General features: G+C 41.9%; 3 protein-coding genes across 3 annotated transcripts; 2 read left to right on the top strand and 1 right to left on the bottom strand.

The window, feature by feature from the left end:
• Positions 1 to 11,304: 11,304 nt before the first annotated feature.
• Positions 11,305 to 19,749, bottom strand: LOC123994806 (eukaryotic translation initiation factor 2A-like). The gene is made up of 14 exons (XM_046297807.1): positions 19,659 to 19,749; positions 19,197 to 19,266; positions 19,015 to 19,086; positions 18,667 to 18,785; positions 18,134 to 18,233; positions 15,347 to 15,429; positions 15,031 to 15,104; positions 14,758 to 14,902; positions 14,511 to 14,627; positions 12,939 to 13,513; positions 12,389 to 12,502; positions 12,091 to 12,207; positions 11,710 to 11,775; positions 11,305 to 11,579 (listed from the first exon to the last, which is right to left on the bottom strand). The coding sequence occupies exons 1-14, from the start codon at positions 19,684 to 19,686 to the stop codon at positions 11,514 to 11,516; spliced, it is 1,746 nt and encodes a 581-aa protein (XP_046153763.1). The 5' UTR covers positions 19,687 to 19,749; the 3' UTR covers positions 11,305 to 11,513.
• Positions 19,750 to 20,018: 269 nt separating this feature from the next.
• LOC123994808 (stress-associated endoplasmic reticulum protein 1-like) lies at positions 20,019 to 24,651 on the top strand. Its single transcript, XM_046297809.1, has 3 exons — positions 20,019 to 20,299; positions 20,464 to 20,539; positions 24,040 to 24,651. Exons 1-3 carry the CDS (start codon positions 20,216 to 20,218, stop codon positions 24,078 to 24,080), a joined length of 201 nt encoding a protein of 66 aa, XP_046153765.1. The 5' UTR covers positions 20,019 to 20,215; the 3' UTR covers positions 24,081 to 24,651.
• Positions 24,652 to 24,804: 153 nt separating this feature from the next.
• On the top strand, positions 24,805 to 47,062 carry LOC123994807 (choline-phosphate cytidylyltransferase A-like). Its single transcript, XM_046297808.1, has 9 exons — positions 24,805 to 25,127; positions 25,745 to 25,874; positions 28,872 to 28,968; positions 33,390 to 33,506; positions 37,954 to 38,105; positions 39,487 to 39,565; positions 39,876 to 40,018; positions 42,632 to 42,820; positions 44,868 to 47,062. Exons 2-9 carry the CDS (start codon positions 25,752 to 25,754, stop codon positions 45,063 to 45,065), a joined length of 1,098 nt encoding a protein of 365 aa, XP_046153764.1. The 5' UTR covers positions 24,805 to 25,127; positions 25,745 to 25,751; the 3' UTR covers positions 45,066 to 47,062.
• The last annotated feature ends 3,658 nt before the right edge of the window (positions 47,063 to 50,720 follow it).

Here is a 50,720-nt window from a genome sequence, read left to right as displayed (position 1 = left end):
CTTTAACTCTACATCTTTTTGAAGGGAGCATGACTATCCACAATTTTATTAAAGGCATCTACAAAAAGGCTGAAGGCTACACCAGGTTCAAGGATAGCTGAAATACAATTAAGGTCACTAAAATAAAGGTCACGCCTGTTCACTGAAGTATTTAAAAGTTCCTCTTCGTGATGACATGAAGCTTAGATTTTTGTATTCTCACATCTCTTACTCAAACAACTGGACAATGGTCACTAATGTGTTGGGCGACTACACCTGTAGAAACATATATATCTGGTGTATTTGTATAAATAAGATCAGAGTACTTTGAATGATCTTTTGGGTTGGGCCGTGTAGGTTTAGGTTTACACGTCTTTTAGATTGTCTGAAGCCTGCATTTCCTAATCAATCACAATGTACAGTTGAAGTCGGAAGTTCACATACACTTAGGTTGTAGTCATTAAATCTCGTTTTTCAAGCACTCCACAAATGTCTTGTTAACAAACTAGTTTTGGCAAGTCGGTTAGGACATCTACTTTTTCCAACAATTGTTTACAGACAGATTATTTCACTTATAACTCACTGTATCACAATTCCAGTGGGTCAGAAGTTTACATACACTAAATTGACTGTGCCTTTAAACAGCTTGGAAAATTCCAGACAATGATGTCATGGCTTTAGAAGCTTCTGTTAGGCTAATTGACATCATTTGAGGCAATTGGAGGTGTACCTGTGGATGTATTTCAAGGCCTACCTTCAAACTCAGTGTCTCTTTGCTTGACATCATGGGAAAATCAAAAGAAATCAGCCAAGACCTCCGTGGCAAAAAATTGTAGAACTCCACAAGTCTGGTTCATCCTTGGGAGTAAATTCCAAACGCCTGAAGGTACCACGTTCATCTATTCAAACAATCGTACGCAAGCATAAACACCATGGGACCACGCAGCCGTCATACCGCTCAGGAAGGAGACACGTTCTGTCTCCTAGAGATGAACATACTTTGGTGCAAAAAGTGCAAATCAATCCCAGAACAACAGCAAAGGACCTTGTGAAGATACTGGAGGAAACCGGTACAAAAGTATCTATATCCACAGTAAAACTGTGTCCTATATCGACAACCTGAAAAGCCGCTCAGCAAGGAAGAAGAAACATCTCAAGATATCAGTCAGGAAGTTAAACCTTGGTCAAAAAATGGGTCTTCCAAATGGACAATGACCCCAAGCATACTTCCAAAGTTGTGGCAAACTGGCTTAAGGACAACAAACTCAAGATATTGGAGTGGCCCTCACACAGCCCTGACCTCCAATACTATGGAAAATTTGTAGGCAGAACTGAAAAAAGCACGAGCGAGCAAGGAGGCCTACAAACCTGACTCAGTTACACCAGCTCTGTCAGGAGGAATGGGTCAAAATTCACCCAACTTATTGTGGGAAGCTTGTGAAAGGCTACCCATAATGTTTGTTAAACAATTTAAAGGCAATGCTACCAAATACTAATTGAGTGTATGTAAACTTCTGACCCACTGGGAATCTGATGAAAGAAATAAAAGCTGAAATAAATCCTTCTCTCTACTATTATTCTGACATTTTCACATTCTTAAAATGAAGTGGTGATCCTAACTGACCTAAGATAGGGAATGTTTACTAGGATTAAATGTCAGGAATTGTGAAAAACTGAGTTTTTAAATGTATTTGGCTAAGGCAGGGGTGTCAAACTAATTTCGCATCGTGGGCCACATACGGCCTAGGGAGATGTCAAGTGGGCCGGACCATTAAAATTATACCATACTCTGCTATAAATAACCAAAATATCATGTCTTTCCTTTGTTTTGGTGTAAAGAAGCACAAGAACATTAGTTCATTAAATTTCAATATTTTCCTATCCTTTTACAAAACATTTCATGAAACACCTCATATTTCCTTAGACAAATGTGCAATTTACTTTTATCATTCACAAATATGCATTGCAACTGATCCCACTGATTGTACAAAGGCACAAAACTTTAGTATATAGTATTCCTCGTCAGGCTAATATTGGCAAAAGCTTGTCGCTTCTCGGGACATACAAGTTCAGCCGCCTTCATCATGCATCGTTTAACAAAGTCACCGTCGGAATACGGCTTCGATGCTAATGCTATTTCGCTAGCAATTAGGTAGCTGGCTTTTACCGCTGCTTCACTGACTTCTCGGCTCTGGATGAAAGTTGACTGCTGTTTCCTCAGACCCGCCAGCAATTCGTTAATCTTATCTCTTCTCAGTTGTCCTTGCAAGCCGTCATATTTTTCGCTGTGATGAGTCTCGTAGTGGCGTCGAATATTATATTCCTTCAATACCGAAACTTGTTGCAAACACACCAAGCACAAAGGTTTTCCGTGCATCTCTGTAAATAAATAGGACGTGGTCCATTTTTCTTTGAAAATTCTACACTCCTTATCTACTTTTCTCCGTTTGGATAACGACATTTTGGCTAATGAGGGTGTAGCGGAGAGGTAGAGACCAGGGTATTAACAACGTCGTAACAAGCAGCAGATGGCGCATTGATACCGTCTGCTGTTTTCAGTCTGTCTCAGTGATGCGGCTTGTCTTCTACTCTGATGGAAAGAGTCTCCTAGCGGATAATCCATGAATCCATGAATCCATGAATTGCAGCGGATTAAAAATATTAATTCCATGTCTTTTATGCATTTTTTCCACTTTCAAATTATCCTGCGGGCCTGATCGAACCTCCTTGGGGGCCGGTTCCGGCCCGCGGGCCGTATGTTTGACACCACTGGGCTAAGGTGTATGTAAACTTACTTAAACTGTAGATCACCCAGGATAATAACTTCTGATTTAATAAAAGAACACAAACTAGTTAACTCCTCGAGTGCACAAAGGTTAGACGAGGGAGGACGGTTGACCCCTAAAACAGTTATAGATACATTTTCCCCCAGACAAAGGCTTAAAGATAGTAGGAAAAAGTTAAATGGATTTCAGTAGAGACAGAGAAATTATTTTTTATATGAATGGCCACTCTACCACTACTACCTCGTCTGTCAGTGCTAAACACATTATAACCCTCTTAATATCAGAGCTCAAAATGTCCCCAAAGATCCAAGTTTCAGTCAATACCAGAATGTCCGGATTCGTCTGCATAGCCCAGAAGATTACAACTGACAACACTCCTGGCAGTGTAGACAACAGTATGACAATAGCGCTTAGGTAATACCTCCCGTCCTTTCTTGGTCTCTCTCTGAATCATTATTTTGACCCGGCCTTGAAATGTAAAGGCTCCTATATGGTTTTGGATGGAGTACATCATCTCTATATAGCATATTTTGTTTCCAAAATTGTCAATGAAAGTTATGCCATCAGTAGTCTTTAAGCCAGATATGAAGAGCATGCTGAACCTTTCAGGGGTGGTGATCAGCTCAATAATATAATATTCATTAGCTCTGATTTACCCTTTTTGACGACAGGCCTTTTCTGAGCCTCCTTGAGAACCGGCGGGAGATGGGGGGGGCGGAGGACCCACGTCATCAATAGAAGCCCTCTGAGCGGGGAGAGGACCTTGAGCCTCAGACACCCTCGAGGCCTGATGTGAGAGGGAGCCAGAGGGTATGGGCCAGTGGTATGGGCCTGAGCTGGACCCTCAGGAGACAGGGTAGTGCAGGAATCTCTGGAAGCAGGATGGGATTCCCCAAAGCCATTTCAGCCCCATTCACCGAAGGCCGCTACCTTGCGTTTGTTTACGGTGTGTGATGTGCCTCCACTGGGATGCAGAATCAGTAACGGCAGCATCCGCCAGCTCCTCATTAAATGTCCTTGATCTTTTATTCTCCAAGGGGGGGGGTAGGATGGGAAGGGCGGGCGGGTGAGATGGGATGGGAGCGGTGACTTCATTTGGGAGGGGTCTCTGTTGGGCAGCCTGGGCCAGGACTTGAAAAGGAAAGGCTTGTTTTTGAAAAAAAAATTGGTGCATTAAAATAACATCAAATTGATCAGAAATACGGTGTAGACATTGTTAATGTTGTAAATGACTATTGTAGCTGGAAACTGATTTTTAATGGAATATCTACATAGGCATAGGCCCATTATCAGCAACCTTCACTCCTGTGTTCCAATTTGCACGTTGTTAGCTCATCCAAGTTTATAATTTTGAAAGGCTAATTGGTCATTAGAAAACCCTTTTGCAATTATGTTAGGACAGCTGAAAACTGTTGTCCTGATTTAAAGAAGTAATAAAACTGGCCTTTATGTAACCGCGAGTACCTGCATTGTGCTCTGGTAAGGTATAGATGGAAGAGAATGCTCTGGACACAATTTTGCAGGTTGTCTCTATTTTATTGACTGCATGGAATGGGTACAAATATAAGGTTAATGCTGCCGTCTGGACTCCCATGCAAGTATATTTGCCTGATAAAAGACTGCTGAATGCCCGTAAGAAAATCATCTGAAAACTCATGCTGTCTGTAGTCTAAAAAAGTAGTCTGATGTCAAGATGAATCCACATCCCTCAAAATTGGTTGCGTTGATCCAGTTATTGTAAACTCAGCAAAAAAATAAACGTTCTCTCATAACTGCGTTTATTTTCAGCAAACTTAACATATTTGTATGCAAACTTAAATATTTGTATGAACACAAGATTCAACAACCGATACATAAACTGAACAAGTTCCACAGACATGTGACTAACAGGAATGGAATAATGTGTCCCTGAACAAATGGGGGGTCAAAATCAAAAGTAACCGTCTGTATCTGGTGTGGGCACCAGCTCCATTAAGTACTGCAGTGCATCTCCTCCTCATGGACTACACCAGATTTGCCAGTTCTTGCTCTGAGATGTTACCCCACTCTTCCACCAAGGCACCTGCAAGTTCCCAGAGATTTCTGGGGGGAATGGCCCTAGCCCTCACCCTCTGATCCAACAGGTCTCAGATGTGCTCAATGGGATTGAGATTCGTGCTCTTCGCTGGCCATGGCAGAACACTGACATTCCTGTTTTGCAGGAAATCACGCACAGAACGAACAGTATGGCTGGTGGCATTGTCATGCTGGAGGGTCATGTCAGGATGTGCCTGCCAGAAGGGTACCACATGAGGAGGATTGGTTCCCTGTCACGCACAGCATTGAGATTGCCTGCAATGACAACAAGCTCAGTCTGATGATGCAGTGACACACCACCCCAGTCCATGACGGACCCTCCACCTCCAAATCGATCCCGCTCCAAAGTACAGGCCTCGGTGTTAGGCTTAGTCCTTCGACAATAAATGCGAATCTGACCAAAACCCCTGGTGAGACAAAACCGAGACAAAAGAGCACTTTTTGCCAGTCCTGTCTGGTCCCGCAACGGTGGGTTTGTGCCCATAGGTGACATTGTTGCCGGTGATGTCTGGTGAGGACCTGCCTTACAACAGGCCTACAAGCCCTCAGTCCACCCTCTCTCAGCCTATTGCGGACCGTCTGAGCACTGATGGAGGGATTGTGCGTTCCTGGTGTAACTCGGGCAGTTGTTGCCATCCTGTACCTGTCCCGCAGGTGTGATGTTCGAATGTACCGATCCTGTGCAGGTGTTGTTATGGGTGGTCTGCCACTGCGAGGAAGATCAGCTGTCCGTCCTGTCTCCCTGTAGCGCTGTCTTAGACGTCTCACAGTTCGGACATTGCAATATATTGCCCTGGCCACATCTGCAGTCCTCATGCCTCCTTGCAGCATGCCTAAGGCACGTTCACGCAGATGAGATGATACCCTGGACATCTTTATTTTGGTGTTTTTCAGAGTCAGTAGAAAGGCCTCTTTAGTGTCCTAAGTTTTCATAACTGTGACCTTAATTGCCTACCGCCTGTAAACTGTTAGTGTCTTCACTAATTCATTTATTCCTTATGGTTCATTGAACAAGCATGGGAACAGTGTTTAAACCCTTTACAATGAAGATCTGTGAGGTTATTTGGATTTTTACGAATGATCTTTGAAAGACTGAAAAAGTGATATTTCTTTTTTTGCTGAGTTTATATGCCCCTCAAACGTGTGTAGATCTACAGTGCATTCAGAAAGTATTAAGACCCCTTGACTCTATCCACATGTTATTACATTACAGCCTTATTCTAAAATGGATTAAATTAAAACATAATAATAATAATACCTTAATTACATGTATTCAGACCCTTTGCTATGAGACTTGAAATTGAGCTCAGGTGCATCCTATTTCCATTAATCATCCTTAAGATGTTTCTGGAACTTGATTGGAGTCCACCTGTGGTAAATGAAATTGATTGGACATGATTTGAAAAGGCACACTGTCTATATAAGGTCCCACAGTTGACAGCGCATGTCAGAGCAAAAACCGAGCTCGGAGACCGGATTGTGTCAAGGCACAGATCTGGGGAATTGCACCAAAACATTTTTGCAGCATTGAATGTCCCCAAGAACACAGTGGCCTCTATCATTCTTAAATGGAAAACGTTTGGAACCACCAAGACTCTTCCTAGAGCTGGCCGCCCGGCCAAACTGAGCAATCGGGGAGAAGGGCCTTGGTCAGGAAGGTGACCAAGAACCCGATGGTCACTGTGATAGAGCTGCAGAGTTCCTCTGTGGAGATGGGATAACCTTCCAGAAGGACAACAATCTCTGCAGCACTCCACCAATCAGGCCTTTTTTGTAGATTGGCCAGACGGAACCACTCCTCAGTAAAAGGCACATGACAGCCCGCTTGGAGTTTGCCAAAGTCTGATGTCTCAAGTCTGATGAAACCAATATCAGACTCTTTAGCCTGAATGGGAATTCCTACGGTGAAGCATGGTGGTGGTAGCATCATGTTGTGGAGATGTTTTTCAGCGGCAGGGACTGGGAAACAGGATTGAGGGAAAGATGAACGGAGCAAAGTACAGAGAGATGCTTGATGAAAACCTGATCAGGACCTCAAACATGGGGCGAAAGATCACAGGACAACAAACCTAAGCACACAGCCAAGACAACGCAGGAGTGGCTTTGGAACAAGCCTCAATGTCCTTGAGTGGCCCAGCCAGAGCCCAGACTTGAACCCGATCACACATCTCTGGAGAGTCAATAGCTGTGCAGCGATGCTCCCCATCCAACCTGTCAGAGCTTGAGAGGATCTGCAGAGAAGAATGGGAGAAACTCTCCAAATACAGGTCTCGTAATCTTCTAGTATCATACTCAAGAAGACTCGGCTGTAATTTCTGCCAAAGGTGCTTCAACAAAGTACTGAAAAAAACTGTTTTTACTTTGTCATTATGAGGTATTGTGTGTAGATTCGTGACGAGAAAATACAATTTAATCATTTTAGAATAAGGCTATATCATAACAAAATGTGGAAAAAGTCAAGGGGTCTGAACACTTTCTGAATGCATTGTAGCTATATGCCCATTGCCGCTCAACCCCAAATGAATTAAAATATAAGCATAAAAAAGAATGTGGTGCTATTCTAATCCATTAATTTTGGATTGTGGGACATGGCTGCAGCTACAATACAGATGGCCTCTGACGTGGACTTATCTCAACAGAAGAACACTTGAGCTCTGAAAACAGACAAACTTAGATTTTGGAGTATAACCTAATGTCCTTTTAATCATGGTAATTCAGCTAGGTATGACTAATAAAACTGATTACATGTTACATCTCAAGAAAATTGTTTAACTACACTGTACAAAAAATATAAACGCAACATGTAGAGTGTTGGCCCCATGTTTCATGATCTGAAATAAAAGATCCATACACAAAAAGATCCATACACAAAAAGATCCATACACAAAAAAGCTTTTCTCTCAAATTTTGTGCACACATTTGTTTACATTCCTGTTAGTAAGCATTTCTCTTTAAACAGCATGATCATTACACAGGTGCACCTTGTGCTGGGGACAATCAAAGGCCACTCAAAAATGTGCAGCTTTGTCACACAACACAATGCCACAGATTTCTCAAGTTTTGAGGGAGCGTGCAATTGACATGCTGACTGGTGGTGGACGGGTTTTGTTTTGGGCAGGCATAAGCTATGGACAACGATGGCAATTTGAATGCACAGAAGTACTGTGAGATCCTGAGATCCATTTTCTTCAAGGTTCCTGTGACCAACAGATGCATATCTGTATTCCCAGTCATGTTTAGTCCATAGATTAGGGCCTAATGATTTTATTTCAATTGACTGATATCCTCATATGAACTGTAACTCAGTAAAATCGTAGAAATTGTTGCATGGTGCGTTTATATTTTTGTTCAGTATAAAACAAACCACTTCAATGTTTCGTGACAATATAACACTGTACAGGTCCTGGTCAGCTTTCAAAGATGTCACACTGACTGTTTTCAAAACATCTGTTTAATTGTATAATTTAGCACAATTGTTTTATTGGGTTACAAAATGATCCATGTGCTGTAAGGGATGAGGCAAATATTTTCCTTGTTGCAGTCACAAGTGCTTTGATAACAATGACTCATCATACAGGGGTATTCCTATAGATCATTTTTAACAATAATATTTCATTATGTTGTGCAGCTGCAGAAGTCCAGTGACTGGTTAGTTCATTCACTTAGAGGGGGGGTAGTGACAGAGAAGTCTAACATTTCCTTTTATACCCTTGGCAATCCTGTTTTTTCTGAATGAATTTGAAAGATATAAGCATTATTATAACTTCTGGCTCAGTGAAAGATATCACCATATATAGTGTCCTACTGTGGTGCTGCCTACACCATTCCACTCCACTGTAGTGACATGTAGCCTCTGGCTAAACGAGATGTTGCTATATTGCTTCCAGCTATAGTCTAGTCACTGTGGTGCTACACCATTCCACTCCACTGTAGTGACGTGTACACCCCCTCCTCTCTGTCATTGTCCTGGCTTTCCCCTGATGAACACATCAGGACTATCTCTTCACGTTGGACCCTAGACAGGCAATGGTCAGAACGTCGAGTCGTCCATGGAGACGCATGCGGCCATGAAATGGTTGTGGAAATGGAGGGGGTCACCTGAGAGAAAGGGGATAGAGAAGAGATTCATAGAAAGACTGACACGTGACCATAGGTTCTGTTTTGTAGAGAATGATGGGCTGCCCAAGTTGGCAAGATCGGACAAAAAAAGCCACTGGCAAACTACTAGAATCATGCACTGAGCTGAGCTCAATCAAATTTGATCAATTAATCATAAATCAATGTGATTTAAGTATGGAGCTCACCTGGGTACACCAGGTATTCTCCCTCAAACTTCCCAGCTGAGGTGAGGTAGAAGCCTTGGCGAACTCCAGTACCCTCTAAGAGACAATATAGTGCCGTCAGTGCCAGGCCACTTGATTAAGTCATGTGAATGGCCATGTCCCGTACAAATGCCTGTATTCGGCCTACTACTAGTCATCTGATGTGAGTAATGGACCCCCACACCATTGTTTCTCAGTCATAACTCTGTGGTCTTCCTGTCCTCCAAGGCACTCTGTTCCTTAAAGCTATTCTCCAGTCCCGCGTGGTACTGCCACATTGCTCTGGATTCACCTCGGGATTCTGTAAGGATCAATTAAACCAAACTGAGCGTGTAGGGCTTGAGGGGGAAGAAACTGGGTATTCTGCCTAGGTTGTCGGGCCAGAGACCCCCGCCAGGGTCCCTATGATGCCCAGTTCACTGGCTGCATTCAAGTCGTCCACGCCCACAGAAGTTTATTCCGATGACCTGGCGGCTGTTCGCCATGCTTTCTCAACTCGTCTTTGGACAGTTTTCCTTGTCTTTGGCGAATCCATCGGACTGTGACATACCCGACCATGGGTTTTTGAATTAAATGTTCATGCACTGAACTGTCGCACACACTGGGTGGTGTCTACATGAGTTCTGATCTGGATGCGTATTGGCACATGCTAAAAAGCATAATAATCGAATGATTCCTTGGGTTGAAGCAGCTATTTGGAACAGTAGAATCAAGAGAAATGACAACAGTCAAACACACAAACATCCCTAAAATATTGAGCATGCGTGATGTGCAGTGTAAGTGTGGGAGAGCTCTGGCATTTCCTTGTGGGTGGGAACAATATCACCGGTGTGTCGTGTGGTAGCCAATGGTAACGAAGAACCGTGATTGAATTTGGTCAAGAGCAAAATAAGTGATACACAAACTATTCTCCAATTTTTTGGGTGAAGATTAATGAAAATAGCAACCGTTTATTGGAACCATGAAGAAGAATAACTGTTTTGGCGGAATACATTTAACAAAATGTTCTTATTACATCTCAATGAACTGAAACAAATTCATTCAACTTAAAGTAAAAACCAACTATTTCTAGCTGTTGACACCTTTAAGTGTTTATTAGGTATCATCAATGGATTTAATAACCTGTACATACAGTGCATTCGGAAAGTACTCAGACCCCTTCAGTTTACACATTGTTACGTTACAGCCTTATTCTAAAATTCCCCCCTCAATCTACATACAATACCCCATAATGACAAAGAGAAAACAGATTTTTTTTTAAATTTGAGCAAATTTATCAAAATAAAACAAATATTTTATTTGCATAAGTATTCAGACCCTTTGCTATGACTCGATTTTGAGCTCAGGTGCATCCTGTTTCCATTGATCATCCTTGATGTTTCTAGAACTTGATTGAAGTTCACCTGTGGTAAAGTCGATTGGACATGATTTGGAAAGGCACACACCTGTCTATATAAAGGTCACACAGTTGACAGTGCATATTAGAGCAAAAACCAAGCCATGAGGTCGAAGGAATTGTCTGTAGAGCTTCGAGACAGGATTGTGTCAAGGCACAGATCTGGGGAAGTGTACCAAAAAATGTCTGCAGCATTGAATGTCTCCAAGAACACAGTCCCCTCCATCATTCTTAAATGGAAGAAGTTTGGAACCCCCAAGACTCTTCCTAGAGCTGGCCGTCCGGCCAAACTGAGCAAAGCCAAAAGGCACCTAAAGGACTCTCAGACCATGAGAAACTAGATTCTCTGGTCTGATGAAACCAAGACTCTTTGTCACATCTGGAGGAAACCAGGCACTGCTCATCACCTGGCCAATACCATCCCTACGGTGAAGGATGGTGGCAGCATCATGCTGTGGGGATGTTTTTCAGCGTCAGGGACTGGGAGATTAGTCAGGATCGAGGGAAAGATGAACTGAGCAAAGAGATCCCTGATGAAAACCTACTCCAGAGCGCTCAGGACATCAGACTGGGGGCGAAGGTTCACCTTCAACAGGACAACAACCCTAAGCAAGACAATGCAGGAGTTGAGTGGCCCAGCCAGAGCCCAGACTTAAACCCAATCGAACATCACTGGAGAGACCTGAAATTGCTAAAATACAGGTGTGCCAAGCTTGTAGCATCATACCCAAGAAGACTCAAGGCTGTAGTCGCTGCCAAAAGTGCTTCAACAAAGAACTGAGTAAAGGGTCTGAATACTTATGTAAATGTGTGTTTAAAAAAAAAATACATTTACAAAAATGTCAAACCGGTTGTGTGTAGATTGAGGGGGTGTCCATTATACATAGCTTTGGGTGTGCTCTTGATCATATGGCAAGGATGTTGTGTTTTCATGAACAAATTAAATATTTTATTTTATACTACTAGTTGAAGATCCTCAAGCTCTTTCATGAGTTGAGCCTCCTTTTCCATCTTTTCAAGCTGAGAAACGACAAGGGAAAAAAATAAAACACATGTTAGCACCAATTCTCTATTTTCAAGTAGAATATACAAATGTGTAAACTGGATCTTTATTGAATGTGTGTGTGACAGTAGTTTGTCAGAACAATACCTGGTTCTTTTGAATGGGTTTCCCAGTTGCTTGCAGCGCTTTCAGCTCATCTATAGCTTTCAGTTTCTAGGAGTTAGTTTGAAATTAACAGAATTAACGTACAGCTAAGCCATTCTCAACACCAAGGGCAACACTTGACGTGGAACTTACTCAAGACTAATTTGTCGACAGTATGCTTGTGATAAATCCTTTTCATAGCAGTGAAAATTAAAAGGTCAATTACATTATGAAGTAAAACCTGCTACCCCAAAGACGTAAATTGAATCTGTAAAAATACTGTAAGGTAAATTTGGACGAAACACAAACAGCTTACTACAGGTACTTCAGCCACCAACTGATACAGTTACTACTGACTATTAAACAGTGACCATATTTTTTCACCTTCTTTACGTTCTTGATCTTCTTGTCAGTCTCTGGGTCTCCACAGGAGAGTTCAGTCTGAGCACTGCTGGCTGGAGAGGGATCTGACTGGGGCTCAAGGGCATCTGGGTTTATCTCCTACACAAGCAGAAAACACAACTTGTTGAACCCTAGAAGACTTTAAAACATCACAAAAATCACGCACAACTTGATCGCTTACCTAACCACCTCCCACTCCTGATATCTTAGACAAGAGCAATTCTCCACTTCAGTCATACATTCCAGCACATTAGGAGAAGATTATGCAAAGTATCTGTACCTGTTTGGCTGCTTTCTTTGCCTCTCGTTTTTTCTGGTTCTTCAGAGCAGTCTTGGACAGCTGCTTGTCCCCGGTGGCGCCAGGCCTCATGTTCTGTGGAGGCTCCTCTTCATGCTGACAGAGAAAAGAGTGGATATTTACAGACCTTTTTCATCACTATTAGGTCTTCCTCTTCAGGGGTGGATTTAATACAATGCAACTTTATTTGGCCCTTTAAAAGGATAGTTCACCCAAATTCTATATTGGTTTGCTTACTCTGTAAGCAGTCTATGGATAAGGTAAGTCAGCAATCCATGCTTTGGTTCGCCTGCTAACTTTTCAGCATTTACAGCACAAAACCAATGCTTGGTATCACTAATATTAGCATTTTACGTCCAAATCCTCCCAAAGTGTCTAAAATCGATTGTGGACTTCAAAAAAGTCACTTAAAACCTGGACATGAAAAATGCTAATTGGAATTTGATGAACTTTCCCTTTAAATGCTCATTTTTTGTTTTATAACTGAATGCCTACTGAAGAAAAACCTGACCCCTGGCCCTCCTCTACTTACTAGTTTAGAGCTGGCTGTGACCGGTTTATTCCGTAGGGCAGGTGGGCGGTAGGCCTGAGCTGGCTTGGACTCTGTGCTGCCCAGCTCGCTGGGTGCTGCCTGGTACTTCACCGGCCTCTCAGGGAACATCCCGTCTGGGAAGGGCTGCCACACAGTCTCCCAGAGCTCTGTGCCCGTCGGTGTGTCCTGCTTGTACAGAACCGTGCCAGTGTAGTGCCAGATCTTGTAGCCGTTGCTGACACGCAGCCGGGGGGCGCAGGTCGACGTGACGACGTGTTCACCGTCTGGGCACCAGGCGAAGTGGGTGGAGTCCGGCGCCTGGGGCTTGGACACCTGCTTCCACTTCTTGACATCCCACACCTCCATCTGGCCCCGTAGGTTCCCGAAGCCGGCCAAGACCAGGATGTGGCCCTGGGGGCTGTAGTAGACGGCATTGCGGGGGCCCGTGCCGAAGTCAAAGACAGGGTCGCACTTGAGGTTGTAGACAGTAGCCTTGGCGGGCATGAAGCCATAGACCACGCAGAACTCTGTGGAGCTTGGGCTCCATGCCACATCGTAGATGGGCCCGTTCTTCTCTGTTCACAACACAGATAGATACCATATGTTTACGAATCACAGAGCATCAGCTAAATTCATTTAAAATTATTCCTGGGTGTAAGCAGCGAGGCTCCGGGAGAGGCTCGAGCTGCTCAGTGTACAATTGCGCTCTGGTTCAATTTTTTTAAGATTGACGAGCTTCTCATGCCCGAGAACACTTGATAAATGCGGCATGCGCACACGCCGGCAAAAAAGGTACACGTCCAGTGTAACAGGCTGACTACACCGCTCGCGTTGCACAATACATTTAGGAATCTGTATTGTTAAATTATGGCACCCACCCTACTTGTGCATAACAATGAGCATCTGCATTGTCAAGGGCTAAAATAGAAGTCAGTTCTATTTGTGACGCAAATCACTCTGCAAGTCCTGCCTCTCCCATCTCCTCATTGGTTTATAGAAGCAGATAACCAATGAGGAGATGGCATGTGGGTGACAAAGACGAGCGAGGTCAGTGGCGGTAATGCACCTAATTTATGAAAGTTGCCAATCGCAATATAAAGTCAAGAGAAGAAAAGGCCTGGGAGGAGGAGTGATGACTAGAAATGAGTCGGTTGACTGTTTTGTGTGGATTCATTGGCAGAGTAGAGGACCTTGTTATTTTACCTGAAATGCACAACTCAACGTTTATATCCCAGGACAAATTAGCTAGCAACAGCAAGCTAGCTAAATAGGACAAATTAGCTAGCAAGTGCAAGTTAGCTATCTAAATTGCCATAAATGTTTCATGCTTTTCGACCTGCCCCCAAATTAATGTAATTGGTTCAGAGTTTGTTTTGATATTTTAACCTGCATGTCGTGATCGCGTTTGGTGTAAGGGGACAAAATACATTTATGCAAGATGGCGCACGCTGGTTTTGGTTCCGTGTTACAGATAAAAACATACCGAATGACCATCGCACCAGTGCTGCACCAGCACCAGTACAAATAAGTAAAGTGGAGTAAAAACACACTATATGAAAATTATGCACTCACGTAGCTGCACCGCAGAAGTCTCCCCATTGGTGGCCAAGTAGTGTAAAGTCTGTTCTCCGTAGTATGAGGCCCCTGTTTTATCCACCTCTATACTGGCCTGCACCAGAACCGCAGTGGCTGATTGAGAAAAAAGAAAAAAAGCCGTCATGGCATTAATCTTCTACAACAACAAACTTTTAGTATAACGCAAACGACACATTCTCCATAACATTTACTTAACAGAATTCTGTTATAAATGTTGACCAACCTTTTTTGTTCCACAGCATGGTCACCCTGTCAGCCTTAAAGAAACTCTTGTTGGCCAGAGCACAGGTCGGGCCACCAAAGTTGGGGTACTGGTATAGCCGGACAAACGAGGGGGCACCTTTGCTCCCAGGGACATAAACAGCCACCTTCAGCAGAAACACAGTGGCAAATGTCAATACCCTCTTCTACAGTCAGGTAACCAAACAGATATATGAATTGTTAAGTTTATCGGCAGGAAACAGTAAATAACAATAACAATAAAACAGAGGTATACCTTACTAGGCTGACTTCCTGGGGACAGCACAAACTCGGACACCTTCTGCAAGTGAAGCTTATTGGCAATGGTGCCTGGAAAAAGAGACAATTAACTAATACAAATAGTGTTACTTTTATAATAGAATGTGCATAAGCGCTACCTAGTGCTCTCAATAAATGCTTGGTTCTGTGTGTCACATCAGTATGGAGCTGCCATCATGGCTAGTTATCCATTGTTAAGGAGATCTCTTGACCTAAATGGGAATTCCTGGTTGAATAAACTTTCAATAAATAAAATATATGTAGACAAGAACGGGGACGATAAAGATACTTACTAAAATCGTTGTTCTCAAAAAAATGAAGTTCATTGTTAACACTCCTGACCGCAATCTTCTCGTCATCTGACCAGCTTGGACACCTATACACAAAAACAATCTGTTCAGAAAATAAAGGTCATGATGCAAACATATAACTAAAATCATCATTTTCAGTTTCTATTCAAAGCAGTGAGGGGTGATAATGATAAAGTGGTGGCAGACATTATCTAGCCTTCTCTGTGTAACAGAGAATCACACTCACATGATTGGTAACCATCATTACGACCAGGAATACGACTTTCCCGAAGCAGATCCTTTGTTCGGACCTCCACCCTGGACATGGGATCTTATCCCAGAGGTCGACCCAAAACAAAGCGGTCGCCGCAGGAGAGGCAGATGGAGCGACCTACTGGTCAGACTAGGAAGGCGAGCACACCTTCCACTGCTTCCGAGCATATTACTCGCCAATGTCCAATCTCTAGATAACAAGGTGGATGAAATTAGGGCACGAGTTGCCTTCCAGAGAGACATCAGAGATTGTAACATTCTCTGTTTCATGGAAACCTGGCTCATTCGGCATATGTTGTCAGTCGGTACAGCCACCCGGTTTCTTCACGCATCGCGCCGACAAACAAACATCTCTCTGGTAAGAAGAAGGGGCGGGGGTGTATGCCTTATGATTAATGACTCATGGTATAATCATAACAACATACAGGAACTCAAGTCATTTTGTTCACCTGACCTATAAATCAAAATCCCGACCGCATTATCTACCAAGAGAATTCTCTTCGATTATAGTCACATATCACATATCCCCCCCCAAGCAGATACCTCGACGGCCCTGAAAGGACTTCACTGGACTATGTAAACTGGAAACCATAGATCCTGAGGTTGCATTTATTGTAGCTGGGGATTTTAACAAAGCTAATCTGAGAACAAGGCTTTCTAAATTCTGTCAGCATATGGAATGTGCGACACGAGTTGGTAACATTCTGGATCATTGCTACTCTAACTTCCACGATGCATACAAAGCCCTTCCCCGGCCCTCCCTTCGGCAAACCAAACAATGACTCCATTTTGTTGCTCCCAACCTATAGACAGAAAATAAAACAGGAAATGCCCGGGCTCAGGCCTATCCAACGCTGATCTGACCAATCGGATTCCCCACTTTAAGATTGCTTCGATCACGAGGACTGGGATGTGTTCCGGTTTAGCCTCAGACAACACATTGCTGATAAACTCGCTCATCGCGTCAGATAGCGAGTTTATTAGCAAGTGCATTGGTGACTTTGTACCCACTGTGACTATTGAAACCATCCCTAACCAGAAACCGTGGATTGATGCCAGTATTCGCGCAGAACTGAAAGCGCGAACCACAGCTTTTAATAATGGCAAGGCGACTGGAAACATGACCGAATACAAACAGTGTAGCTATTCCCTCTGCAAGGCAATCAAGCAAGCGAAGCGTCAGTATAGAGACAAAGTAGTCGCAATTCAACAGCTCAAACACGAGACGTATGTGGCAGGGTCTACAGTACAGTCAATCACGAATTACAAAAAGAAAACCAGCCCCGTTGCGGACATCGAAGTCTTGCTCCCAGACAAATTAAACAACTTCTTTGCTCGCTTTGAGGACAATACAGTGCCACTGACACGGCCTGCTACCAAAGCCTTGTGGGCTCTCCTTCACCGTGGCCAAAGTGAGTGAAACATTTAAACGCGTTAACCCTCGCAAGGCTGCCAGCCCAGACGGCATCCCTAGCCGCATCCTCAAAGCTTGCGCAGACCAGCTGGCTGGTGTGTTTACGGACATATTCAATCAATCCTTATCCCAGTCTGCTGTCCCCACATTCAAGAGGGCCACCATTGTTCCTGTTCCCAAGAAAGCTAAGGTAACTGAACTAAATGACTATCGCCCCGTAGCACTCACGTCTGTCATCATGAAGTGCTTAGTCAAGGATCATATCACCTCCACACTACCTGATACCCTAGACCCTCTCCAATTTGTTTACTGCCCCAATAGGTCCACAGACGATGCAATCGCAATCACACTGCCCAGTCCCATCTGGACAAGCGGAATACCTACGTAAGAATGCTGTTTATTGACTACACCTCAACATTTAACACCATAGTACCCTCCAAACTTGTCATTAAGCTCAAAGCCCTGGGTCTCGACCCCATCCTGTACAATTGGGTCCTGGACTGTGACGGGCCGCCCACAGGTGGTGACGGTATGAAACAACATCTCCACCCCGTTGATCCTCAACACTGGGGCCCCACAAGCGTGAGTCCTCAGCCCTCTCCTGTACTCCCTGTTCACCCATGACTGCGTGGCCATGCACAGTTCCAACTCAATTATAATGTTTGCAGACGACACTACAGTGGTAGGCTTGATTACCAACAACGATGAGACGGCCTACAGGGAGGAGGTTAGGGCCCTCGGACAGTAGTGGAGAAGGTGGAAAGTTTTAAGTTTCTCAGCGTGCACATCATGGACCAGCTGAAATGGTCCAGCCACACAGACAGCATGGTGAAGAAGGCGCAACAGCGCAGAGTCAGGACATCCGTTTGAATGTCCCATCTGAAAGATGGCACCTTACGCAGGGAAATGTCCCCTTCACTGTCCCGGGACATTGGAATCTCCTTCGACCAGAGTGCCCCCTACTGGACCACTTCCAGCAGCATCTGATTTCCCATCCAGGGACCGAACAGGACCAACCCAAGCAGGGTGTTATGCTGCTGGCTAATCCTCTGTATTTCCTCAGATGGACAAACACACAGTAATAGACAATGGTGCAAACTCACCATCCTTGTACCTTCTTATGGTAGAGAGCCTTGAGGCAGGTCCCAGTTTGTAAATCCCACAGCTGCAAGTTCGCATCTCCCTGTGGGTTTTCTTGTGTCTCTAACAAGAGAAAGGAAAAATACCATTACATTACCTATTGTAAAGATGAGTGCTAGTGCAGCACAACCACAAACCATACATTGAAATGGACGACATTTAAATTATATCTAGTTCAAAACATAATACATTTAGACTCCCAAATTGTGTGCCTGCTTAAGGATTCTACAGACTACGCAAACAGTGACATAAGGGCTGTCAAAAAAATTCAACTGGACAAAAATTTATTGAAACTAAAGTACATAGAACTACTGTATGTAGAAAGTGATGCACCGTCGCTCCATTTGCGTAGTGTGTAGAGCCCTTTAGTCATTAATAGATTCCATAAAAAGGCTAAGGAGCACAATTTCAAGAGTCAGTGCTTTCCATTTTCATAATCTAATCAAACCTCGTGTTAGAATTTGTATTGCATTTCAATGTAGTTATGTAAACTTACTGCTATACACCTGCCATGTAGCCAGTACAGTGTTCAGCGGAGAGAACGCCAACATTGCAGTCTTTGGAAGATCAAATGACCTGACTTGTGAGCCATCTGCAACCTTCACAACAGTGACCCTGACAAACAAAACATGGGCATGACAACTACTGTGATCGGAAGTCTCAACGCATGCAAAATATTTCAATGCCTGAAGAAGTAGCCTACATGACGAATGTCACTACAGCATGCAGGGGTTTTATACTACTTTTGCATACTGATACATAGGGCTCGGGGCAAAAGTGGTGTACTATATAATCGTATGCCATTTGGGATGCAGATTTAGTGCCATGATGTAGCTTTTTTTACTTCTCTCCATTGCACCATGCAAACAGTGTCCCATCCTTGCTGAAAGCAACATATTTACTTTGCAGAGGATCCCTACAAAAAATGAAAGGTTTAATAAATAAAATTGCATTTGCAACACATGAACAGGGATTGATTTGGCTAACAATGTAACATTATGTTAAGTCTGATAGAACGGGAATGACCTTTGAAAATCTGCATTCTTCTCGCAGTTTGGTGGTCCACGGAGCAGCACTGTGCCGTCAGATCCCCGGACTGTGATCACAATAACAGCAGCAGTTAGTCTAAAAATCACTGATGTAATAGCTATGTAAGATTAACGAATTAGCTACAGTATCATCAGCAGGAGGTAAATCTGATTGGAACGGAACTGGGCTTGCACAAGATATAATACTACAGTGATGGGTTTGCAGCATGCAAGCAAGCATACAGCATCTGGCAAAATGTTTAGAAAGCATTTGGCAAGCTTGTAACATTACTCTGACAAGAGCACATCAAAATCGAGTTGAAAGTAAGGAAATTATTCAACATTCCAAATCACGTGACAGTTAATAGTAGCCGTGGTGTATATTCTACAACCCAGGTTAACATCTAAAACAATACGTAAACAACAAATAAAGAATTTACTCTTCAATGAAAGAACCCACCTGCTAAGAGAGGTGTGGGGGGCGCCATGATGTACCGGAAAGAGAATAATCTGCAAAAAGAAATGCCAAAGTCTCAAGAAAAAAGGGGCGTGTTATTGGAACGTTGGCCACGTCATCAGAAAATTGTGTGACTAATCACTTTTTTCTCCATAATAAATTCACTCCTACATTGAATGTTGTTTACTAACAAATACATGTTGATCTATAAACAAATATGTTTTTATTAATCGCTTTTGGCCATGTTGTATTTTTTTCTATGAAACGAAACAACATTTTGGAATGACACGACCAAGGAAATGCTCTTCCTGTGTGGGAGTGTTCTACTTTCTGTGTACGTAGACAAACTCAAGACACGCTACCCGGTGGACGCAGATTTCGCTGAAGGACCAATGCACCGGTCGAAAGTGAGTCAAGTCCAACTCCAGCTACGCCCGAACTCCAGCATTCACTCATCACTAAAACGGCGATCGAGCTCTGAAAATTAGCCTCCTGTCTACATTTGACAGCTACAACTTCATAAGTAATCGATAGCTAAAAGGCTACAATAAGCTTAAACAATGGTGGCAAAACAGAGAATACGCATGGCCAACGAGAAACACAGCAAAAACATCACGCTGAGAGGCAATGTGGCCAAATCCACGGCAAGTTTTGAGATGCAATCAATCAATAGTCAGTCTTCTAGATGCATTTCTATTTTGCTTGAAAATAATAGCTTAGCAACTTGTTTGAATGGTTTCAAAATATCTAAAAGTTTACTTCAACATTTTGATGTATCTTAATGTTTGTTTCTGATATATTTCTGCAGAGAAATCCAGGTGATGACAAGGTGGCAGTGGGACCATGGCTTTTGGCCTTATTCATCTTTGTCGTCTGCGGATCAGGTAAATGCACATGTACAGTGTACACGAATGTTTCTTTTCCAATTATGTATACAGACACATGTTATACATTATTGGTTTATTCCCCCATGTTTTAAAACATTTGAAATGTCTCGAGACCAAAGTCTCATAATAAACCAATATGTGTTAGAGCGGCTAATATTACGTGATTCAGGTTAGGAGTACCCTATTCATAGACGCTATAACTACCTTTAGCGCCTATTGATGAATGTATCTTCTTCTGCTTGGTCTGAACTAGCCCAATATGTACACTTAATGAGCTTACCATTAACCCTTCAGGTCCAAGGACCTTGTGCTATTTTCAGAGGTAGACTGGCTATAGCAGTCAAAAAATACATACTCTATAAACTTGAATCAATTTTCAATTGCGATATGGTTATAGAAACATAAAGCCTTTACTTTCATATCGCATCAAAATAATTTCACAAAGGCAACACTGTTTTAAACCACCTTTATCACAGTTGCAGCCGACAGTATTTTTCAGTGACAACATGTTTCTGGCGACCTTCATCCTTTACACACAGGTGTTTAGAGCATGCTATGGATAACTCATTAGCACAGGTGGTCCCTTTGTCTTCCATAAACACCCGCTGTAACATGGAGATATGGCTTACTAACCCTAAGAATACTAACCCTACAAAACGTGGATATCAAGTTTTGTTTTTTGGAGAGAAAAGAAATATCTGATATGAAAGATAAGGTCCTCAAGCTTCCAAAACCTTAACACAAGCGTTTCGTGTTAATGTTCAGACTGAGTGTCTGGGCTCTTAACAAAACTCCCCCATACAGAAGACTCCTTCATCATTCCCGAACTGAGAGTCATGATCAAGGGCTAGGTCTAAACCTGAACATGCATGGCTTGTGGTACAGTTTTGGAAACATATCAGCGAGAAATAACTTTAAAAATATAATATAATAATTTACTACACCTTTTTATAGGGTTTTGGTTAATGTTCCCACATGGCCTTGCCAGAAGATATCGACCCTACTGTTACGCTTATTTACACTGAGCTGAACTGAGGTCAGATTGCAGTCATGGTTAATAGTAATAATTGACGGTGCCGGAGGAGATGGCTGCCGTTTTACAGGCTACTAACCAATTAGTAGCCTGTGTGTTTTTTGACATTAACTTATTTTGTACATAATGTTTCTGTCACTGTCTCGTATGACCGAAAATAGCTTCTGGATATCAGAACAGGGATTATTCTCCTCGTACTGGACAAATATTTTTTATTTAACGAGTCGGAGGCAAAGTTCCAAATCCCAGTCATTCGCATTAAGAAGAGACAGGGATATAGGGGTTGTAGGTCGGGGTGCCTTGTAAGAATCCGACACCGAGTGGGTAATCCGCCTCTACCATCAGTCCTATTAGCCAACTTGCAATCATTGGTTAATAAACTGGATGAGCTCTGATCAAGACTATCCTACCAACAGGACATGGTACTCCCTGTTCACTCATGACTGCATGGCTAAGCATGACTCCAACACCATCAATAAGTTTGCAGACGACATAAAAGTGGTAGTCCTGTTCACCTACAACGATGAGACAGCCTATAGGGAGGAGGTCAGAGAACTGGCAGTGTGGTGCCAGGACAACAACCTCTCCCTCAATATGATCAAGGCAAAGGAGATGATCGTGGACTACAGGAAAAGGAGGGCTGAGCACACCCCCATTCCCTTAGACAGGGCTGTAGTGTCGCATGTTGTGGACCAAGGAATTTGAAGTTCCCACCAACAAACTATCAACACACCAAGACAGTCGTGAAGAGGGCATGATGATGCCTATTCCCCCTCAGGAGACTGATAATTTGGCATGGGTCCTCAGATCCTCAAAGTTCTACAGCTGCACCATCGAGAGCATTCTGACTGGTTGCACCACTAGTTGGTATGGCAACTGCTCGGCCTCCGACCACAAGGCACTACAGGGGGTAGTGCGTATGCCCCCAGTACATCACTGAGACCAAGCTTTCTGCCATCCAGGACCGCTATACCAGGCGGTGTCGAGGAAGGCTCTGAAAATTGTAAGACTCCAGCCACCCTAGTCATAGACTGTTCTCCCTGTTACCGCACAGCAAGTGGTACTGGAGCACCAAGTCTTGGTCCAAAAGGTTTCTTAACAGGTTCTAGCCCCAAGCCATAAGACTCCTGAACAGCTAACCAAATGGCTACCTGGACCATTTCCATTCACCCCCCCCCCCCCTCCACTTTTTTTTTTACACTGCTGCTACTCTCTGTTTATCTATGCATAGTCACTTTACCTCTACCTACATGTACATATTACCTCAACTAACCTGTTAACCCACAAATTGGCTCTAGACCGGTAGCCCCTGTATATAGCCTTGTTATTGTAATTTTATTGTTGCTATTGAATTATTTTTTCATTTTAATTTGTATTTGTTTACTTCAGTTTATTTAGTAAATTCTTTCTTAACACTTTATTTCTTTCTGAATTGCATTGTTGGTTAAGGGCTTGTAAGTAAGCATTTCACTAAGGTTTATTATACCTGTTGTATTCTGCGCATGTGACAAATACAATTTTTTGTAATGGTAATTGCGTTCCGACCTCAGTGCAGCTCAGTGTAAACGAGTGTAACGGTAGGGTCGGTATCTTCTAGCAACCACACCTCCACTATCTCTGTGTTACAGTGAGTGTTTGAGGAAGACTATAGCTATAGCTATAGAGCATGCTTCAAATACCAGTGTGTAATGAAAAAGGCCGCCAGAAACAAGTTGTCATTGAAAAATACTGTTGGTTGTAACTTCGATTAATCTGGATAACATAATGTACATTATGGATCATTTGGCTGTTTTGGCTGCCAGAGCCTGTCTACATCTGAATATAAAATAAGATCCTTGGATATGAAAAGGCGCTGCATGGTCAATCTGACGTCTGCATTGGCCGTGCAGTATTTACGGTGATACGGCCTCTGCAGAAGTCTGGGCATTCATACTTCTTGCTCTTCATGGAGCATCGCAGGCAGAGCTGTTGTCAAGGAAGTGAGTTTGTGTTTAAACAGGACCTCCCGCCCCCACCTATCGTCAACGAGTCATCTCAATGTGTAGCTATACGAAGCCTTCCGCATTGTTACACAATTTGGGAGGCGCACGGCGATGCGTACAGAGCTCAATTTGGCCTCTGCATGCCTGTATGGTGTACAGTAACACAATAGCTAGTAGGCTACTGTGAATAGGAGTACAATTAATTTTTCAGATTCATCACATTCTAATCAGTCCTCCTGTGCTATTTGATAGAAGCAGTAAGAGCCTTTGTATTAAAATGCTCAATCTAAAGATAAGATGGGCTTGTGTTTGCGGTGTCATATCACAAATGTTTATTTCCCTCCCACAAGTGGGATAAATGAATCAGTAAATCGAGAGTACATAAACCTCAATTTCTGTAATGTGATTGAGGGCCCTACTTTACCCCCCCCCCCCCCCAACGTATCAAATGCTTAATAGTGTCCTCTGATATTTTGTTTCAGCAATCTTCCAGATCATTCAGAGCATTCGAATGGGAATGTAATATCAGGAGCCCTAGCGTCATCACCTGTTTCCAGCATTCCTCTACACATCAAGTGGTTTCATGGTGCCTCACAGGATCAAAGATTATCAACTACCATCTGTCCATTCCTTTTTTCCTATTTCTCTTTTCCCTTTTTTGGCATTGCCAAACAGGGAAAGCACACCCTTGTCATCTTTACCTTACATAACTGAGAAAAAAGATTGGAGAATGATTGAAGGATTTTGTTTCAGGGAACTACATGGGTATTTGTACAGTGATGACTGCTGTATGTGTCGCTTGGTGTGCCAAAACCAAATGGAGTGTATTTCTGATATTCTCCTGTGGTATAAATTCCAGAACACAAGACCACAGTGACTTAATTCTAGAACTAAACTCTTAACTCTTCTTGGTTGTACACGGACAGTATCTGGTATCTTATAGCCTTCATATTATAATGAATATTATGTGATGCCTTTTTCGGATTTCTTCAGTCAACGAAACTAAATGGTCTTTGAATCAGAAGGTTTTTGCGAAGACAATGACATTCACTATTTCTGCCTAATCAAACAAATTAAAAAGGTGTATCCTTGTTTGACATGTTATTTTCTTGAGGGGCTGCATACCCAATAACATTTTAGTGGTTCATGCACTTCAAATGTTGTATGAAAAGGAACATAAGCATACAACTATAAGAGAGATTGCAAAACCACTTTGCCCTGGTTGTATTGTAATTAACTAGGCAACTACTTAATTAGCTAACTAAGCTTGATGAGTTATGATGGGAAATGAAACGTCTTTAGAATTGTTTTGTTGCATATAGTATCCTTTGTATGACACGTGCATGGTTCACTGATGAGTTATGTCATTTCCTACTGTAGCGTTGTAGTTCCGACAAGCTGTCAATCAAACTTTGTATCAGTCGATTGTTGTCTGGTACTCTTGTCTTGGAAAGCAACTTAATCAGAACCACACATTTACACTTTCGATGGAAACTTTGCGGGCTTGGACATCAAACCCGGAAGAGAACTAACGTTAATAAGCGAGACGAGCTTGCGTTTACACAGACAGGTTTGTAGCTAACGCTTAGGCTACCTAGCTAAGTTAGCTAACAGTTGTTTGAGCCAGCCAGCAGTAGGCATTTTCCATTGCCGAAATAAGAAAAATGGCCCAATTTCACAACCTTTTTGAGAAAGTGTGGAGCTGAAATCGTAGCTAAAACTAATCATTGACTCTTGGGCAGCTAACGTTAGCTAGCTAGATGTTGATATATCTCATCATTTCTTCCTGTCTGTCACGTCAGAGAATCACCAGTGTCAATCTCACCCGCGTGATTGCATTTTTGCCAGTTTGGGAGTTGTCCCCGGATAGATTAGTCCATTGACGTTTTATGTTATGCTTATTGTATTGGTATTGAGTCAGCAATGGTTGTGACTGCCTAGTATAAAATACAATTTCCACGGCCTAGAAATCTCGACCCTCTTCTCGATCCTTTGTATACAGTAAGGGCTACAGTAAATGCGTATCTGGTGAAATCACCAATTGGCATCAAGAAGTTGTAGCTAATTGTGAAAGTTGTAAAGAAAAAAATATTGTAAACGTGCTTAACAGCCACATCCAGTGTTTAAGATTAAAAGCCAGAGCACAGCTTTTTCAGAAAAATAATTGATTCTCTATCCATATCGAAGTGCGACCATGGAAGCAGAAGCACACAGTTGTCACCGACTGCCTGCGAAAACATCAAGAAAGAGGAGGAGGGATGAAATCAATGGAGAGATGGAGGGAGAGCAGGCCGTCAAGGTCCGACGATCCACAGTGGTGAGTGACGCCCGTTTACATCACGACCTATTTAAGCAATAAGGCACCTCAGGGATTGTGGTATAGAACCAATATATCGCAGCTATGGGCTGTTCTTACGCACGACACAACGCGGAGTGCCCGGATACACCCCTTAGCCGTGGTATGTTGGCCATATACCACAAACCCCCGAGGTGCCTTATTGCTATTATAAACTGGTTACCAACGTAATTAGAGCAGTACAAAGAAATGTTTCCTCACACCCGTGGTATATGGTCTCATATACCAATCAGCATTCAGGGCTCAAACACCCCGTTTATAATTCATTTTATACAACGGGTGGGTACAATGCTGATTGGTTAAAACCGCATTCCAGCCGGTGTATATTCCGCAAGTTACCACCTTTTAAATCTATTACCTTAAAATATCAATTTTGTTCTGTTCCATCTGACTGCGCAATCCACTGTCTCATCAGCCCAGCCAAGCAATTTATAAACTAGATCTCCTCTATAAAAAATGATCTAAATGTTAGCTCACATTTTTGTGAAAGTTGTAAAGAAAAAAATATTGTAAACGTGCTTAACAGCCACATCCAGTGGTTAAAATTAAAAGCCAGAGCACAGCTTTTTCAGAAAAATAATTGATTCTCTATCCATATCTCTATCCACATTTCAGAGGAGCTAGCCAACAACACAGCTAGCACAATCACTTCAAACTGAAGCTGGAAAGACAGCAAACTAGCTGCATTTAGTTTAATTTTACCTGTTTTCTATTGACATTTATTTATATACAGTACCAATCAAAATTTTGGACACACCTACTGATTAAAGGGTTTTTCTTTATTATTATTATTATTTAATTTTTTCTACATTGTAGAATAATAGTGAAGACATCAACACTATGAAATAATAGATATGGAATCATGTATTAAGCAAAACAGTGTTAACCAAATCAAAATATGTTTTAGATTCTTCAAAGTAGCAACCCTTTAGCTTGATGACAGCTTTGCACACTCTTAGCATTCTCTCAACCAGCTTCACCTTGAATGCTTTTCCAACAGTCTTGAAGGAGTTCCCACATATGCTGAGCACTTGTTGGCCCGCTTTTCTTTCACTCTGCGGTCCAACTCATCCCAAACCATCTCAATTGGGTTGAGGTCAGGTGATTGTGGAGGCCAGGTCATCTGATGCAGCACTCCATCACTCTTCTCCTTGGTCAAATAGCCCTTACACAGCCTTTTGGGGCATTGTCCTGTTGAAAAACAAATGATAGTCACACACAGCGCAAACTAGATGGGATGGCGTATCGCTGCAGAATGCTGTGGTAGCCATGCTGGTTGTGTGCCTTGAGTTGTAAATAAATCTCTGACAGTGTCACCAGCAAAGCACCCCCACACCATCAAACCTCTTCCTTCATGCTTCACGTTGGGAACCACACATGCAGAGATCATCATTTCACCTACTCTGCGTCTCCAAGACGACGGTTGGAACCAGAAAGCTCAAATTTGGACTCAGACCAAAGGACCGATTTCCACCTGTCTAATGTCCATTGCTTGTGTTTCTTGAACCAAGCAAGTCTCTTTTTATTATTTGTCCTTTAGTAGTGGTTTCTTCTCAGCAATTCGACCATGAAGGCCTGATTCATGCAGTCTCTTCTGAAAAGTTGAGATGTGTATTTTACTTGAACTCTGTGAAGCATTTATTTGGGCTGCAATCTGAGGTGCAGTTAATTGCCGATTTCTGAAGCTGGTAACTAATGAAATTGTCCTCAGCAGAGGTAACTCTGAGAGCCAGTTTCATCATAGCGCTTGATGGTTTTTGTGGTTTTTGTGACTGCTCTTGAAGAAACGTTCAAAGTTCTTGAAATTTGACAGACCTTCATGGCTTGAAGTATTGATGGACTGTCATTTCTCTTTGCTTATTTGAGCTGTTGTTGCCATAATATGGGCAAGTTTTTTTTAACCAAATAGGTATATAGCTATATTCTGAATACCACCCCTATCTTGTCACAACACAACTGATTGGCTCAAACGCATCAAGCAGAACATAAATACCAGAAATTTTACAAGGCACACCTGTTCATGGAATTGCATTCCAGGTGACTACCTCATGAAGCTGGTTGAGAGAATTCCAAGAGTGTGCCAAGCTGTCATCAATGCAAGAATAATTTTAAGTATCTCAAATATTTGTTCTACATGATCCCATATGTGTTATTTCATAGCTTGATGTCTTCACTATTATTCTACAATGTAGACAATTGTTTAGAAAATCAAATAAAAAACTTAACAAATAAAAAATATAAAAAATGGAATGAGTAGGTGTGGTACTGTTTTGGTTGGTACTGTATATATCCATAAATATGGATGCCAGCTGATTCATGATTTTGACTGGCTGAGAAAAGGTGTCTGTCTCGTCCTAACTACTGACACATTCATTACTATGGGACCGCTGGAGATCGAATTTCAAAATTGAAATAATGTTGCAGGTGTCGGAGAGACAGACAACCAAGGTTTATACAAATCTCCACTGTTAAATCAAATGCCAGTCTCAATGAAATGGTTGATAATGTCTTGATGCTTTTTATAGTGGATCAAGTTTATGAATTGCCTGGCTGGGCTGATGAGAAAGTGGATTGCGCAGTCAGATGGAACAGAACATTTTAACGTCGTAGATTTAGCCAGTGGTAACTTGTGGAATAGACACCGTCCGGAATTCAGTTTTAACCAATCAGCATCCAGGATTAGACCCACCCGTTGTATAAACTGTAGTTAACGACCTCTGCACCTAATAATTATAATAAAAAACAAATCACAATAAACTAAAAACTGGAGGCAACAGTCATAAAGTAGAATTTGCTTAACAGAAAAAGCATATTTTTGGACATTCCCCGTTCAAGTGAATGACATCATGCATAACATAACAGAGTGCTTATGGTTGATGTGAATGGGACTTAAGGAAGTGATTGGGTGAAGACTGTCACCCAAGCACATTGTCATACTGTTTGTGTGTGTGTTTATAGGGTCTGACGGATCCAGCCCCATTTGCTGACCAGCTAGAACCAGTTACCGCTCCGTACGTGCGTGTCAGTATGGAGGAGGCATGCCAGGGCACCCCACGTAAGTTTCTCTCACTCATCCCTCCATTTTTCTAGCTCACCACAGCTAAACTAGGTTCACAAAGCACCTGAGTGGTGTCATAATACCCATAAAACCTAGCGGTCAAACGGGGAAATGGTTCCACCGTTTTCCCCATTGGAAATTTTAGAAACACTTCAAATAAGTATTGTGTTTCATATAGGCTTACCCTGGCGTGACATATTCAACACTATGTAAATCTCTCTTGGACAAAGTTACTTTTTATCCAAATATTTGACGATATTGCCACTCCTATTTGCCATAGCAAATTGGAGTGGCAGTACTAGAAAATGTGTGACCTCAGGCCTGGAGGGAAGCAAGTCATTCCGCTTCCTAAGAATAGTAAAGCCCCCTTAACTGGCTCAAATAGTCAACCAATCAGCCTGTTACCAACCCTTAATAAACTTTTGGGGAAAAATGATGTTTGACCAGATACAATGCTATTTTACAGTAAACAAAGCACGCTTATAGGGAAGGACATTTACACAAATTACTGATTGGCTGAGAGAAATTGATGCTAAAAAGATTTGTCGTGGTTACACATTAGTGCGGCTTTTGACATTATCTATCATAGTCTGCTGCTGGAATAACGTATGTGTTATGGCTTTACACCCCCTGCTATATTATTATAAAGAGTTACCTGTCTATCAGATCAGAGGGTGTTCTTTAATGGAAGCCTCAACATAATCCAGGTAGAATCAGGAATTCCCCAGGGCAGCTGTCTAGGCCTCTTGCTTTTTTTCAATATTTACTAATGACATGCCACTGGCTTTGAGGAAAGCCTGTTTGTCTATGTATGAGGATGACTCAACATTATACATGTCAGCTAGTACAGTGACTGAAATGACTGCAACAGTTGCAGTTTCAGAATGGGTGGCAAGGAATAAGTTACTCCTAAATATTTCAAAAAGTATTGTTTTTGGGACAAATCATTCACTAAACCCTAAACTTCAACTAAATCTTGTCAAGAATAATGTGGAAATTGAGCAAGTTGAGGTGACTAACCATGGATTGTAAAAACTGTCTGTCCATAAAGCGCTACTCTGCATTCTTAACAGGCATATCAACAAGGCAGTTCCTACAGGCCCTAGTTTTGTTGCACCTGGACTACTGTTCAGTCGTGTGGTCAGGTGCCACAAAGAGGGACTGCAATTGCAATTGCAATTGGCTCATAACAGGGCAGCAGGGCTGGCCCTTTGATGTACACAGAGAGCTAATATTAATAATATGTATGTCAATTCTCTCCTGGATCAAAGTGGAGGAGAGATTGACTTCATCACTACTTGTATTTGTGAGAGGTATTGACATGTTGAATGCACCGAGCTGTATGTTTGAACTATTGGAACACAGCTTGGACTAGGGCTGTTGCGGTAACCGTATTACCGCCATACCCACGGTCATGAAGGCAGTCAAATTCCACATAACCTTTTAGTCACAGTAATTGGGCTACTCCAAGCTCTGTTGCTGTTCATTAGTAGTCTACCAAACTTTCTAACTGCCTGGTACTCAGCACTCGATTGTCCCTCTAATCACTCTGACATCAATGCAAATGTATTTTAAATCTAATCAAACACTTCATGAGAGCCCATGAGCTCATTTTGCGCAACATTTCTATAGGCTATGCAATTGCAGGAGAAAACAGAGTGATGGCCGCTAATAAAAAGAGGATCCCATCAGTTTTCTATAGGCTAGGCCTACTATATTTATTTCTCTACTCTCCTAATATTATTAATATTAAGCACATTGTTTATCTTTACAACAGGAGTATAGCCTACCTGGCTAGCAGAGGAAAGCATCCTCCATTCGCTATTTTAGTGCGTAGGTGTGCATGTATTTTTTTCCTGCTGCCCCTGTTTTCGATACAGGTGTATGGTAATGGTCCATTCCAAATCAAAACAAAGGTCACACATTATTTAGTATATGTAAAGACCAGATTAAATCAAGAATAGACTGATGGGTGACAATATTAGCTTATCACGTGTGAGTTGTATATTATCACTTGTGAATAATGCCCAGTATAATGCCCAGATATAATGCCCAGATACATTGCCTTTTTTTGCCACTTTTTCTAATCATAGTCGCACACCTCATGTAGCCGAGCCTATATGCCTACATATTTTGTATATAAAGTGGCCAAATAACTTCTTAAAATTAGCACATTAATCCACTTTACAAGGGGTGTAGAGCCTAACTGGCATCTATAAGTAGTGCGTAAGTTCCAAGTTTGGGGAAGATAATTTTCTTCATAAAAATGCACCTTTATAATAAAAGCATTACATGCATAATTGCATTTGCGGACACTTTTGAGAATGGTGTTTTCCCGTTAATGGAACATTCACGCTTATAGCCTACTGCATTGCTGCACTTATGTGAAGAAATAGCCTAATAGTTTATCAACATTTTAAACATTCTGATCTGTTGGCATTATGGCCACCAGGGGATGTCGCTGTAAAATATGAGGCATTATCAAGTGCTTGGCAAATTGTCAGTGAGAGACTATTGGAGTATGTACAGCCTGCGCAAAAAAAAACAAAGCAGAGCTCATGCCTTTTCAAGCAACTTAAAAAAAAAAAAACATCATTAGTCTCATGTAGCCTTACAATGTATTCAAAATCAAAACGTATAGCCCAAAATGTGTAGAACTATTAAAGTTACATTAATAAATCTAAATTAATTAAGCATATAGGAGTACCTGTTTCTTTCTTAAACCCTCAACACAGAATATTCCCTCAACGTTTTGGAGAAATATCTATTTTATTCAGCTTTGTTCAATTTTATTTTACATACTATGAAATAATGCCATGGAATAATAAGCAAACCTTATCTGCTAAATGAACTAGTGTAGCCCACAGCCATATGGCATAGTCAGATCAGGACCCAACAAAGGGACAACTCTGAGTATGCTATTCTGTTGTTCTGAAATAGACTACATTTTCTTCTTATTATGCTTCTTTAGACCTGTCTAAAATAATGGATTTATTGTGAAGGTGTAGACTATATTACATGGATTCATTAGACTTTTCTAAATGGCTTGAAGGCTGTGTGTGGAAGCCAGGCGTTGCTAAATGTGTTCATATTAATTAACGGTCAATTATCGTGAGACCGACAGTTATTTGCTTGACAATCACCGGCTGACGAAATTTCGTGACCGCCACAGCCCTGGCTCGGACACAAATGCATACCCCACACGACGTGCCACCAGAGGTCTCTTCACAGTACCCAAGTCCAGAACAGACTATGGGAGGCACACAGTACTACATAGAGCCATGACTACATGACTACAACTCTATTCCACATTAAGTAACTCATGCAAGCAGTAACATTTTATTTCAAAATACACCTTATGGGACAGTGAAGCAACACAAACAGGCGTAGACACATGCATACACATACAATAACTTACGCACGATACACACACGTAATCATGGATTTTTGTTGTTGTAGATATGTGGTATTAGAGTAGTGGCCTGAGGGCACACACTTAATGTGTTGTGAAATGTATTGTAATGTTTTATACAACTGCCTTCATTTAGCTGGACCCCAGGAAGAGTAGCAGCTAATGGGGCTCCATAATAAATACAAATTTACTCAGATTTGAAAATGTTAATTAGCATCAAAGTAGACATCATGCAAGACTACAAATCCCTGCAAACTCGTGCACGTCATCTCTAGCTGTCACATATGCTAACAGGTATTGTTTCAATAAAAAATTTGCACAGACAGTTCACAGAATTGTCAATTTAAAGAAATGTATCCAATTTATCCTTTACAAAATGTAGGTCTCGTTAGATCCAGAGATTCTTACCTGTGCCCCGATTCGTCAGTCTAGTCCAGATCATCTTGACATTTGTAGTTATTTATGATAGCCACATTAGCAGCTAATTATAATTTAATTTTTGGAGGGTAAATACAGGCAAATATATTGATAAAAGTCACCTTGTTCTAGGAAGATTTACACGGTTATCAAAACGTCACTCCAGGGTAAGCCTACATGAAACACAGTCCTTATTGTAAGTGTTTCTAAAATTTCCTATGGGAAAAATGAATAGTGGAAAAATGATTGGAGCCATTTCCTTGTTTGACCGATAGGTTTTATGGGTATTATGACTCGTACTCATATTTAGAGAAATATCAGAGCTCCCCCTGGCACCAGCTAAAGTTTTGCACTTCTGTGTTGTGTTCATTTGAGTACACTGTAGCAGAATGTTTCAAAACTCTCCACAATGAAAAGTTCTGTCATGGAAGTACGTCCTATGGAGGTTTTGGACCGTCCTAAAGAAGGACCGTTTACTACTGTCTTGTGCCTAGTGAACACGACCCTGGTGTTAACATTCCATCTCTCTCTGTTTTTTTCTCCCTTTTTTCACTCTCACACCCTCACACTCCCCATTTCGCTCTTTCAGAAGAGCGTCCAGTGCGGGTGTATGCAGATGGAATCTTTGACATGTTCCATTCCGGCCACGCCCGAGCACTGATGCAAGCCAAGGGGCTCTTCCCAAACACCCATCTAATTGTCGGAGGTCAGGGTTGATAAGTACTGTATGTTTTCTCTCTTGACCTCTTCATGACCAGAAGGGGCAAAGGCATCTCTGAATGTCACTTTTGCCAAGTTATCCTCACTCCTATACATTCTGGTCAGTCACACTAAATTGATGAATGCCATAGTTAAACTACGGTACCCAGAGTTTTTACTGGTCAGGTCACATGGCCCTATTAATCCATGAGCCAGGCTCTCTTGGGTCAATGATGTCTCATCGTGATTTTTTTTGAAGGTCTGTCCCTAGTTGGAAAATTTGTGATAACAGTGCAAAATTTGTTAACTTATTTCATTCATCCCTCCATCCCATTAATTTTTCCCATAGGGATTTTACCCTTTGACATACAATGTCAGTATACAAGGTATTGCTCACTTATACTCTTAAATCATATATAATTGGAAAGCTTCGATTCACAGCAATCCATCAGACTAATTCTCGGAATGTTCATTTCAATAGAATTTTGACCGTTGTCCTCTAGGGGACATATCAGAATTACATGTATAAATGGCTTTATAAAGAAACACCCTGATAGCTTAAAATGTATGTTTGACAAGTGCTTCTAAAAGGTCATGAAATTCTACTTCAAATGATATAAAATATAACCAACTTTGAAAGCAAAGCTACATCTATTGTTTAAAAATACCATATCACCCATATTGTGCCATTGGTATTAGAATGGTGGCATCTTAGCCATAGAAATACATGTATTGGGACATGTTTTTGAATTGTAACTTTGGTAATAGAGGCACCAAATTGCACACACAAAGCTAGAACAGGGTTTAAAACATATTTGTAGATGTGGCATCACAGAATTCACGCATTAACCTCACAGAAGCCACTATGGCCACCAAGGAACTCAATGGAGTCTTATTGGACAATTTTGCATGACTGTATGAAATGTAATTGTAGTATGCCCAACATTTTTCATAGTGATGTAAAATACACAGACACATAAGCTAGGTGTGCCAGATATACACTGAGTGTACAAAACTTTACTAAACATCCATGACACAATGAATTCGGGAAGTATTCAGTCCTATTGACTTTTTGGTGGAGTGCTTCAGAGATGGTTGTCCTTCTGGAAACTACTCCCATCTCCACAGAGAAACTATTTTATATTTTAGTTTCTTCAAAGTAGCCACCCTTTGCCTTGATGACAGCTTTGCACACGCTTGGCATTCTCTCAACCAGCTTCATGAGGAATGCTTTTCTAATGGTATTGAAGGGGTTTCCACATATGCTGAGCACTTGTTGGCTCCTTCACTCTGCAGTCCAACTCATTCCAAACCATCTCAATTGGGTTGAGGTTGGGTTATTGTGGAGGCTAGGTCATCTGATGCAGCACTCCGCATCACTCTTCTCCTTGGTCAAATAGCCCTTACACAGCCTGGAGTTCATTGCTCGTGTTTCTTGGCCCAAGCAGGTCTCTTCTTATTATTGGTGTCCTTTCGTAGTGGTTTCTTTGCAGCAATTCAACCATGAAGGCCTGATTCACGCAGTCTCCTCTCAACAGTTGATGTTGAGATGTGTCTGTTACGTGAACTCTGAAGCATTTATTTGGGCTGCAATTTCTGAGTCTGGTAACTCTAATGAGCTTATCCTCTGCAGCAGAGGTAACTCTGGGTCTTCCTTTCCTGTGGCAGTCCTTATGAGAGCCAGTTTCATCATAGCGCTTGATGGTTTTTGCGACTGCACTTGAAGAAACATTCAAAGTTATTGAAATTTTGGCTTGCTTAAAGTAATGATGGACTTCTTGCCATAGTATGGACTTGGTCTTTTATCAAATAGGGCTATCTTCTGTATACCAACCGTACCTTATCACAACTGATTGGCTAAAATGCATTTAGAAGGAAAGAAATTCCACAAGTGAACTTTTAACCTCTTACAGCTACCCCCTACTTTGTGCAATTTCCGCCTGAAGACCTTCCCAAATCTAACAGCCTGTAGCTTAGGCACAGAACCAAGGGTATGCATATTATTGGTACCATTTGACAGAAAACACTCTGAAGTTTGTGTAAATGTGAATTGAATGTAGGAGAATATAACACAATAGATATGGTTTAGATAGAACAAGGTATCATCTTTAAAATGAACAAGATAAAACAAACATTCAGATGGGATGATGGGGACAATTTCAGTGAAAAATATAAGAGGGCAACAGTACTTGTGCGGTATTTCCCTTCCAAACTCAGTAGGTATGGGTTTTGTTCTATTTAGCGTGATCTTTTATCATTTTTCTTCACTAACGGTCGTAATGTAATGTCCATCCTTTTCTCAATGTCTCTCCCTCCTTTTTTCCCCCCGCGTTAACCAGGTCAACTCCCATTGGCCACAGCTTAGCATGCGACCTTATTCATCAAAACTTAAAAGTAAACCAACCTAGTCACTTGTACATTATCAATTAATTATAACAAATAAACTCAATACTTGGTTCTACCAAGGGTATTACACATGTATTTATTTTAGACGGGTCTAAAGAAACATGATATGAAGAATATGTAGTCTATTTTGTCGTGCAGAACAGAATGGCATACTCTGAGTTGTCCTTATGTTAGGTGCTGAAATGGCAATGCAATATAGCTGTGGGCTACACTAGTTCATTTAGCAGACAAGATTTCTTAGAATTCTGTGGCATTATTTTTTTATGATTTTATAGTCAGAAGAATACAATTGACCTTAGATTAATAAAATCGGATATTTTCTCAAAAAGGTTCCATGATGGGACTCTAATGATGATTTAGAAAAAAGTTGTAAGCTGCACATACATCATCAATCTCTCATTCACAATTTGACAAGAACTTGATAATATTCTCACCAGACCTTGAATTTCCCAGCAGCATCTCCCATGTGTCAGTTGTACCCTTGGGCTGAATATAATCATTTTAATTCCCGGCTGCCGTGCTATAAAGCACCTCTCACCCACATGGCTCTTTCAGATGTAGCCAATGCCCGTCATGTGATCGGGTCCTTCTAACAGGCATTTCAGCTAAGAATTAGGCTACAAGTGAATGACAGACACCCTTAACGAATTCCGAGGTGCATATTGAAGATGTTAGAACTGTCCACTATTAACCTACTTTTCATCTGCCAACAGGATAAGTAGGACTAACGAACAGGAAAAGCACTAGCCTATGTCAGTCAATCTAACATCCCCACAGTACAAAAGTTGACCTATTCTATTGGTCAACTTGTCCTTCTGTGCAATAAATATATATTCCAAACATAGTCTGGGATAGTTGTGGGATGTGATTGATCCCAAATTAATACAACCACTCACATAAAAAAAAACTTTTAAAAGCAATGAGGCTGATAGCCTAATCATTTAGCTTTAACATTATAAGTGCAGCAAAGCACACACTGCGTTAGGCTATACGCGCAAATATTCCAAAATGCAATCAATTAGCAGGAAACCGATGTTCTCTAAAGTGATTGCAAATGTTATTATGCGTCTAATGCTTTATTATAAAGGTGAATTTTTATGGTGAAAATCTTTCCCAAACTTGAAACTTACACACAGCCTATGTATGCCAGTTAGTCGCTACACTGGTTATAAAGCGGATTAATGTGCTTCATTTTAAGTAATTTTGTTATTTAGTTGTGATACAAACCTTATCAAAACATATGGACTAGGATACATGAGGTTTTGCGACTATGATTTGAAAAAGTCTAAAGGAAAAAGGTGTGCTCCGTTTCGTGCCTTAATGCACAAGCTGGGCACCATTCACAAGTGATAATACATCCTTCAGAAGGGATAGGCTAATATGGTGACCCATCAGACTATTCTTAATTAGATCTTGTGTTTACATATACTAATTCATATACGTGTGAAATTAGTTTAGATTTAGAATGGGACCATTATCATGCACCTGTATCAACAGGGGCAGGGGAGGAAAATACCTGTCATCTATGCACTTAAATAGTGAATAGAGGATGCTTTTCCCATGGTTGACTTTCATACCAGCCGGGTGGGCTATGTTCCTGTCATTGTTCTTAATATTAGGAAAGCTGATAAATAATGTTGTGTAGGCCTGGCCTGTAGAAAGCTGATGGGATCCTCTTTTTATTAGAGTCCATCAAAACTCTGTATTCTCACGCATAGCCTATAGAAATGTTGCGCAACATGAGCTCATGGGCACTCATGAGTGCTGAGTACCAGGCGGCTAGCACGTTTGGTAGACTACTAATGACCATCAGCAGCATCAGAGTTTGGAGAAGCCTAGTTACTGTGACTAAAAGGTCACGTGGAATTTGACTGCCTTCATGACTCGTGACCTCCGGTGTGGCGGTAATACAGTCACCGCAGCAGCCCTACCTTCAACAAAATCACAATGGCCCAAAATTGGGGATCTGGCTCATGGATTATATAATCCTTCTCTTACTGACCGATCAGATCTAATGAGCATAGTCCCTGTGACCTCCCTTTCCTCAGTATGCAGTGATGACCTGACACACAACTTAAAGGGCTTCACCGTAATGAACGAGGACGAACGCTACGATACCGTCAGTCATTGTCGCTACGTTGATGAGATCGTACGGAACGCACCATGGACGCTCACGCCGGAGTTCCTGGCTGACCACAGGGTGAGTGAGAAATGTCGGAGGACAGGACTCGCTTGCACTCAGTCTGCACCGAAGAATATAACTTTTCACAAGATTTTTGCACTCTGTATTAGGGATGGCTAAAACTACTAGAGCTATTGGGTATGAAGGCTTTTGATACAGACTTACTCGAAAACAGCTGATTCAGCTAAACAAGGAGGTCCTATAATCCTGTGTCTTCGAGAAGGACTTTAGTGAAAGCCTGCACACCAGTACAGTGCCTTCAGGAAGAATTTGCAAAAATGTCCCAAAATCCTGTTTTCACTTTGTCATCATGGGGTATTGTTGAAATAGATGAGATAATTGATTTTTTTTTTTAATCCATTTTGAATTGTATTCGTTCATACCCCTTGACTTATTATTATTATTTTTTTAATCTCACCCATTTCATACAATGCCCCATAATGATAAAGTTAAAACACCATTTTTGTTGACATTTTTGCTAATAAAATCAAATTTACATAAGTATTCACTCCCTTAAGTCAATACCTTCGGCAGCGATTACAGCTGTAAGTCTCTAAGTGCTTTACACATCTGGATTGTACAGTGTTTGTACGTTATTCTTTTATAATTCTTCAAGCTCTGTCAAGTTGGTTGTTGTTAACTGCTAGACAGCCATTTAAGTCTTGCCATATATGTTCAAGTCAATTTTAAGTCCAAATTGTAACTAGGCCACTCAGGAACATTCAATGTCATATTGTTAAGCAACTCCAGTGTATATTTCTGTTTTTGGTTATTGTCCTGCTGAAAGTACAATTTATCTCCCAGTGGCTGTTGGAAGTGAACCAGGTTTTCCTCTAGCCTGTCCCTAGCTCTATTCCGTTTCTTTTTAGCATAAAAAAACTCCCTAGTCCTTGCCATACTTGAAAATATGAAGAGTGGTACTCGGTGATTTGCCCTAAACATAATGTTTTCTATTCAGGACGTAAAGTTAATGTTTTAGTGCCTTATTGCAAACAAGATTTTATTCTGTACAGGCGTCCTTCTTTTTTCACTCTTGTCATTTAGGTTAGTATTGTGGAGTAATAACTACAGTACCATGTTGATCCATCCTCAGGAGAAAACTTATCACAGCCATTAAACTCTGTTTTAAAGTCACCATTGGCCTCATGGTGAAATCCCTGTAACTAACTTATGTGACTTGTTAAGCTTATTTAGGCTAATTGACTCAAGACATTTCAGCTTTTCATTTTAAATTCATTTGTAAGAAGTATATTTTAAATTCAGGCTTTAACACAACAACATGTGAAAAGTCCAAGGGTGTGAATACTTTCTGAATGCACGGTAGTTCTCCAGGAGGTGTGTTGGCCATCTGTCACTGTCATCAGTTCTGCTAACATTTTGTTTGTCTTACATTTGACAGATTGACTTTGTCGCCCATGACGATTACCCATATTCTTCTGCAGGAAGTGACGATGTTTACAAGCACATCAAGGCGGCAGGTGGGTATAGTCGCAACATTTAGTAAACGCTGCACCGGCAAGACTTAGGCCCAGTCCAGAAACAGCCCCTAGGAACTTGCAGTTGAAAGCATCAGATAGGTGTAAGCAATATGGTGAATGTTCTACTAAGCCTATCAGAAGGCTAAGTGGAGCAACTGACATATTTCTTATACCTATCAATTCCTTGTATGTTGAAAGTGCCACGGGTGTGCAGGGGCTAGGTTAGGGGCTGCTTCTGGGCAGCGGCTGACATTGATGCCGGTGTGGCTTTGCTGCATTGGTTTTAGCTGACTTCTCCCTTCACCTTCAGGCATGTTCGCACCCACACAGCGGACAGAAGGCATCTCTACTTCTGACATCATCACCCGTATTGTCCGCGACTACGACGTGTACGCACGCAGAAACCTGCAGAGAGGCTACACTGCCAAAGAGCTCAATGTCAGCTTCATCAATGTGAGTTATTCACCTTTTCTAGCAATGTAGTCAACTTCAAGGATGTATACATTTTAGACCATAGAAATGGATATCCCAATGGTTTGTTCATGTGTTAATGTCTTTCCAACTTTTCTTTTGAAAGAAAAAATGTCCCACTGAAGCTTGCATTCTAAAAAAAAGTGTAGAAAAACACAGACTTTGACTTTAGTTCTATTTATTTTTAATTTGCAGTACATGAAACTGCAAGTTTACTTCAACTGTACTTATAATGGAACTTGCTGTTAGAAAGGTGAGCCAGAAACCAGAGGGTTGCCAGTTCCAAATCCCTGGTCTGGCGGGAAGTGAGCGGAGGGTTGCTGAAATCAAATATTAGATGCCATTTCCTGGCGTTGTGCCCTTGAGCAAGGCACTTAACATTTACATTTAAGTCATTTAGCAGACGCTCTTATCCAGAGCGACTTACAAATTGACTTACTCTCCACAACAACTGTTCCACGGCTGACATAGTATAGCAGCCCCCAGCTCCAACCTTGTTTGTGACTTTTGGAGGGGTTGGGATCAAGCAGACGTCAAATCCGTTGGACCTTGTGTACAGTTGGATAAATAAAGTGATCGTAATCACCATGACCCCTTCTTCCTTGTCAGTCTAAGTTTGATATTTCAGGCCAAAAATAACATTGTTTCACTAAACAGTACATTTTGTGGCCATAAATGTACAGTTGAAGTCAGAAGTTTACATACACCTTAGCCAAATACATTTAAACTCAGTTTTTCACAATTCCTGACATTTAATCCTAGTAAAAATGCCCTGTCTTAGGTCAGTTAGGATCACCACTTTATTTTAAGAATGTGAAATGTCAAAATAAAAGTAGAGAATGATATATTTCAGCTTTTATTTCTTTGATCACATTCCCAGGGGGTCGAAGTTTACGTACACTCAATTAGTATTTGGTAGCATTGCCTTTAAATTGCTTAACTTGGGTCAAACGTTTTGGGTAGCCTTCCACAAGCTTCCCACAATAAATTAGGTGAATTTGGCCCATTCCTCCTGACAGAGCCGGTGTAACTGAGTCAGGTTTGTAGGCCTCCTTGCTCGCACACGCTTTTTCAGTTCTGCCCACAAATTGTATATGGGATTGAGGTCAGGGCTTTGTGATGGCCACTCCAATACCTTGACTTAGTTGTCCTTTGGAAGTATGCTTGGGGCCATTGTCCATTTGGAAGACCAATTTGCGACCAAGCTTTAACTTCCTGACTGATGTCTTGAGATGTTGCTTCAATATGTCCACATAGTTTTCCTGCCTCATATGAAGCCATCTATTTTGTGAACATGATGCTGCCACACCCGTGCTTCACGGTTGGGATGGTGTTCTTTGGCTTGCAAGCCTCCCCCTTTTTCCTCCAAACATAACGATGGTCATAATGGCCAAACAGTTCTATTTTTGTTTCATCAGACCAGAGGACATTTCTCCAAAAAGTAAGATCTTTGTCCCCATGTGCAGTTGCAAACCGTAGTCTGGCTTTTTTATGGTGGTTTTGTAGCAGTGGCTTCTTCCTTGCTGAGCAGCCTTTCAGGTTATATGATATAGGACTTGTTTTACTGTGGATATAGATACTTTTGTACCTGTTTCCTCCAGCATCTTCACAAGGTCCTTTGCTGTTGTTCTGGGATTGATTTTCACTTTTCACACTAAAGTACGTTCATCTCTAGGAGACAGACCGCGCGCGTCTCCTTCCTGAGCGGTATGACGGCTGCTTGATCCCATGGTGTTTATAATAGCGTACTATTGTTTGTACAGATGAATGTGGTACCTTCAGGGGTTTGGAAATTGCTCCCAAGGATGAACTGGACTTGTGGAGGTCTAAAAAAAAAAATTCTTAGGTCTGAAGGTAGGCCTTGAAATACATCCACAGGTACACCTCCAATTGACTCAAATTATGTCAATTAGCCTATCAGAAGTTTCTAAAGCCATGACATCATTTTCTGGAATTTTCCAAGCTTTTTAAAGGCTCAGTCAACTTAGTGTATATAAACTTCTGACCCACTGGAATTGTGATACAGTGAATTATAAGTGATATAATATGTCTGTAAACAATTGTTGGAAAAATTACCGGTCATGGTCAAAGTAGATGTTCTAACAGACTTGCCAAAACTATAGTTTGTTAACAAGAAATTTGTGAGGTGGTTGAAAAACGAGTTTTAATGACTTTAATGACAACCTAAGTGTTTGAACTTCTGACTTCAACTGTATCTACAGGACTATAACAATACATGTTTTTCTACAGGAAAGCCTCATTTTACCTCTGGCATTCCTTTTGAATAAAGTTAGTCTATGGCCTTGTTCGTATACTCTAAAAATGCATCCGCTTTCATTCCTTTCTTTGTGATTTACCATTGATCTGTAGTGTACCTCACTCACCTTATAACATTTGTTACCTCAAAGAAAGGGAGGAATGAAGGAAGGAGGCATTTATTAAGTATTCAAACAGGGCCTCAGAATAAGCACGATCAGTTTAGCCTTTTAGATCATAATGAATAAGATCACATGGACAGGTGGGGACCTGATCCTAGATCAACTTTGTGGTTACGGATCTTGGTGTGCGTCTCAACATTGCCCCCTATCCGTCCAGGAGAAGAAGTACCACCTGCAGGAGCGTGTGGACAAAGTGAAGAAGAGGGTGAAGGATGTGGAGGAGCGATCCAAAGAGTTTGTGCAGAAGGTAGAGACAAAGAGCATCGACCTGATCCAGAAGTGGGAAGAGAAGTCCCGAGAGTTCATCGCCAACTTCCTTCAAATGTTTGGCCCAGAGGGAGCACTGGTGAGTGTCACTACATGCGTCCTAAATGGCACCCTATTCCCTATGTAATACACTACTTTTGACCAGGACCCGTAAGGCTCCATAGTAGCACACAGTGTAGGGAATATGGTGACACTTGGAACAGAGCCTTTGAGAATGTCAGGGTGTGGGTCATGATCCAGGAGTTTTTCTTGACCGTGTTACTAGGGCCCCACGTGTTTCCTGGTCAGCAAAATTTCCTGCCTCCCTATTGAGGAGCAGCTAGGGGTCCCATTCTACCCAGGAAAGTAGGTTAGGCTAATTGCTTTGTTTTGTCCAACACCAATCCGATCTAGCCACTGTTCTGCATCAAGCTAGCTCAGTGAAGCTCCTCTGTCAGTTGCTTTGGGTTGTTGTTTCAAATTGTCTATCCTTTTTGACACTATCCTTTCTCCCGAAGTGTGCATGGGTTCACTTTTCTTCATGTTGTCATGACATAGCCCGTTTTGGGTGTGGATCGTGCCCCCACCCTCACTCTCTCTCCTAAACCCAGGTATTGTTATCCACCTGGTCATGCAGAAAGAGAGGGTGAGAGCACAGAAAGAGAACAATGGACTTCACTTGGCCAAACTCCTAAATCCTCAAAATGGGAGAATTAAACATTCTTTCTACATTTGAGAATGTGGGAATGATCTGTGGACACTTATGTTGAGTGTTTCATTTGGGGATCTCATGAAGGACAGGGAACACACAACTGTATCTCTTAGTGTACATTTCCCAGCTGTCAGGTTTACATCTAAATCTTGTGAAATATATGTGATTAAAGATGTAAAGTGATGTTGACCTTCTAAATGAGAGCATGTATTTTCATATCAAGATTAACTAGTCAGTGGCCACACCCCCGTGAGCCCAGACATTACATTAGGCGTCATGGAACCACCCTTTTCAACTGAAACGTATAAAAACCACTCCTGATTAAATTCACACCAGACCACACAAACCAGTAAGCTTAGGTTGCAAATGGTTGAATCTATGAGACCCAAAACATGCCGGGTGACGCTGGTGTGTGAAGTGATTTAAACTACAACTCTACCAAAGGACAAGACTATACCACGTGGATCATTGGCTACATGGCTAGAAATGGTTAAACTCTGAGACTATTGATCCCTACAGAATAAGAGCAAATCTTAAACGTAAGATTTAGAAATTACAGCTAGAAATGATGTAAACCTAGGATGAGAATACAGACAACCGCCAATGTATCTATTCTATTAGAACATTTCTGAATGGTACTTTGAAGTATCCATTCCAACCACCTACAACCAGGAAAGACTAACTTCAATGAAAGTGAAATGAAATGAAACCAGAGACTCTGATGAACCCTACAGGACGATTGAGGATTTCAACAGAGAAGACAACAACGACGTACGGGCGTAAATATATATACATTGCAATTATTCTCGAATGACTGGCCGTTCATGTGCAAAGGATTAGCACTTCAATTAATATAATTATAGACTGTGTAATGAATCCGTTTCTTTCCAGCTCTTTCTCAGTCTACCAAGCTGTCATATTGGCTTAGCCCACTAGAGACTTTTCCATCATTGTTAGTAACCAATATCTACTGTTTTATTTATTTCTGTGATTATTTAGTTAGTAAATAAATAATTAAGTCAATTTGTTTATAGCTGATTTATAATTTATGCTAGGGTTCGTGCAGATAACCAATAATTTTACGATGTTCAGATGAGACTGATAGAAGGTAGAATAATTAATGATTGACTGCTATTGATATAAAACATCTTTAGATCTTTAAGAGTGGATTCGGGAAATAGCTGCTCTATATAAACGAATACTTCCGTGGTGCCCCGGATTCCTAATGAGTTAGTTATTGTCTGATTAATTTAATCAAATAATTCAACGTTAGGTCATCTATTTTAACCATACTAGAGACACAACAATGTATTTGAAAATAAATGACTGGTAGAATAAGAAATATGATGGAAACACCCTTGTGTAGCCTATATTGGGATGCAGGATCTGTCTTTCAATATCTTTCTCTTTCATTTATTCTCTTCTCCCTCTATAGAAGCACATGCTAAAGGAGGGGAAGGGGCGGATGCTGCAAGCCATAAGCCCCAGGCAGAGCCCCAACAGCAGCCCGACCAGAGAGCGCTCACCCTCTCCGCCGCCCTCCTTCCGTCTGCCCTTCTTCACCAAGACCTCCTCTCCCTCTTCGCCCCACCACCTCAGTGGAGCAGACCGCATAAGCGAGGATGACGATTAGGAGCCTCCTTCCATTCCTTTCTCTCCCTGTGGCTGAGATGGTGCAGGTCAGGGTTAGGGTAAATACCATTTCAGTCAATTGATTGAATTGAAATGGAATTGACCCCAGCCCAAGTGCTCACAAGGAATTGATAATTCACATGTTCTTGAATTAGGATGCCATGTTGCGTTTTTTTCCTATCCCGCTCACATTACTGGTTATCTTTACCAGGCCTCTAGTGTCAGTTAGGCCTTTGTCATGTTTAAAGGAAACCACGACACAATAGCACAGGAAGTTTAACCATAACTTTCTGTAAAACGGCTGTTCTTTGGGGTCACAGTGTTGTTATACACAAAATAGATTTTTTAATGTTTCATTTATGATGTATAAAATGAATTAATGAGCATGGGAAGGTGTCAGCCAATACGGGCGTGAGTGATGGGACACTCATTCGCTCACAAATGACTTGCATGTTCTTTCGACACACACTGAATTGCATTTGCCATGCTAAATCCATAGTAGTGCCAGAGAAAATTGAAAAAGACCACTTTGGTAGAAAGAAAGCCTTGTGCAGAATTCCGAATACTTAGGGCCTAGGCACTCCTGTAGATCTGAAAGGATGGGATAGCTTTTGCTTTCTGGCTGGGTGGCATTTGCACTGTGTTGGATACACCTATTCAGTCCTTTTAGGCCTAGGACACACGGAGGTTGTACAACTGATGTACAATGCATTGGACTCGACAGTTGTGATGCAATGGATATTGTTTTTAACGGAAACGTTTAAAATATTGTTGTTTGGTGTCTCCAGAGTGGTCGGGTAAATATTTGTGTGCAGACAAATGCATAACAAATACCTGTTGTATCAAATGCGTTGTACAACCTGATGTGAACTAGGCCAGTAGACCTACAGGTGGCCTAAGGCTGTTCCACTTGCTCAGGAGTGAAGTTTCACTAGGAACAGATCTAGGATCAGCTTCCTCCCCCAATACACCTCCCATTAGTGGAGAAAATGCTAAACTGACCCAAGATCAGGGGAAACTTGACCATACTCCATTCTGCTTAATAATCTCCCGACTCTGTAACTAGGTTGATCGAGGACTTTTGACTACATTGGTCACCTGATTAGTCACCAAGTTGAGTTGTTTATCCTTGTATTTTGTCATTTACTTCTATTTAATATGTACAAAGTGTGTTGGTTTGTGTTAAAGGAGATCTACTGTATGTACTTTAATCTTGTATATATGTCATTTTTGTACACCTCCTGGAAAAACCTTCTGCTGATTTTTCTTCTTGTAGAAAATAGTAATTCCACTAATCAGTAATTCCAAATGCATTGTGCATCTCCACAACTTTATGCCAAAAGATTCCAAATAATTGTTTTGGGAGGGTGATTTATTAGATTTTTTTTCCAGAGTGCTGATGCTATGTGTAATCAGAGCTGCATTGTGGCATTCCTCCCAGACATGTTTTTTTTTCAATAGAATTCATGTTTAAGCTTAGCCAGAGTCTGTGGTAATTCAAATCGTTATATTGTGAATTGTATTCTCTGAAGCAAGCAACTTTAGGCACTTATACAATAGTATGTGAAATATTATTCTGCGTTTACACGGGCAGCTCAGCCCGATTCTGATATGTTTACCAATCAGATTATCTCTGAAAAAGATCTGATGTGAAAAAAGATCAGAATTGGTCTGCCTGTGTTGTGTTCAATTGAAATACTGTAGAATTCCATTCATTCCTATTGGGAGGACTGCTCCTACTGGGGAGTGCCAATATTGCCGGGCGGTGGCTTCAAGGCCTCTCAATGGCCAATATATGGCATCCGCAATCCAGGCTTTGTACAGTGCATTTGGAAAGTATTCAGACCACTTGACTATTTCTACATTTTGTTACATTACAGCCTTATTCTAAAATGGATCAAATAGTTTTTTCCCCTCATCAATCTATACACAATACCCCATAATTAAATTTTTGCATGTTTATAAAAAAATCTGCATTATCACATTTACATAAGTATTCAGACCCTTTACTCAGTGCTTTGTTGAAGCACATTTGGCAACGATTACAGCCTTGAGTCTTCTTGAGTATGACGCACAAGCTTGGCACACCTGTATTTCTTTCTCTGCAAATCCTCTTAAGCTCTGTCAGGTTGGATGGGGAGCGTTGCTGCATAGCTATTTTCCGGTCTCTCCAGAGATGTTTGATGGGGTTCAAGTCTGGGCCTGGCTGGGCCTTTCCTGCGTTGTCGTAGCTGTGTGCTTAGGGTCGTTGTCCTGTTGTGAGGGTGAACCTTCGCCGCAGTCTGAGGTCCTGAGCACTCTGGAGCAGGTTTTCTTCAAGGATCTCTCTGTACTTTGCTCTGTTCATCTTTCCCTCGATCCTGACTTAGTCCCTCCCACTGAAAAACATCCCCACAGCATGACGCTGCCACCACCATGCTTCACCGTAGGGAAGGTGTCAGGTTTCCTCCAGACATGACGCTTGGTATTCAGACCAAAGAGTTCAATCTTGGTTTCATCAGACCACAGAGTCCTTTAGGCTGTCGTGCCTTTTACTGAGGAGTGGCTTCCGTCTGGCTGCAGATATGGTTGTCCTTCTGGAAGGTTCTCCCATCTTCACAGAGGAACTCTGGAGCTCTGTCAGAGTGACCACCTGGTTGTTGTTCACCTCCCAGACCAAGGCCCTTCTCCCCCGATTGCTCAGTTTGGCCGGGCGTCCAGCTCTAGGAACAGTCTTGGTGGTTTCAAACGTCTTCCATTTAAGAATGATGGAGGGGACTTTTAATGCTACAGACATTTTTTTGGTACCCTTCCCCAGATCTGTGCCTCGACACAATCCTGTCTCGGAGCTCTACAGACAATTATTTTGACCTCATGCCTTGGTTTTTCCTCTGACAACTGTGGGACCTTTTATATAGACAGGTGTGTGCCTTTCCAAATCATGTCCAAACAATTGATAATTATTTGCAAATTGAGTAAAAACTATTTTAGAATAAGACTAACGTAACAAAGTGGAAAAAGTCAAGGGGTCTGAATACTTTCTGAATGCGTTGTGTGTGTGTAAAAGCAGCTGGTTACTGCTTACATTTGTGTTTTTGCTGGTCACAAATGTATGCATTCCAGTGGCAGGCTTATGAGGGCCAACACAATATCCTCCCGTTTTTAAATGTCCTCATTGTTTCTCTGCCCTTTAATCGGCAAAGGAAATGTCTGTCTTGTCATGAACTGTCAACCTGTTGACTACTATCAGTTATAACCGGACTAAAATAAATATGTACAAAGAAAAATACTCAATTTTGAAGTAGACCACTGTATATTTAAGTGATTTTATGTTTGGCAATGTGTTGTTGCATATTTCTAAAGTGGTGGTGGTGCATATACAGTTCTGGCAACCATTCCTTGTTACACAGGAGGGAAAATATATACCAAACAATTTAACATGGTAGAAAAACAGGCAATAGTACTCACTTCAATTGCACAGTTTTTACATGTTGCCTTAAATATAAAATGAATAACATTGGCATTTTTCACTGATCTGCACATCCGACACCACATTTTAAGTGAGACAAAATCTAGACTGTTCTAAAATTAACTTCTGCTTGAATGCATACGTATCCACCCCCTTTGCTGTGGCATCTCCGTGTGCAACAATATTCATTTACAATATAAATACGTATTTATTTCAGAATAAATACGCATCTTTGTAAGGTCCTTCAGTTAATGGATTTCAAGCAAAGAGTTAACCTCAAAGCTACCCCGGAGCTTTCAGAACATGTCATTAATACATTTGTAGGTAGGTACAGATTAGGGGAGGGTCCTTTAAGCATGGTCAAGTTAATAATTAAGCTGTGAATGATTTATCACATCACCCAGACGAAGGTGACCATGGTGATTGTAGAATAGTTTCTTGGTTCGGATGGGGGAGAAAGATCAACATTTCAGTCACTCAAATACTAGAAGGGTCAAAAGCAAAATGTTGCAAAGGACACGTAAAACATATTCAGTCTGTTGAACACCTGACACTGGATAAGACGTTGACATTTCGCCAGGACAATAACCCAAAATAAGACCAATGCTGCACTGGAGTGATTTGCCAAGATGGTCAATGTCTCTGAAACCCTGTTTTTACCCAGTTCTAACATGTGTCCTGATCTAGTGCTGAAGATCCACGTTACAGCACTATTTACATTTACATTTACATTTTACATTTAAGTCATTTAGCAGACGCTCTTATCCAGAGCGACTTACAAATTGGTGCATTCACCTTATGACATCCAGTGGAACAGCCACTTTACAATAGTGCATCTAAATATTTTAAGGGGGGGGGTGAGAAGGATTACTTTATCCTATCCTAGGTATTCCTTAAAGAGGTGGGGTTTCAGGTGTCTCCGGAAGGTGGTGATTGACTCCGCTGTCCTGGCGTCGTGAGGGAGTTTGTTCCACCATTGGGGAGCCAGGGCAGCGAACAGTTTTGACTGGGCTGAGCGGGAACTGTACTTCCTCAGTGGTAGGGAGGCGAGCAGGCCAGAGGTGGATGAACGCAGTGCCCTTATTTGGGTGTAGGGCCTGATCAGAGCCTGGAGGTACTGAGATGCCGTTCCCCTCACAGCTCCGTAGGCAAGCACCATGGTCTTGTAGCGGATGCGAGCTTCAACTGGAAGCCAGTGGAGAGAGCGGAGGAGCGGGGTGACGTGAGAGAACTTGGGAAGGTTGAACACTAGACGGGCTGCGGCGTTCTGGATGAGTTGTAGGGGTTTAATGGCACAGGCAGGGAGCCCAGCCAACAGCGAGTTGCAGTAATCCAGACGGGAGATGACAAGTGCCTGGATTAGGACCTGCGCCGCTTCCTGTGTGAGGCAGGGTCGTACTCTGCGGATGTTGTAGAGCATGAACCTACAGGAACGGGCCACCGCCTTGATGTTAGTTGAGAACGACAGGGTGTTGTCCAGGATCACGCCAAGGTTCTTAGCGCTCTGGGAGGAGGACACAATGGAGTTGTCAACCGTGATGGCGAGATCATGGAACGGGCAGTCCTTCCCCGGGAGGAAGAGCAGCTCCGTCTTGCCGAAGTTCAGCTTGAGGTGGTGATCCGTCATCCACACTGATATGTCTGCCAGACATGCAGAGATGCGATTCGCCACCTGGTCATCAGAAGGGGGAAAGGAGAAGATTAATTGTGTGTCGTCTGCATAGCAATGATAGGAGAGACCATGTGAGGTTATGACAGAGCCAAGTGACTTGGTGTATAGCGAGAATAGGAGAGGGCCTAGAACAGAGCCCTGGGGGACACCAGTGGTGAGAGCGCGTGGTGAGGAGACAGATTCTCGCCACGCCACCTGGTAGGAGCGACCTGTCAGGTAGGACGCAATCCAAGCGTGGGCTGCGCCGGAGATGCCCAACTCGGAGAGGGTGAAGAGGAGGATCTGATGGTTCACAGTATCGAAGGCAGCCGATAGGTCTAGAAGGATGAGAGCAGAGGAGAGAGAGTTAGCTTTAGCGGTGAGGAGCGCCTCCGTGATACAGAGAAGAGCAGTCTCAGTTGAATGACTAGTCTTGAAACCTGACTGATTTGGATCAAGAAGGTCATTCTGAGAGAGATAGCGGGAGAGCTGACCAAGGACGGCACGTTCAAGAGTTTTGGAGAGAAAAAAAAGAAGGGATACTGGTCTGTAGTTGT

This window comes from Oncorhynchus gorbuscha, linkage group LG14, assembly GCF_021184085.1.
Source record: "Oncorhynchus gorbuscha isolate QuinsamMale2020 ecotype Even-year linkage group LG14, OgorEven_v1.0, whole genome shotgun sequence".
NCBI classification, from domain to species: Eukaryota; Metazoa; Chordata; class Actinopteri; order Salmoniformes; family Salmonidae; genus Oncorhynchus; species Oncorhynchus gorbuscha.
The sequence above is the reverse complement of the archived record's forward strand: the minus strand, read 5'-3'. Positions and strand labels throughout refer to the sequence as shown.

What these genes read in the sequence shown, in the direction of transcription:
- LOC123994808 (XM_046297809.1), top strand. Translation starts at nt 20,216, where the DNA reads ATGGTGGCAAAACAGAGAATACGCATGGCCAACGAGAAACACAGCAAA. An exon ending in GCAATGTGGCCAAATCCACG is followed by an intron (nt 20,300 to 20,463) that starts GCAAGTTTTGAG and finishes ATATTTCTGCAG; the next exon opens with AGAAATCCAGGTGATGACAA. An exon ending in CTTTGTCGTCTGCGGATCAG is followed by an intron (nt 20,540 to 24,039) that starts GTAAATGCACAT and finishes ATTTTGTTTCAG; the next exon opens with CAATCTTCCAGATCATTCAG.
- LOC123994807 (XM_046297808.1), top strand. Translation starts at nt 25,752, where the DNA reads ATGGAAGCAGAAGCACACAGTTGTCACCGACTGCCTGCGAAAACATCA. An exon ending in GGCATGCCAGGGCACCCCAC is followed by an intron (nt 28,969 to 33,389) that starts GTAAGTTTCTCT and finishes TCGCTCTTTCAG; the next exon opens with AAGAGCGTCCAGTGCGGGTG. An exon ending in TTGGCCCAGAGGGAGCACTG is followed by an intron (nt 42,821 to 44,867) that starts GTGAGTGTCACT and finishes CTCCCTCTATAG; the next exon opens with AAGCACATGCTAAAGGAGGG.
- LOC123994806 (XM_046297807.1), bottom strand. Translation starts at nt 19,686, where the DNA reads ATGGCGCCCCCCACACCTCTCTTAGCAG. An exon ending in AAGAATGCAGATTTTCAAAG is followed by an intron (nt 19,087 to 19,196) that starts GTCATTCCCGTT and finishes CATTTTTTGTAG; the next exon opens with GGATCCTCTGCAAAGTAAAT. An exon ending in TACATGGCAGGTGTATAGCA is followed by an intron (nt 18,234 to 18,666) that starts GTAAGTTTACAT and finishes TTCTCTTGTTAG; the next exon opens with AGACACAAGAAAACCCACAG.